Raw genomic sequence first — 72,089 nt, 5'->3', positions numbered from 1 at the left:
TGTGCCAGAACCCCCTCGTTACAGCCTCCTCTGCGCTAACGAGAGAATTAAGTGGCGATGACCAAGGATTAACCCATCCCAGTTTGATTAGTCTACGTCCAGCAGTCTCAGCAACAAAGTCCAAGAATAGACATTGTGTGAGCCAACAATTGGAGGGAACCCGAGCCTGATGTGAAGGGCACCACCTGTTGGCTCCCTGAAGTGTTTTTGCCATCCAAACCTGGAGTCAGTGGTAGGTGAATTATGGTTCATATGTGAAGGTTCACAGCTCTGAATTACTCTGGCCTGCGTAAAACAGCCACGTTCCAATTGCTTCACTAGAAATGAGAGTGACTTGAGGTAAAGCTGAATGAGAATGGGTAAACTGCATTGGTTTGAGGACCCTTCCTGTTCCCTAGCAACATTGGGTGTCAAAGGTTAACTAATGTGGTGATTGTGGAGATTGGGTGTCATTTGGGGCATAAAGCACTAGCGTGCAATTCAGTTTGTGGGGCTGCTTCACTGGCTAGTAGGAGGTTCTATTTTAAAGTTTGTTAAAATGGTTGGACGGCTCACTCTTCACGATTTATAGACCTTGTGAATCCCGACTTGATTGTACTGTACAGTTTCTTAAAACCCAGTGAATCTTTAATGAAGGGACATAAAGTAGTCATTATTTACAGAGTTCTCGTGCCTTTAAAAGCACTAGCGAGCCTAAACGGACACACTGAAGCCCGCATCGCCATTGGCTAGTAAATGTTTTATTTTACTCTGTAGACTACATGGAATTCAAGAACAATGCAAATTTAAAACATTCTACATAAATATAATATAAATATATGAATTTTAAACACTATTAAAACATTTTAACACTATTTAAACAAATCAAACTACAAGCAATAGCAAAAATAAATAACAGAACAAAGATGCTAATTAAATAAACAATGCTTTTCAGGTTTTTCAGGTAGATCTAATAGTAGTTAGATACAGATTAGGTACAGAAATTGAATAAAGTAATCAAATTTAAAATAACACTGCATAGTCTTCACTTTATAAATTAAATATAATGTAATATAAAAGTTAATTTTTTTTTTGCAGTGAGTCTGTTATTTGATTAACATTAAAAACCGATAGCAGCAGGAATATTAGGCTGCTGTCACTTTAAGAGCTAATGCACTGATCTAATATACTGATACTGTTACACATGCGTTTTATTTCACTCACTTAAGAAATAACCGACTATGTTTACTAAGACATTTTGATAGGCATTTTGCCATAATTTTGTGTGAAACTGTCCGTTCAGACGCAAGACGTGAAAGAGCTCAGTTCAGTACTCACGCTGTCAGCTTGCTTTGGATGTGCAGTTTGCTCACACACAACTTCTCACACAATGCACGTGAGTTATTTTTCGCTTGAATTTTAAAATTGGCAAGGCTTAAAAATGCATGCAAATGATAAAATTTCATGACGACACAGCACTGGTCCGATCGGGACTGCATGTGGTCTCTCTTTCTCTCACGGTGAGTGCTCGTGTGTGCGACAGAGGGCTCTCAGCCAAGCGACAGTGTGTAAAGCTCAGCAGGCAATGAAATTATATCTGTGCTAAACTTATTTTTTTGCTCAATTACAGGTGACTAATCATACAATTTACTAGCCATTTGGCTACTTAAATACATTTTTTGAAAAATTTAAAAATGAAAAATTCTTTTACAGTATTTTTTTAATTGTGAATAAAACTACAGTTTTACATTTTCAAGTTGTGGAAATGATCAAGTTGTTCATTGTTAGCTGTATTTAATCTGTACTGAACTGTTAAAGAATTGAAACTTATTGTAAAGTGTCACCAAAAAATGTAAAAAAATTATGTTGTTATTGATAATCTTAATAATCTGTCAAATCTTGTTAGCATGTCTTACTCAAGTTTCCTCACACAAATACCATACAATTTGGACTGTATTTTATTTATTTTATTCATGCAGGAAAGAAACAGTCATATAGAAACTTTGATATCATGTCATCATCCTATTGTAGTTCTTCAAAGAATCGTTGGAAGCATTTGCTCCCAATTTCTGTTAAAATCCACAGAAAGACAAATGACTCTGAATTCCTCAAATGGCTTATGTGATTTTTAGTTTGGTGGCAGTATGCTGCCGGTCGAGTGAGCTTGCGGATTGTACAAACCGCCTGACTTCTGGCCTGCTTTCTTATTGAGGAGTGTTAGTTGGGGGTGGAAAGGTAAAATCTATTAAGTGAAGGTCACACAATCATCCACATTGTTTAGAGAAAGTTGTGGGCTTTGGCTTTATGGTTGATGCTGAACTTAACCCTGTGCTTTCTTGTCTGTCATTATTCTACTGCATATCCAGCAGTTTTGGGCACGTTACTTAAAAAAAGTAATTAGTTATAGTTACTAGTTACTTCTCACAAATAGTAACTGAGTTAGTAACTGAGTTACATCATTATAAAAGTAACTAATTACCAGGAAAAGTAACTATTGCGTTACTTTAAAAAAAATCGAATATGTCAAATAACTTGAATGCCCCCAATATTAAATATAAGTCTAAAAATAAATTATTCTTGATCCAAATTGTGACTCATGATCCGCTCATGCTCACGACATGAAATTTCTCTGTACTGTACTATGTGTTGTAGCCATTAAAGAAAACATAGTTTCATATTTGTTTAAATAGGCCTATGTTATGTTTTAAATTCATCTATTTGATTATGAAAAGTGAACAGCATGAGTAAGATAGAATACATCATAAGATGCACAATATATAGGGAAACATGGAGTGGGTCAGACATGATTTTGACCACTAATTTTGTTTTGCTAAAAGCCTTTCTTTTGAAGTGAATTTCATTTCGTAAAAATTGTATCTTAATTTGAATCAAAGTTTCATCAACCATTTGCCTGGATTTAATAAATAAAAAGCAAATATAGCAGACAATATAATGGAGGTGCTGGCGTGATCACTTGCACATGAACTGGAGTGCGTCTTATAGGCTAAATGACCCGAAACTTAGCTTATGGGCTGCTTGCCTCATAGACATGAGAAATATATCTACAGAAAGCTTGAAATGTCTACTTTTAAATGAAATAATTAGAAAAGAAAGAAGCTACTTTCTGATTATGTAATCCGAATTAAATGTGCATTCTCTCTCTCGAGGCGCGTCCACTGCGGTGATGAGAGTCAGCAATATCAATTTCAGCCGACAATGATTCAGAAAACATTACTTTATTAATAAACAATTAAAATGTCTCCTTGCTGTTTTTGTCACATCCATAATCATTACTTTTGCCGGTTCTTTATGGCAAGCTTTATGTATGCGCTTGAGCACTATATCTACCCTGTATTACGTAAACGCTCGTTATTATGGTTTATTCTCTCCAGTATTTAAGAAATTAAATGAATATAAATGTGATTAGTCAACTAATGGCTTAAATGAACAACTACCAGTTGACTAGAAAAAATGTATTGAACATATTTTCGATCCAGCATGTCACAAAGGGTATTCTGGTTTGAGCTTGCACTCCACTCGCATGCTCTGACACACACACATCATTACACATCACACATTATTATCAGTTTAAAATGATATTTGTGTATGACTAACCTGTACTATTTCTTAACAACAGAATGCTTTGCAGGTCTGTCATCTCTAGTCACACACCAATCATCATCAGTAAGCATGTGTCCCTCCCCAACACACACACAGGCTGAGAGAGAGCCTACTCAGATGAAAAACACTTCAGTGAGCTCAATTATAGTAACACAGTATTTTTTTGTGTGTCAGAAATGGTAACGGCGTTGTAACTGGGGGAAAGTAATTTGTTTGATTACTCGTTACTGAGAAAAGTAACGCCGTTTATTTATAGTGGCGTTATTCCCATCACTGATTTCCAGTAACGCATGCCTAGTGTGGAGTGCTAATCCGTGCAGGTCATTGGGGAAGCCGTGGTATGCAATATCCACATGCAAATTATGTCGCCGGACAAGATTGATAACTTACAGCTGTACTCTGACAGTTTTGTGGGATTTTATATTTTCTATCTGATTGTTTTGACTGTCTCCTGTTTAGTTCAATCATAGTTTTCAGTCTCTAAAATCTTTGTTCCCCAGTTTAAGTTTTTTTCTCAGACAAGAAGAGTTTTAAAACTATTATAGGGAATTCTGTCATGGGTGAGTTGGGAGAGAGATTTACTGTTATCTTACCTGGCTATCGCTCAGCACAAAATTACACTGACTGACTATAGGGGGTTTTCTGGAGGAGTTCCCAGAGTCATTAGGAAAGTAATTTTAGGGAAGTCTGCATTGGTTTTAAATGTGTAATTAATTTGAGGCAATAAGTAAAAAAAATGGGTTGCAGTCTCCTGGAGAAAAATTGTGCTACAGTAAGAGGAAAGATTTGTGAATTGCTAATTTAGGAAAACCCATCATATCTTTTAGCCTAAAATGGAAACTTCAAACCACTACATATCTTTAGGCTTCTGGATCCTCTTCAGACACATGCATACACACATTCTCTCACTCACAAGAAAAATGTCAGAGATCCGTGTCAGTTCAGGGATTTTAGAGGGATTCACTTAAATGTTGGTGAAATCCCAGATTTTGCTTCAGTAGATACTTCAAATTGGACATGTTTTGTGGGATAGACATTTTCCACCTGCAGTTCCTTCATGCTCTTTACTTGCGCCCCATAATATTCCAAGATTTTGAACCTTGTATTCCAGTTAAATTTAAAATAAGACACAGATTTTGGGGCACATATGGTGCTAGATAGTTTGCCATTACAATATTAGGAGATTGATTTGTAGGCCATTTATTTTAAATAGCTAACTGCCCAGATCAGGGAGTTTTTCATCTTGAAAGGCATCTTAATGCTGCAATCAGACTTTACTTTGACTCTTTGTATACAGTCATTATTTCTAATCTGACCCCACTGGTATCATACTTGGCGTAGTGTCACATAACAGCTCTAAAATAAATAACAGCTGGTCCTGCAGTTCAGAGCATACCAAGTAATAGTTGGTTGATTTTTCTAGATGGGACAAGGTTAGATGTCAGTAAACCATGTGACTGCATTTTACCTATTAATCATATCAACCTCTCCAGCTCTTTCTTCCTCAATAACTACTTTTACTGGTCTAGCATCTTATCAGGTTAAGCTTCACTGCATATCATAATTGTGATGTAATAGTGTTTTGGCAACATCAGAATATTGTTTTCTTGTGAAAGTTTAAGCATTGATACATGTAAAAAATCTATTTCATTTAATTTTCATAATAATTTGCAATTTAGAGGTCATAAAAAATTGAAAATGGTAATGAAAAATGTAATTGTTTTTGCCACAACTTGTGGACTCCAATAAGGATTGAGAACGCCTTTGTGCATATAACAAGCTGTCTTGATACACGAGAGAGAAACTTTTACATATTTTCTCTCTTAAGCACAGTTTAAAGTCTCCTTGTCATATGCGTCCAATTATCTTCTCACAAAAAACATCAAGCATCACTATGTCACAGTTATAATGAATTAATGTGTATTTGCTGGGAAAATGCTTCACTGAGTCATTCCCAGTCATACATGAGATTGGCTTTTGATTTACCACAAGCTGTTTTGATTGTTGGAGACTATTTGGGCTTGATTGCCTTTTTTTTTTTTTTTTTTTTGAATGCTTTGTGTTTGTTTTCTGGTGCTCTATGCATTTCCCTCCAGACCCTTAGAGAGAAGCTTTGGATGCCATGAAAAGGAATGCTTCTCTAGCCATTTGATTGGATGGGAACTCTGAAGTATTGGCAAGCCACTCAGAATTGCCATGTACCCACCACACAAGTGCACAAAAACACACTCGATCACACACAGTTGCACACCATGTTTTCATTGTCCATGATTTATTTGAATTCTGAAGATGTCGCAAAGTTCTCAACAGCCTCTCTTTGCCGTCTTTCTATCCCAAAACCAATGCGAGCGCCTTCATATGTCTTGTGATGGCACTTCAGATTAAGCATATGAAGTTCAATGAAGTGTTAAATAGGATTTTCAAACTGCATATCTGAGTATTTGTCTGAGTAAATGAAAATTACCTCAAGCTTTACTCACCCTCAAGCCATTCTAGGTGTATATGACTTTCTTCTTTCTGATGGACACAATCAGAGAAATATTAATAAATATCCTGATGCATCCGAACTTTATAACGGCAGTGAGCGTGATCAACGAGTATGAGCTGAAGAAAATGCCTCCATCCACATCCATCCTTCATAAACACGGCTCCGGGGGGTTAATAAAGGATATTTATTAATATTTCTCTGTTTGTGATCATCAGAAAGAAGAAAGTCATATACACCTAGGATGGCTTGAGGGTGAGTAAAGCTTGGGCTAATTGTCATTTAAAAGGGAACTAATCCTTTAAAGCAATTATATATAAATATCAGCACGATTGCAAGTGTGATATTCATTTTATACAACAGAACAAAACAAAAAATTAAGTGACTAACATTTTAGATACAATATTGCGTATAAAACTATTTCGCTGATGAAACAAAGTACAAACAAAGCCACGGAAGAACAGTTTTGCGTCTCTGAGCAATGCACAGTGGTGTTTTGAACAAATCGGTTGAGTTAATGACTCAATGATTCACTCATTAACAGTGACTTGCCACCACTTACTGGTGGTTTTAGTTTAGTATTTAAAGTATCTTTTCAATTTTAAAATCATTTTATATGTCATCAATTGTTTATTTTTAAAACCTCAAAACATTATGCAATTTGTATCTGCAGGTAAAATGCATTTGCCACCTCTGAGCTGTATTAATGAGTTTGTAAATATATCTAAATGCCACTTCAGATGCAGTTTCTGTGTTTCCTCTGAATTGCAAAGATGGATTTTGTTAATACTGTTTTTATTTGATTGTAACAGCCTTATTATTCTTAATATAATTTATTGATTTAACTGTAATAATTTGACATAATAAATGATGCATAAGCTATATTTAATCAGGTAAGAAAAAAATTCCCCCTATAAAGGTAAAAATACAGATAAAAGGTAAAAATCAATTTTAAACTTATTGGTCCCACTTTATATTAAGTAGCCTTAACTACTATGTACTTACATCAACAACTAAGTACAATGTACTTATTGGGTTCATATTGAATTGCAAAACACTTTTGCTGCTATTGAGGTGGGATACGGGTAAGGTTAGGGAAAGCTTTGGTGGTATGGGTAGGTTTAAGGGTAGGGGTAAGGTGTAAGGGATGGGTCAACAGTGTAATTATAAATGTAATTACAGAAATTAATTACAGATGTAATTACATGCAGGTGTTTTTAAAATATAAGTACAATGTAAAAACATGTATGTACACAATAAGTGCATTGTATCAAATGATTAATTTAAATGTAAGTACACAGTAGTTAAGGCCACTTAATATAAAGTGGGTCCAACTTATTTGAAATTTTAATTTCTGTCACTGCTGCGAACTAACCACCACACAAAATATGAAGAATAACAAAAACTTTAGGTGTCAGCTGTCAACGGCAGTCCTAAACCTGCCAAGATACCACCACAAAAACACACTCAGCAAACTATCAACGTTATCGACAAAATCCCAGAAAATATCGAGATATTTTTTGTCAATATCGCACAACCCTTACACTTAGTATATGGTAAAACAGACTAATTGACCCTTCGCAAAGGAGAGGGAAGCGGGGTGACTGACGAAACAGCAACGGCTTCTGATTCAAACAGTTTTATTTCACTCTCATTAAAAGCATCAAAGCTTCCCACAAATCCAAATTACCATTACATGCACAGAACACAATATACACATTGGTTTTGTAAGAGCACCAGATTACATAAATACATGCATATCTTGTGCAGCTAAAATGTAATGCACAAATAAATACACAGCATTTGTTCTGAATCAAAAATATATATGAACACGCTGTTGCATCTTTAATAACTTTTGAGGCTTATTTTGTGACGTTTTTATAAGCCGTCTGATCGGTTAAAATGCCGTAAAGACCGGTTACACTCACAGTGTGGATGAATCGTTTTTGTGTCAGACTCAGGATCTATTGAAGAGAATTTATGCGATGCAAAAACTCTTATAAAGCAAAAATAAACACTAATTTTTGATCCATTGATGCATCTCTCACTCACTGTACGCAATCTCGCTGTTTGAAGCTCCTGTCGTAGGAAATCAATGCGTGCTGTCGTGAATAATTAAGCGAGGCGTCTTTTCATATAAGGATGAGACACCATGAATAATTATGAGACACTAATGGGTTATCAATTTCCTATAGTATAAGAAAATGTCACATACTGTGACTTTGACACGAAGACGAATTTAAGCCCGGAACTTGAAAATAGTGCTAAAAAATTAAGTAGTTTTCTCCTTCAATCAATACTAATGGATGGTAACATTTTCTTATATAATGCTCAACACACATAACTCTGTTCAAATCTGTGAAAATTTGGTTTAGGGTTTCATGACCATTTAACGGTAATCAACTGTGTTAAAAGCCTTAGCCCTTTCCTGGATCTGTACAGTCACTTTTCTTAGCTATCTCTGTATTGGTCTTTCACATATTTTCTCTGTTCTTTCCTATGACACAGTCTCAGTAAACTGTAAGATGTCAGTTCTCCAGCTAACTTAAAATCTTAGTTTTTTCTTTAATCTCATTTTTGCTCTTCCAGTTATTGCAGAAGTGACTGAAGCTGTAAACTTTGAAGTTTTCAAAGATGACTTCAGCCTACTAATGTACTTTAATTTGTTTGTTCACTTTGTTTTGCCTTTTTTTTTATGTCTCGGCCATTCTTTTAATCTTCTAATTCATCAAGCCTACTTTTGAAACTCAGTTCAGGCAGTAAATTGCAGATTGTGCAACAAGAATACAGGGATAGAGAGCCGTTTTAACACAGACAAGGTTGTCATCACCTCCTTTTAAGAAGGGCTGTGCAGTGTCATCCAGCATTTCCAATGAAAGAGCATTAAACTTCAAACATATCCAAAACTCTTTGTGGTTTTCTCAACTTAATGCACTGTAAAGGACAGCAGACACTTAGGAGTATGTCACATTTATTGCCATTCAGTCTTCCTGCCATGGGACTAAAAGAACGTTTCAGTTCTATACATGTCCCGGTGAGGCGATGTCTTGAGTTAAATCAGTTTTTACAGTTAATCGTGTGTGGGTCAGGATAGTTGACTGGTTTATCTTTCTTTAATACTAAATTGGAGGTGGGGAATGAATTCAGAGATGCAGCTTCTCTGAGACGGTTTTAGTATGCTGTGTTTTAGCTTGCTAAACTGTAAATATTAAACAGCATTTCCCTGATATTTACTGGATGCCCTACCACAGTATTTCAGATCTTGAATCACATTTGGTCCTGATAAACAAGTTTTGTTGTTTATGTGTTGTGTAATTAGGTCATAATTCATATGACAGATTAATTTAAATGAAGATTTATTTACTGAAGCCTGTCTTACTTTTACACTGAGATTCTTTTATTCCAGATGTTTTTAGTGATGTTTTTGCGTCGTCAGCAGACAGTGAGTGGTTTGATCTGAGCTCTCAGATCATTAGGATTTGTTGCTACAGTAGGCAAACGAAATCTGCATTTTGGGAAAATCTTTTAGCAGTTATTCTGTTAAAGGCATTCATACTGACAGACATTAAATTGTTGGAGGCCATCAAGTTGATCTACCGATTGCTAAGAATAATATACTACTATTAAAAAGTTGAGGATCTGTAAGATCTGTAAGCCTCTTATGCTCACAAAGGTTGCATTTATTTTATGGATGGATATAGAAAGACATCTAAATAAACTAGTTGAGCTCACTAATTGACTTGTCAATTTTTGGACACACAGTTGATTAGTTGACTGTTGTGACCCATGACTAATGTGCCATGACATCGATTGCTGCCTTAGGTCATGAGCGATGCCTGAGTAATCATTATTGGCAATTCTGTCACTATTGTCTTTATCAGATATTAACTGTTAACCGCGTATTTTTGTGATTTTCCTGGCCACTGATGTGATGCGATTGCTAATGGATTTCAGTGAATCATTTGCCTGTTCCTCATCAGCGAAAAGATTCCAGTAATGTTTTTGACTGCATCGGCATAAGCGCATACGCACCCTCGCACACGTACGTACACCTATATGCACATCATCTCTTTCTGACATGTCGGCTCCCACACATACACTGCGGCATAAAGGATGCTGCACTGCATGCTGGGATACAGAATGAACCCGTTAACCCGCCGCAGCCCCAAGGCTGCCTGATGCAAGAATGCCCCCTGTGGAGAAACACACACATACTCGCACATTTACACCAACACACACTCACTTTTTAATGTCTGTTTTTGAATATCTAAATGAATCTTTCATAAGCATCCAGGCAGGGGAGACAAATTTGTCCTCAGCACATATATTTAGTTCATGAGGTTTATTTTATTTATTTATTTTGAGTCAATAGATATAAAAAGAAACTTTATGGGAAAAAAATCTGTAAGCAATAATGTATTTGCTTACTCTGAAATTAACAATGAACATTGTCTGAAAACGAGTTATGAATGAATCCATCAGACTGGTTTTGTGAACTAGATCAACTAATTCATTGAAAAGATCCCATTCAAAGGCCAATTTGTTCAAACATCGCTGTTTCATGTCAAGGTTTTCAGTGAATAATGACTTATTTAGGTCTGTTCTTCAAACTATCATACAAGACTTTACATAAATGGTACGTGAACCAGTTGATAATACTTTTTTTTTTTTGTATTTGTATTTTTTTTTTTTTTTTTTTGTATTTTGGAGCTTGACAGCCCCATCCCAGCATATTCTTCAGAGGAAAAAAAAAGTCAACAATAGAGTTATACTTTAGTTTATAAAAGAAATTCATACAGTTTGAAATGACAGGGTGAGTAAATAATTTCCATATTTGGGTGAAATATTCCTTAAAAAGTTTCTTTCATGTTGTCGTTATCAGAATTGTTGTATGAATATTTAAATTATATTTAAATCTGGAGGAAATTACACTGTTACAACTGCTGGTGTTCTGACCTGGTTTATGTGGCGTGTATGTTGCATGTACATGATTTGCCCTGTGCCTTTCAGTATATATTTTTATCCCTCCAACACACCGGAGAACATTTGTTAAATGATGGATGGAATCCTGCAGCAGCTGTGTGTGTGTGTGTGTGTGCGCGTCATTTATGACTGCTGAGCATGCAGCTTAACACCCTGCATATAGTATTAAGCATGCAACTTGTATGAATCTCTAAATATGTTACGTGTTTGCATTAAATGAAATGTGAAATACCGTATGTGCAAATTTACTTGCTTTCAATGAAATGTGCAATACCGTATGTGCAAATTTACTTGCTTTCATTCTTGTAGTTTTAGAAATCAAAGACCTACAAACCAAAGACCCAAATCGTCATCAGATATACGGAGCACTAGCACAGAGATTAGTGCGTTTTATAATCCAGAACTCCGTGTAGAGCAACAGGAGTCAAATCCTCAGTTCTGTCTGGCGTGAATGTGCTGAATCTGATTATCTGCGCTACGCATTACACTTCAGGGTCAAATTATACTAGTATGTCTTGAGTATAATTCACAATGTTTACTTTATTGAGTTAACCTTTTGACAGAATCAGTTTAGAATCAAGAGACTTTTGCATAAGCTGCAAGCACTACCGGGGATATGATTTTTTCCATATTTATAAGGATTTCCATATTTTCCTCCCTGACGTTTTTATAACCCATGTAAAGAAAAAACTGGTTGGGTACTGTATGATGATTGAAGTCGTGAAATGGCCTTAATTGCTAAATAAATTGCAAAATGATTTTCTAATTCATTCATGCTCAAACAGCGCTTCAATAACCTTGTTCAAATTCACTCAAACCATCGTTTGTCCTCCAATCCTCCCTTCCACCAGTGACGGCTTCTTTTAAATAAACACATTTTCCCATACTAATTGGAGCATACCATTTTTTTGAAAAATTCTCTCTTGTTAAAACCAGTCAATAAATACAATAAATAGGACGGACATATAAAACCAACACATACATTTGCATGAAATTTTCCATAAATAGCTCAAATGAGCGCTCTGCTACAGTTCACAGTTTCTTTAAGGCCATGCCCACTCAACTAAAACAGGAAATGTAAAACGGCAAACCCCATGTAAATATTAAAAAATGCGGTAACACTTTCTATATGTATTAATGCATTATAATACATGCATAATGCCTTACAAACAACCTTATGATATGTTGTATCATCTGATAAATAGTCATAACATTACAATACATTATAATACTTACCTATTTGTGGTTGTAACTATTAAAGGGGTCATGAAATGCGTTGTTTTATTGTTTTATAATGTTTCCTGGGATGCACTTATAGGGGCCCTATTTTAACGATCTAAACGCAAAGTGTGAAGAGCATGGCGCAGGTGCACTCAGGGCGTGTCCAAATCCACTTTTGCTATTTTAACGACGGAAAAACGGTCCGTGCGCTGGGGCGCATTTTTGAAATGGGTTGTCCCTATTCTCTTAATGAGTAATGGGCGTAACGTTCAATAAACCAATCAGAGTGTCATCTCCCATTCCCTTTAAGAGCGAGATGCACTCGCGCCATGGCGGATTGCTATTTACATGCCGGAATTTGTTGGCGGAAAAGCTGAACGCTTTTCAAGCGAAGAAACTGATCTGCTCGTGCGCGAAGTTAAAACGCGCGAGCAGATCATCTACGGGACAAGCAGTATATAACATTATATATATTATATAATTATATATTATATAACATATAACATTATAAAATACACTGACTTATTAAACACACCGATTCAACTGAGGAGTTCAACGAGTGATGTTTTGCTGAAATTACCTGTTAAGTGGCCAGTCAATCTTTCAGTCGTCTGCGTTGGATGCAGGCTTTCAAATAGCTCCGCGTGATCAGTCAGTTAATATGTGTGTGTATTGGCAAGATTGTTCAATTAATTAGCCAGTTTCGTTCATCATTATAAGTAGTAATAGGCTGAATTGAAAATAGGTATCCTAATTCTAATACACACAATGACTATTCATCATTACATTTTTATATTTATGTAGCCTACACAATAATATTCTTTTACACTGTAATCCTTTTGTTTTTAATATTTGGCATATTTGTGTGATGCGTATCCCTGTGTGTAATAAGCAAAGTCAACGCGCACTGTGGACGCGCCCAGAGGCGCAGTTTCTACCAACGCGCTCTAACAAAAAAATATTGCGCCACTGACTTTAGACTTTAGACCAGGTTTGAGTTGGTCTATGGCGCAGTCTATTTTCAGCTCCTTAAAATAGCAATGCGCCGGCAATGCGCCTGAACACACCTCTTTTTTAGACCAGCACGCCCATGGGCGCACTAACTGGCGCAAATGCATTTACTAATTTAAGGACGTGGCGCTGAACGGGAAAACGTGAATGGCGCCGGATGCAAACTAGCAAACACACTTGCGCTGCGCCTTGCGTCGCATTGCGCCGGGTGTATTATAGGGCCCATAATGTTAGTATGCTTTTTACATCAAAAATTGTCATAATTTATAAATAAAAGGCATTTTTCCTACCCTGATGTTAGCCCTCTGGTTTGAACGCGCTGTTTTAAGGAGCGTGTCTGCTGTGAAACTTCAGTGTAAACGTCAACTGCTGTGATTGGCTAACGTCTTTCCATTTGAAATAGCTAAGTATTACTCTCTCTTTTAGCGTGTTTTTACTATTACAGCTCTCAAGGTTAACTAATCGTGAAAAGTGTTGCATTACATTTAGATCTATGGCATTATATTTAGATCGTGGCATGAAAGGTTACAGTGATAACCACTGTAGCCGATCACATATGCAGCAGTGACCTCGTCATTGCAACTAAATTTCTGTACACTAACAAATGCTTTCATCGTAACAAACAGTGCAAACGTGATGTGACTAAGAGATTCGTTGAATAAAACAGGAGTCACTGATAAACGTGTCATTGATAAACTTGTGCTGTTTGAAAACTTCAGTGCGCGCTGCTCCTATGATTGCAAAGGGAGCTTTCTTCAATCACTGTATAATTTAATCACTGTTAAATAACAGATTATTTTCATCCTACTAAGAGAAACAACACAAGTTGATGTTTAGTCACAGGTTTGATTTACTGACACTCAGACAAAGAACATTTGACTGTACATGAATCATTACATATCAGATCAGGCATTGTAATTAACACAGTTACTTACATGTTGCATTACTGTCGAGTCCAGGCACTGCACAATATTTTGTAATCCTCAACGGCATGTTTTTTGCTTGGTAGTTCAATCTGGTAGGCCTATAGGCTACATATTGTATTGCATATCATGCATGAATTGGTGGGCATGGCTAAATAGTAGGGCTGTGTATTGCCAAGAATCTGGTGATACGATACGTATCATGATACAGGGGTTGCGGTACGATATATTGTGATATATTGCGATAATGTAAGAAAGGTGATATATTGCAATATTTTTTTTTTTTTTTTTTAGCAAAAGGATGTAATTTTAGAAAAAGTCATAAAGAACACCACCATATGCTTAAAACCTTACAAACAACTTTATTTTATTTAATTAATACAGTATCATTTGCATTTATATCACAATCACTATTTTGTGCAATCGAAGGGAAAATAGTAAAGTGACTGCAGGATTCTTTAGCTGTATATGTTTTAAAGGTTCACAGTATAGCAGTTTTTAATTTCTAAACTTTTTAACAACTAGTGCATAGTCCATTTCATGACTGAATGTAATTTCATGACTGACTGAATGTCTGTCTGTTTGTTTTATATTTAATGCTGTAAAGCTGCTTGCAAGTGCTATTAAACGTGCCCTATTAAAAGTGCTGAACAGAGCTGTTGCAAACATCGCTATGATCAGTTTTCTTTCTGCTGTCACCGTTGTCATTTTTTTTGTGCAGTACATATTACATATTCTATCGAACGCCTCTCTCAGGAGCGCGGATGCATCGGCAGATTCAATGAGTTTCCTGAGTTTTGGATTACATAATGTGGTCTTTTTTGCAAACAACTGACTCTTGTCAATCTCCTTAGTGGGTTCTTTATAGTTGAAGCCAAAATGAGTCCACACTTCAGCTCTGTATGCCGTTGGAGCGGAATAATTCTATCCTCTTGTGAGCTGGGTTTGCTAATGCTAACATTAGCGACACACCTCGCGCTTCTCCGGCTACGCGTAAGTTTATGTTCTGAGATAACGCTGATGTCTAGCGGTTGGGTTTTGTAACAGTCAGCCGTTACAACGGTTTCAACCGAACACAAACCCACGAATATTGGATGTAAATAAATAAATAAATATCGATACAGTGTTTTTGAGAAAAATATAATATCGCGATATTCATGTGTATCGATATTTTCTTACACCCCTACTAAACAGGCAGTGATGAAGTAGGCGTTGATCTTCTTCTGCAGAGGTGGTGCTTGCTGCCCTTTGACGTCATAGATCCCCACTTTAAAAAAACCTGTCTTTGCTGGGTCTGGTGTCAATAAAAGCTTTTATTGGATTAACAAGGAAGTTTTCAGTTCTGAAACTTTCAGGATATTCTTATAGTATGATGACCACTTATATGTCAAAAGCTCAAGGAAAATTTGATTTCTCTACAAGAGTACAATGCATTGTAACACCAGATGTAGCCTGCATTTATAATGCATCATAAGGATATTCTTATATACATTATAATGCCTTATAAACGGCCTTATAATGCGTTGTATCATCTCATGAATAATCGTAACATTCCACTAGTTAAAATGAAAATGTATCAACCTATATTGGTTTTCTCTTTTGTTTAGGGCCTTTCTTCATATCAAAGTGTCTTTTTGGTAAGCAATGATCCGATCTGTTTTAATGGTGTGAGGACCATGTAAATGCTTCCCACACAATCGTATACACACCTTTCCTTAGTGTTTGCACATCATGGATGGAGTGTCAGGTGTCATGTCCTCAGGGTCTTGCAACGGAACAGTATGGTGATATCACTCTGTGAAGCACGTGAGAGAATATGATTGATGGACAAAAGTCTGCATAATGTAGTATGAGTCATCAATATTTTGCAGTGTTTTCCAAAATATTTTATTTTTTACATTTTTAAATGTGGATATCTACACTGGCCTCAAAGCTAATAGACATGGACTGAAATCCAATTTGAATGGGGTCTTTAATATCAAGCCTGTGTGTTTGTTTGGTGGAGTTTGTTTGTTTAATGTTGCCATAGCACTCGCTCTGTGAATGGGTTTAATTTGAATGACAAAGCAGCTAACGGAAGCTCTCGCTGCACTGTGGGGTATTGGCAATACAGCTGTAATCATTCACATCAAAACCTTTACTTGCCAATAGGCCGCCATGATTTCTGTATTACATTTAAAACTTAGGGCCAATTTCGACATTTTCAGCTCCAGTTGCATCACAGATGTAATGCTGAAGTGATCTGTAGAGGGTATGTGGAGGGCAGTCATATTTTGAGCTGGAATTAGTTTTCTTTGATGTCTCCCCTTGAGCTGAGCCATGAAACCAAGTCTTTTTTGTGGAAGACGTGCCAAACAGTCTGAGCTTCTGTTTTCTAAGAGGTTTCACATCTCATTCATTTAGGTTGTGGCGGGATTGAAGTCAGGCAGATCCACGGGGCATAAACAGGCTGCCACACGAATTGCTGAAAAATGCCGCCTGACAGCTTTTTGAATGTTTTGATCCATTCTGGAGACGAGACGCAAGATTGAAGTAGCCAAAAATTGGAATTCTTTCAGATCTGTGGCACTTTAGAAGGAATTGCTTTCAACTTCACTACCTTGCATGCCTAGACTTTCCATTAACACCATCTAGTGTTACAACCAACAGCTGTTTAGTTTGTATCAGTAATTAAAGGTGCAGTGTGTCATTTCTCTTCCACAAATGGAATTACACAAAAAAATGCTTTTCAAGCAAGTTTCAGTCTGAGTTTACATTTTACGCCTACTCGCTGTACATCGACAGAAAACCACCATCGGTTGGCTTTTTAATGTTGTATTTTAATGCAGTTATCACATTTACCTAATTTGCCAATAAACCAGTTTTACTGATTGCAATAAAGACAAAGCTATTGGGACCATTTAAGAAATGCTGTGTCTGTAATTAGATACGCACCAGCACTTCAAATGTTATTTTTAATGTGATGACCACAAACATTATTTGTTCATCCTTCTGACATTGTCCCCATTTGTAAAACGGAATGATTCAAAAATGTAGGATATCCATCACTTGATAGAAAACACTTAAATAAAAATAAAAAAGACATTAATTACCACTATAACCAGCAGATGGCGGCAGAGTAGCATTTATTTGCGCATACATCAGCCATTTCCTGTAATCGTTTTTTACTCATATTCGCATTTGAATATATATTAAACATTATAAAATAACTAGGTTTAAAAATACATTTTGTCAATGTGAAGTATGAAGTATTCATAAAATCTCATGAAAAACAATAACTTTTCTTGTGAATGTATTACACAGAAAGTGAGCACAGTGCTTTCCCTTTGTAATCACAGCAGCTGTCAGTCAGTGTAGCACAAGCTCTCAGTGATTTTGGCACACTTGTGAAAACTCAGATTTGATTCAAATATTTTATTTAAATATTTAATTTGATGCTTTTTTTTAACACTAAAGTGTGAAAACTGATGGTTAAAATCAATTTAACCAAGGAGGTACGTCTTTATTTATTTATTTTTTATGTCTTATGTTTGAGTAATTAAATTAATACTATGACTGACTATTTAAGTGACTATATTTTGATTATAAACTAAGTATTACACTATTGATGCCCAACACACCAGCAAGTGACATTTCACCTGAAGTTTTCCAGCTGGCTTGTAGTATTTGGGAAGTTCTAAAGATCACTCCGTGCATATAGTCCATTGAATCGAATGAAAATGAAATAAAAATCTAAATTGTGTGCACAAATTTGGTTGCATCCAATTTTGTACATTCAGAATATTCAGTTTATTCAAATTTATATATTCAAATTCAAATACTTAATACATGATGATTTGATAATTTGACCGGTACCAGATCTTCTAATCCTGATAATTGATCTCTGGTTATATATTTATATATATATTATGATATCTTGATTAAAGCAACACAATCTGATTAGACCGTTAGCATCTCGCTCAAAAATGACCAAAGAGTTTTGATATTTTTCCACTTAAAACTTGACTCTTCTGTAGTTGCTGCTTTACCATGGGTGCAGCAGGCGCAATGATATTACGCAGCGCCTGTGACTCCCTGCTTGCACGGGGAGCGTGCCTTGCAACATGGAGACATTTGTGAGAGATGCTGCGTAATATCATTGCGCCTGCTGCACCCATGGTAAGGCAGCAAAGTTCCTTGATTATTACGCCAGAATGAGAGTATAGTTCCTAGCCATATCGGCCTAGAAAATCGCAACTTTTCATTTTCCGCCGGTCTTAGTACACGATGTAACTACAGAAGAGTCAAGTTTTACATAGGAAAAATATCAAAACTCTTTGGTCATTTTTTGAGTGAGATGCTAACGGTCTAATCAGATTCAATGAACTATGCTAAGCTATGCTAAAAGTGGTACCGCCAGACCCGGAGATCGGCTGAATGGATTCAAAAACGGTAAAACTCAACTGTTTAACTCTAGGGGAGTTGGAAAATTAGCCTATTTTCAAAAAAAGTGGAGTGTTCCTTTAAGTTGTCTGATATTACTGCGTGTTCTTGTTCATTGGAAAGCACAGATATACTGATACTAGTGAATGGCTGGCATCAAGACCGCAATGTAATGACATCTCATAATTAAAAAGGAAACATAAGAGGCAAAATGACTTAAGTTCTCATAGATAAATAAAATGTGTAAATGTTTGTTACACTATTCCCAGTTACTTGCATACTTCCGTGTGTAATGTGTAAGGCTCCAAATTATGAGAATTACCCCGTTAATGTAGACTACACAACATTATATTTATTATGTATTTAATAACCTATTTACATTTATATTTTTAGTTATTAATTTCCCTGGTTCAATAGGGTGTTCTTGTAAGAAAGTAGCAATGGCTGGGACAGACTTTCACCTTTAAAACTGAGTAATCCACATACAAAGAACGGCCCCAGAAATCATGCTAATATGCTGATTTGGTGCTCAATAAATATTTTTTTATTATTAACAATGTTAAAAACAGTTGTACTGCCTTTTTTATTATTAAAAGATTTTTTTATTAAAAGTTTTATTTAAAATGTTTTTTACAAAATTTATGGTCACTTTTTAATACATCCTTGCTGAATACAATAATAACAGTGATGCACTTAGAAGGAATCACTAAAAATGCTTTATTTTATTTATTTATATTTATTTATTTTCACAGCTAAATTGCAAATCAGTCTAGTTGTAAAAATGCCATTTATTTTCCGTTTCCAAGTAAATGGGGCTTTACTATATTATATCATCCAGTATTGATTCACAGTGTGATTAATGGTTCCTTTTATAAGGTGATCTGTCAGTCAGCCCTGGGAAACTGAATTAATTTCAGGGGCCGACTGCATGAGACAGCAGATCCTCTGTGTTTCTGAATAAAGCCTGAGCCTTTTGTGATTGCCCATGTGTCCTTAAAGAGATCACCCCTCCCCCTCTCCCACGACAACCCTTCCCCCTCTCTCCTTCCAGTTCCTCCTCTTACACCCCCTCACCATATTAACAGCTACCATGAGCATTCACACTCATTGTTTGCCTTGAGATGGAAGTGACGTTGGATTTGGGTCATTTGTGATGCATGATGTCATTCGACTCTTGTGCAGCTCTGTGATTATAAATGGCAAAAAAAAAAGCAGGAACCTCCTTCCCCACAATGCAGTTGTGCATTTCTTTCACATTGGAACGCGTTTTGAGCTTGATTCCTTAAATTATTAATTAGCAGAATGTGGCATAGTGGGGAAAAATCTGTGGGGCTTGAAACCGAGCAGCGGAAAGAGAGAAAATATGGCTTGTGGAAGAACAGGCACTAGGTACAACAGGGATGCGTTGCCATAACAACCTTTTCTGTAAGGGCCGCCCACTAGACTGTCAGTGGGCATTCCTGGGAGTAAGCAAGTGTTGTAAGGAGGGTTCCCCCCCCCAAAAAAAAAACAAAAAAAAAAAAAACAGTGCAAGCTCAGCCACCAATCTGATTGGTCACACCTCCTCTGTCTTTGTGTGGACCAGAGCATGCTGGGTAAGACCCTGGAGTGAATGCTCATTTGTCTGTGGAAGGCTCTCGGAAGGATCCCAAAGTCTGCTTGGATTTTAGGAGCTGGAGCCGCACGGAATAAACCAAGGTAGAGCTTGATGTTCTTCTCTCTTTCATCACAGCCACGGCTGAGTTTCTATTGCACGTTCATCTGCACGCCGTAATTAGGCTTGTGTGCTGTCGCGTTGTCAGAATGAATCACAAAAGAGGGGGTGGGGTTGATCGGGAGGTGTTTGGACAAAGAGCCCAAGCTGTGGGGGGATTGTTTACTACGGCAGCGTCAGGCATGAGCGCGTCTTCTGCGTACCTCCTCCTCCATTATCTGATAGCGAACGCCTCCAGAGCAAAACAAATTCATGTTTGCTAATTCAAGAATGGTTGTCTCTCTATCATCCTCTTTTCCTCCGCTTTTCTCTCCATGTCACGTCATGCTTTATTCTTTGCACGCTCGTGTTTTATTAACCCTGTCAGTGACGTGCTGATCTCACCAGGGCAGTGATGCAGCTGTTGCAGGCTGGATCAGATAAAGAAGGACTGTGTTTTCAACCCTTCGCACTTGTGTCGAAGCCATCAGGCGAGCCCCCTTTTCTGGGCCTACTATTTCGAGGGGGGTGGGGGTGAACAAATGGAGCAGGACGATCTGAAAATGCCTGCCATTCTCTTCCTCCCTGCCTGTTGGGGGTTAAAGCTGACAGCAACATCACATGTTTTCCATTTTGCTTCTGATAATGCAGCTCTTTGTTGCATGTGAGATCACTTCCTGGTTTCCCAGATATCTGTGAAAGTTTCTGTGGTTCAGTTGACATATTTTCCCACCAGCATCTGGAAGTTTAAAGCAATGTTTCTGTTTTGAGGGTTTTTTTAAGGCGTCCCTTGTGATTGTAAATTACTGTGGTACATTGATGATATCATATGGCGGTACTATAGTAATTTGATATATACCATGGTAGTGAATGATTACCATATTTATGCTGTTGTTGACATCCAAAAACTTTTTGTAAGTGTTCAGAATTGTGTCCCTCTCTACAGTTTATACAAAAGTAAAACTAATTTTTGGTGTAAGAAGCTTTCAGGTTATTTTTTTGGTGTCATTTTGTTCATTTTCTTTTACTTTTTTAGTGGCTCATTACAGACTTACCACAACTTTACTGTTTTAAGTGATTTGAAATGAGTTACCTTGATCATGTTTTTTTAATAATGTGCTGTATAAGGGATAATGTGTTCATTTATTCCAGTAAGGTCCAATTCACAAGCAAATGACTCTTATGAACTGGTTCTTTTAATGCTCTCAAACTCCACATTTACTCCCTTTAGTCGTTTGAATTGTTACTGATTGATTGTTTATTTGATAGTGTGTGTGTGTGTGTGGAAAATTTTATATTTGTGTAGGAATTTGTCTAGTACAACAACAATACACATTAGCAGTAATTATACAAATGCATCTGACTGCATTGACCAGTCAGAAATAAGTATTCCAAAGAGCCTTGGTATAAGAACTGATATTTGTTAGTAGTTTTCTTTTTTTCACCTTTATGAAAATCCAGATCTTCTATTCAGTATTTTATTTAAATAACCACAGGACTTTCTGTCCAAACACACCATTAGCCCTTTTCCACCAAGGCAGTTTGAGTGCTGGTTCGGAGCCAGAGCCTAGTTTCAAATCAGTTCTTTGTCTTTCGACACACAAAGCACCAGCTCTGAACCAGAAAAAGTGGTTCGTAAGTAGCACCAAAACATTGCTGGGCTAGAAGTAAGAACCGCTTGCGTCAGGGGCTGGGGGCGGGGTTACTGTGACCAACAAGAAACTTGTGACCGCCATTTTTGAAATTGCAGCTAATCGAGCTAATAGCAGCTCGATCGTAATCTCCGTCTATATACAAATTATGGCGAGCTGTGTTTGGATGCCGATGTAGGTTCGCAAAGCCATGAGCATCAACAGTAGTGAAACATCTGCGATTGTTGATAGAAGGCTTGTTCGAGATGCATCGGAGCAGCGCGGACCGATTCGGCAGGTACTGCGGATCCGCGGGAGCATTTGTAGAGTATATGACTCCTTGTACTTTTGGATCGTTCTCGCGGAGCTTTGATGTCATGCGCCGATCGCTTTGCGAGAATCCGATGCATCTCAAACGAGCCTGGTGTATTTATGTTTGGCGCTGCGGCACTAGCTTTGCTGTGAAATATGAGACGTATACAGTGACGCAAGACCTGGCTCTGTGGTGGCTCTCTAGCCTGTGGAAAGGCAAACTGGTTCTTAGGAGGCTCGTCAGTTGAACCAACTCCGAACAGGCACTAGCTCTGAACTAGCACCTGGTTAGTGCTGGTGGAAAGGGGGTACATGACAGTTTGTTGCAGATGTTTGAGTTTCAGTACTCATTGTAATGCAGAGAGCTGGTCGCATCCTGCTGTTGAATGCTATCACCACCATCAGAACACGCATGGACCATCAGAGAGATCAAAGCTCACTCAGGAAGCAGAGAGCAGCTCCCCCCCTTTGTCTCTTTCACTATGGCTGTGTAATGTAACCAATTTTTCTGGAATAAGACCCAGCTTGATCTGAAAACAGCGTTTATGCCAAAATACACTTGTGTAGTGAGGAAAAACGTAATGATTTTTTGGAGATTTGAATAATTCTTGCCTTTTTTACTTTCTTGCTAGGAATTGTATTTTTAGAAGTGACTCAATAGTTTTTTTTTTGTTTTGTTTTTTTTCCCCAATAGTTGCTCGTTTTTAAAAGTAAGTATTGCTTACTTCCATCTTACTTGCTTTTCAGCAAATAACTTAGAGTCTACCAACCGAACATTGCATGATGTAATGTATATTTAGATGTAAATATTCATGAACAACCCTGATAAGTTTTAGAACGTGTCCCCTTCACTTTTCAGATCATTTCCTCACCTGTGGATGCAAGGTTGTCTAGTTCAGGAGCTCTATGTGAGACATACTGTAGTGACGAACTGAGAAATTGCTCTGACCGCTGGTGAAGTGATGTTTGGACTGCAGTGTGTTTACTATACAATGTCTGTGGTCATGAATGACTGGGCCACAGGACCGCAGTCTCAGTTGGGCGGTTGGAGCTCTTTCCTGGAAGGAGAAGGAAAACAGTGATGTCAGTGTCTGTGAGGAGAGGTGGTCTGGCGTAAAATGTCTCGCAGGGGAGATAGAGAATCCTACACCGGAGAGGTTGAGGAAACAGCATTATGTGACTGAAATATATCCATGATCAGGATGTTTAGGCCTAGAAAAAGTGCTTAGTTAAACACTGTTTAGTTAAAAAAGTTATTTCGGTTAATAAATATAATTAATATAGCCTTGATTCTGTTTCATTTGCATAGTCAAAATTTGGTCTGCTTTACAGCTTCTGGTCTAAAGGCTGCACACTCAGACTAGAGGAGATTTGTTTATTAACCAGCATGTTTGTTTTGGGTTTTTTGTGCTCTTTAGGGGCGGATTTATTTAAATGATTGATAGTACAATCAACCATGTGGAAAAAACAGGCACTTCTCCCTGATAAGCATACACCCATCACCGTGCTTTGTTCGGGTTACGGAAGCCAAGTGATTTTTCAACAATGTCACCAAAGAAGTGTGAGGGAAGATAACCTTTTTCAGCTTCCCAAAGAACCCAGTGTTAAGGGAACAGTGGATGCAGTTTGTTTTTCCGGGGCAGCATCGGAGTTGTGCATATGTTTGTTTATTCCCAGAATTTCGTTGATGAATGTTTGTAAACTAGTCCCAGTTCAATGCTGGATTTGCAGATTGCGGGCAGTTTTGTTGGCAATTGGCACACAAGTGCATATAATGTAAACAATTCAAAAAATTTTTGTTCCCTTTTTATTTATAATGATGTTGCAGCTTGCAGACGATCACTATGCAAAAGCTACGCATACTCGTGACTCTATAGCTCTGCCCACGGCATGCCTCCAGGAGCTCTGCTTTTTTCGGAAAGAGTCTGTGTATCTATCTTGTATAAATATGACAAAACTAAAGGCTTTTCGGATATATGAAGGATGCAATATTACTATATAGATACTCAAGTTTAACATAAGCTTGGTGGAAACTGTGTGTTATGTACCCTTCAATTTATAGATTAATTCAAGCTAATGTTTATTTCTAATAAATTAAATGAACATAAAAGTTAATGTATTGTGATTGAACTGCTTTTAACCTAGATTGTAAATGCTATAAATTGTTGTTAGGTGTAAATTTGTGATACCCGATGCTTCTATTGTTAAACTTAATCTACAGTATTACCAATTAAGGTCATTTCACAAAGGTGTCAACAAAATGTCCAAGAAATAAGGGGATGTGCATATGGAGGACAAAATTACTCAAAATGAAATAATTAAATAAACCATGAATTCAATAAAACAACAATTAAATGTACCAGTTTATCCTGAAATAATTTAATAATTATTAAAGTCATTTAATTAATTATTAATTAATTAAATAAATCAATAAATAAAGGTATCTATTTATTTTGTAAAATTCCATGAAAACACAACATTTATTGGTTAATATATTTCACAATATACTCTTTCACTATTATTGTTTAAATTATTTTTTAAAAATTGAATGTGCTTTTTCAAAAAGCCGTTTTTCAAAATTATATGCTGAATTTACGAATGAAGCCTATTTGACGAATCATGTATTTCCAAAGCACGATTTTCCCAAAGATTCTTTTCATAATAATAGAGGACATTTCACAAATGCCAGTCAACAGGCAGGGGGCGGTGCTTAGCGCTAATTGGCTAATCCTTTTGGATAAATTACTTAGATCTGGCGAGGTGATACGCCGATCGGCGTATGACATCAGCGTACCATGAGAGCGATTCAAAAGCATAACGAGTCACATGCTCTCCAAACGCATACTGCGTTCGGCCTGCAGAGCGCCGATGCATCTCGAACAAGGACTTGATCAAGTTAAAAACAGACTGCTTTCATTTGCAGATGAAGTAGAAGGGAATGTTTTGTTTGGCGATGCTCTGTTATTTGGATTAGACGACATAAGGGATCTGCAAGTGGCAATAAGTGCATCAGAGGATCTAGAAATTGATGACTAGCCTACATATGGAACACTTTACCAGCACTGAATGCAGAGTTCTTGTAGATGAGTAGTTATGTGACAGGCGTAATTTGCAGGTAGGAATGTGATGTCCCCACCACATTTTGCCAGGGTCGATATTGTCCCTACCACTTTTTTTTTTTTTTTTAAATCTCACTGTATGTACATATACCTAATGCAAATGAAACATATCCAGTTGACATTAATTTGTGTTAAAAAGAGGCGATCTGGTGCAGGCATGTGTTGATTTTGATATCACGCTGAGTGTCTTCACACAGATGAGCACGTGCGTCAATCTGTTGCAAATGCCGCTGCGGAGGGTCTATTCTTTCCGGTGTAATCACAAAACAAAATACACACAAACGTGTCCCTGCTTTTGATATACAGTCATTGCTGATCATTTGATTTTAATGAGGAGAAAAAAAAAACTTGAGTAAACCGTGACTAATGTCACCAACCACATGAAGATCGATTTGTCATGTCTGTCCGCTCTACAACTTTAAACCAATTAGCGCAAGTAACGCCCACTGCTTGTTGATTGGCATTTGTGAAATGTCCTCTATTATTATGAAAAGAATCTTTGGGAAAATCATGCTTTGGAAATACATGATTTGTCAAATAAAAAATGCAGCATATTTTTATGAAAAACATTCAATTATGAAAAAATATATATTTAAACACAATAATAGTGTGTGGAAGAGGATATTGTCAAATATATTAAACAATAAATGTTGTGTTTTCATGGAATTTTTGCAAAAGAAATAGATGCATTTATTTATTGATTTATTTAATAATTGAATTAATAATTAAATTAATTATTTACTTATTTCAGAATAAACTGTTATATTAAATTGTTGTTTTATTGAATTCATTATTTATTTATTTCATTTTGAGTAATTTGGTCCTCCATGCGTGCGAAGACTTTATTTTTTGGAGGGTCTGGGAAATAATCAGTGACCCTTCGCAAAGAGTGCCCTTAATTACTGTTGCTTTGTCTGACAAGCCATGCACACTCACGCCACACATCATGTTCTCGCAGAGTGAAAAATACATCACTGAGTAAAGAGGACACTGACAACGTGCCAACAGACAAGACAGAGCAGGTTACTTTTGGTACGAAACAAAGGTTTAGCTTTCAAATTTTCTCATTTTATAAGAAATTCAAACAATACATATCATTGTGTGGCTCTTTAATGTGTTATGACCGATCCTACTAGTAATAAACGAGTATTAACATTAGAAGGTATGTTGTTTCATCCACAGAAAGACATCTAAACACCATTTTTTTAAGGTCAATTCTGGTTTGTTTGTCGGACAAAATGGCGTATTCAGTGTTGTCATTGGTCGGGTTGGCTTTCAATCAAACTCCCATCAAAGGGTGAATTATAGTATGGTATATTTTTGATGCCATTAACCTGGCAAATCCAACAAATTCAATTGATTAGTTCTTCCTTATAACATGGCTTTTTTCCCTGGTGGATTAAGCTGTTTTCTGTCAGCTATTGGCATTTTTGTGTGCAGTATATATCAGATGGTCTGTGAATGACAAGTCCCTGGTTAGTTTATTCAATAGTCAATTTTTAGACTCTTGTTTTGTACTTAACTCTGCTATTTCTCATGTGACAACATACTAAAGGATATTCTTCATTGTACATATGTTTGTGATGAGATTGCTCCCTATAGTATGCACACTATAATGGTTGGGTGTACTGTTAATCTCTTGTTACTTCTAAACCTGGGTTTTTGAGCAGGTTTGACAACCTCCTGGACATTGTTCAAATAATGGCATTAGGCCAGACTGTAAATGAGACACCTATGCATATCTGTAGTTCATGTGATTCTCCTGTAGAATAAACACCATCTCCATCTTCATCTACAATTAGGTTCCTGCATCTACAGCCCCTGATAACCTGTATCTGGCTGTGGCATCAAACAGATCTTAGGTCAGCGTTTCATCTTTATCAGTCTTGCAATCCCGAGCATGTCTGGTTATTGCTTTCCACCTTCACATAGACACTAGCTCACTTTGTGCACTTCTCACATGTGTTTTGTCTTAATCAGCTTACCCTTGTTCTTCGCCAGCCAGGAAGGTGCATTAGTGTGTTTCTGTCCTCGCTTTGCATGCTTGATAAGCCCGATTTGGATCCTAAAAGCCAGGGATCCATGCTGAGCTACTTACCCAGGTGCCAAGGCCTGCTGACTGGGAGTGCTGCTTCCTCTGAGTGTCTCTTCCAGGGCCTTTACTGGAGAGTGTAGCACCAGATGTTCTGTGCTATTTTTGGGAAAGGTCTTAGAGTAGCAGAGAATGTGGGTCGGTCCAGAGAGCTGGACCGTGTTAGGTCGGTAGTTAAGGATGATATAGTTGTGTCTAAGGCAGAGATTTGGATTTCAGCAGGCTAAAGGTGGGATATGTCATTTCTACTGTAGCGCTTTTCAGAAACAGTGACTGTAGATTAAAACGTTTTTGGAAAGTGATTTTTGTTGGATTGCCAGCAATCGGTCGTCAGCGTGCAGTTTTGGGAGTATGTTGTAGAGGTCAGCTGATAAGGGTATTTCAAAGGCTAATGCTGATGCGTTAATTAGCAGAGTCATGATTGGCTACAGAGTACGAGTCCACGTCATCAGTTTCTGAGCTTTTCTCCACATTATTCATGAGAATGAACCCTTTTAATCCTATCACTGTGCCGTATTGTGCATGGAGATTTCAAATGTCTCCATTTAGCACTGTTCCTTCACCTGCTTGTTTAGATTTGCATTCGGACACATGTCATAAGTGTGTTTCCTCAGTACAGTAACACAAAAGTGTTGTTTGCATTTTCTCCATGATGTGGTCAGAGCTGGATTTTGACTACCAACACATGAAAATATGGCTGTAACAAAATATAATATGTAACAACACACGCATGAGAGAAATTTCTGCACAGGACACCGCAACGAGTTTAGTATAGTGGATATCAGTTCATACCTGGACCGTATTTCAAGTGATTTTTAATATACTAGTGCTAAAAACATGAACAAGCACCATGTATGCGCACATATTTCTTCATGTTTTCATATTGTTGATATTTCAAAGAACAATTTATCAAAACATATTTGATTTGTTCATAATAGTTGTTAGTAGTGTCTCGAAGTTTTTTTTGAGTTTGTTGTCATAGGGTTATATTTTTAAAATTCATCAAGGTGCCCCCAACTCTGTTGTTTGTTTTTCTTTCTCTGATCATATTTTAATATTCATTTGTCTGTAATGAGTCTGGTTTTATAGGTTGTTGTCTCCCCTCTTCCCACCTTCTACACTCCCACTTTTCCACAGCTTTACACGCCCATTTTTTTTAATTTTTTTTTCAAAACTGAGGTGTGAACGATCAGTGCTTAAACGAGGGTTTCACTTAAAAAACACTGTGGTATCTGTGTATCCATAGTATAATTTTTTTGTTGTTGTTGATTTTAGAATGTTATCATCTGATGCAGGTAATCTTGAAATGGTTAAATATTGGGACAGTTAATCATTTTGTTAATAGTGTTGTTTTATTAAATGACCTTATGCATCATAACTTTGATCAGTTCCTTTACAAAGTCATGATGCCTGTTCTGCCCTCCTAAAAAACCAACAGTGTAACTTTTTTTGACCTCTGCCACACTCAGTTAAACTTTGACCTTTGATCTCTGTCCTTTGCAGGTGATGTGTCTCCCATCAGCATGTCTCCCATCAGCCAATCCCAGTTTATCCCACTGGGAGAAATCCTGTGCCTGGCCATTTCTGCCATGAACTCCGCCCGTAAGACTGTCACGCAAGAGACTCTCATCGAACACCTAGCAACATGCTTCCCAGGTAATGTCCTTCAATGATAACACAGAACATAAGTGCAACATAAGTTCAACCTCGCTTCAGAGAAATTAATGTTGAGCTTAATATTTTTCACCTTACATGAGACCAGACGTGCTCTGTTATTTTCATGCCTCTTAAAAGGTGCTGGAAGCATCTGTAAATCTTACATGTTGAATCTGTTTTATAGCGGTTCAGTGAATTTATTTTCTTCAGTTTTTGCCAGTAACACCAGCCGTAACCATTTACACAGCCATTTGCACATGATAATAGCCATAACCTGGAACATCTGGATAAAGTCTCATATTTAGAGTGCTGTAAACCATGATGTTGTCACTGTAGTGATACGGAAAGTTTAACATCCGTTGTTATATGCACTTATTGCAGAAACAGCACAGGATAATGTTGTTTTGCTGAAATTTGTGGTTGGATTATGGGGAAAATGTGTTGTAATATTTTCTCAGTGGATGTGATACAGACATAGTGAATCAGCATTCTTAAGGCTTTAAAGTGTGATGCAACTAAACACAAGTATTAAATATATTTTATTTTTTGAAATGCTGGTTTTAGATGTATATTTGAATATACTGTATCAGTGTAGAAAACTATACAAATATATAGGCACAGCCGTGCTAATATAAAGACATATCGCATGGCTACTCGTGTGATATTGTGTTTTGGGTGAAACTTCCTTCCATCACGGATTCAAATCTCAAGTTGACAGTTTAATATTTTAGCCCAAGCCTCTTTTACTAACTCAAAAATGTCACTTTACAACTAGTAACTAAGGAATGGGCTACTTCAGTGAAGTTATTAGAGAGCAACAATGAGGCAGGACGTGCATATGAATGAAAAAGAGAGAGATCGTTAGACAGACAGAATGTGCATGGTTTTAGTTTCAGTTTTAAGGGACCAGAATGACAAATATTTTTACATTAGTACTGCCAAAGCATTGCGTGCATTTAAAACAAGACTAAAGTGTAAAGTCATCAGCATAAAGAACATCAAATATATTATTTATATATATTTTTGTTTGTTTTTTAACTCAAGGTCAGATTTATTTTATATTTCACCAATAAAATATATACATAAATAACATCAGATATCTATTGTTTATATATATTTAGTAGGGCTGCACGATATATCGCATGAGGTGTCACGCGCATTTCGTCAGTAAAGCCGGTTCAATCACCTGCCATCACCTGCTTTCAAATGGAGCGGCATTTAATAGACAGAACCGTAGATCACTGACAAGCCACGCAATATTGCGTTCATATCGCAGATGAATCGCCTTCGATAATGAACGCGATATTGCGTGGCTTTTCAGTGATCTACGGCTCTGTCTATTAAATGCCGCTCCATTTGAAAGCAGGTTATGGTGATTTAGCGGTAATCAGGGAACTGGCTTTACTGACAAAATGCACGTGACAATCTCAAGCAATATATCGTGCAGCCCTAATATTTAGTTTTTTTCATGATTCATTCAACATTTAAATTGGGTCAAAATCAATTTTACAACTACTGATCTACTGCGAGTGGTTCTTGGAACTATTGATCACATTTATTTGTACATTGCCATTTATCATACATTCCGTGAAATAGCTATTTGGAGATAAAGTCTTTTGTTGCTTTTTTGGTATGGTTTTCTTTTGATCTGCTAGTACTGCACTCCAGCATTTTCTACTCTCTAGTGATGGTCATTTTGCATACATTTTGCATCATTTTCTTTGTACAGTATGGGTTAAACAAATCAGAAGCATGCCCACTGGTGGCCATGATCTCTCTCGCTTGCAATCCTTCTAAGCTCTTCAAACATAGCGCCCCTCCGATTTTGCCTGTCGACCTCCATTGGGTTTTTGTGGTTTCCACATTAAATGTCATTGTGAAATATTTTGTACCATTTTCGTCTCACTTCAGTTGAAACGAGTCCCTCTTCTTGCAAAGTGTAAATGAATGTCATAGCACATCTTATTTAATAAACCTTTTTTGGGTTGCCAGGGTCTGGTGAAGCAGGTCGCATCAGTATTTGCTAGACTTCAGATGATATCGGTGGGTAGTGTGATGTTCTATCCATACAGGATGGTCTGATCTGTTTAACAATTTTTTTTAAAACGTTGTTGGCGGATGTGAACTTGGAGTCTTGCATTAAATTCCACGCACCGCTAAGAGGGACTGCATGCCCCTGATATAGAGAGCAATAGAAGAAAATATAAAAGTACTTTTTTTTTTTTTGTATCCTTCTAAAATGGCTTAAAATTATGATTTTGAATTAATTCACTTGAATTGTAACTGAACCTTACCTATTCTAATGCCATGTTTGCTACCAATGTTTAAATCAAAGGCACTATTCAAGATGCTCTATATATTTGAAGATTGTGAAGTCAGTCTTTAGGACTTACCCCAAAAAATCATTGCAGTATTCAAGATTATTGGTTTATTTGATGTGACTAAAAAAATATTGTGATTTATTCAATATATTGCCTAGCCCTAAATGTATTAGCAAAGCCTTAATTGTTGTGCTAAATGTCAGTTATGTTTTTGTTTTTTTTGTGGTCAAATATGGTCCGTTTCAGCTTCTCAGTAGTATGATGTTGATTATATCGTGAGAGTGAGACTGAGCTAAAGAGATGCAGCAGATACTGAGTCATAATGAGCTCTGTGTCCCTTACGTTGTGAGGCAGCGAAGTTACTATAGAATCAGTAGTGAACAAAGAAGTTGCTATAGAATCAGGATCTCATCCTTCCAGCTCACACCCTAAACACAAAGTTTTGAACCAGCTATACTTTTTGCCAGTGGCGTAACTTTGTTTTAAAAAGTGGGTGGGACAGAAATGTGTATGTGTGTGTGTGTGTGTGTGTGTGGGGGGGGGGGGGGGGGGTATAATTACAATAAAAATGATATGATATTAAAACTAATATGATAGTTTCTTCCTTACATCTGCTATAATACAATATGTCTCGAGAGTATGTATATTAGTTAATAAATATGTGGATCCGCTGCTGAAAATAGATTGTCCTGATGGACTGGAGGCATTATTTTCGTTTAGCATGCAAGAGATTCTGGGTTCGAATCCAACCATGTATGATTTTTTTTATTTTTTTTTTTATCATTAAAACCAAAGATGTTCGTCAGTGATTGTATATCAAGAGCAGGGACACGTTTATGTGTATTTTGTTTTGTGATTCAACGTAACGAATAGAGAGTCGCATTAGATTGAAGCGCTCGTCCGTGTGAACACTGCGCAGTGTGCACGAGCGCCAAGAGAACACTGTTGCGCCTCTGATAACAGCGACAACGAGCACTCAACATGATTTCAAAAACAACACATCCCAGCGCCAGATCGCCTATTATTAACACAAATTGATAATCAACTAGAGGTGTTTCTTTTGTATTAGATATCCGCGAGATGCCGCGAGATGATTCAAAAAGTGGTGGGGACAATATCGATCATTTCAAAAAGTGGTGGGGACGTGACCCACCCACACCACCCGTCCCACCCGCAAATTACGCCTATGCTTTTTGCACACCTGGACCTGGACTATATTACCAGTATTGAGAAGGCAAGTCAGAGTCTGTGGTGTTTGTGGTCACCAGGTAAATAGGGCACCTTAGTAGGTTTGGTTTGATTCAGTTTGTAAGGTTACCTTGAACTACTTTAAGTCACTTTAGATCAAATCTGACAAATAAATACATGTAAATGTATCTGAGTGTGTATAAAAGTCTTAATGGGGATAGTTTTGTTCTGGTAAAAAGATAAAAGTGTGTTGGAGAGAGGCACATTGAATGTAAAAATAAAGCATACAGGCATCATTGAAATGTAACATGTTATTCCACAGAGCCAATTTTCATATGACTCATGTAGCAGTTCTTCTCCCTGCATATATTGCAGGAAAGAAAATTCCCCCAATGAAGTTTCTGTTTTGGCTCAGGTGCAAATCCACTAATGTGTTTATTTTGGAGGAAGCTGCTGTTAAGAGGATGTTGCATTGATCTGTTGTGAAAAATAGTCTTTTTGTGAGGCACACAGCATCACATTATTACTGCTTGGTTTCTCTCTTTTTTTTCTTTTTTTTAGAGGTCAAAGTCTGTTTGTTTGGTGAAAAAAAAACACTTCTAATGTAAAAGTAAAACTTTGAAATGGAAACTTCGGCAACAAAGACTCAGTGTATTCTTCTGACAGTTTTTTGTGTAATCTAAAGAGGGTTGAAGTTTAGTTGAGTTACATTTTTTTTTATCCTTTTTTTGCAGCAGGGCTTCGTTGTTCTTAAAGGGATAGTTCACCCAAAAATTTTAATTCTCATTATTTATTCACCCTCAAGTTGGTCCAAACCTGTATATATTTCTTTGTTCTGTACACAAAGGAAGATATTTGGAAGAATGTTTATAACCAAGCAGATCTTGCCCCCCATTGACCTCTTTGCAATAAGTGCAGCCAAAGATAAAAAATATTTTCTTTTTGTGAGCGGCAGTGGCAGCCGCATCAGCTTTAACCAGTTATTGAACAGATTATTAACATCCAATCATAAAAAATTTCAGTGAGCTCATATTGGAGTGTTGAAAATGATTGTTTTAAATGTAGTAGAATCCCCAGAGTTGTATGACCCATAAAAAAATTCTCATACAGAGATATAAATTAAAAAAATCTAGAGTGCATGAGTTGGTTTTCCAGTTAAAAGTACAAATATTTGCAAAATGTCAGTTAACTGTGTGTGACATGAAAACTTTGCTAGTCATATTCCCATGAAATGATAAAAAACAAATAACACAAACACTAAATTTCTGTTATATATACTTAGTCAGTTTTTAGCAAATACTGTAGGGGATTAAGGGGATATTAGTGGATACAGTTAAGACCCAAGGACCAGATATGATGATATGATAAAATTAGTTAAAGAAAATTTTACTGAAGAATACTTTGCAGTTTCATCAGCAAAAGTCAGCTTCAACAACAACAACAAAAAAAAAGTCAGTTCGTAGGCTGCTCTGCATCCATCCATTCACAAAACCACAGCAATTATACTTTACACAGGTCACTAAACTATGTCATTGCTTCAGGTGAAAAGGATTCTGATTGGCTAAGAAATAGATTTAGAAATTGTTCACACATGGATTGATAGACATAAGCATGTCTCCATAGATTATACAGATGACAACAAACCCCTGGTTTAGGCACGGAGTGACATACATCCAAGGTCACAGAACTGCTCTTCTAGGCACCAGTTTGTCTGGAAAAACAAGTCATTCCAGCATCCAGGGTGCCATTTGGTATTTGGTTTGTTCATTTAACCAATACTGATCTGTAACAGAGAACCAGAACACATTCACAGGTACATAGCAACTTCAAGGTTGAAGTTGGTTGAGCTCTTGCTCTAATCAGGACAGAACAAACAGGTAAGTTGTACTTTTCTCTCAGTAAGAGGTACAGACAATATTCATCATTATTTTCTAGTGATTGAAGATTAAAAGTAAAGTAAATGAAGCTTGAAGAAGTCATTAAAATAATTGAATATATGGAAGGATAAATATTCATTTTTGATTAATACCTTGATTATTAACATTCACACAAAAGCATATATATAGAAGTGACAGTGGATTCCAGAATCGGACCCTTCAATAAAAATGTGACATTGTTAATTTTAACTATATGGCAATGTCCGCCTGAGAGAGTGACGCGAGCTCCGACTTGACTGCACAGCATGCTTCCACTACAAGAAAAAAGCAGCTGCATACTGCCTATCTGAGTGTGGTATAACCATACTTATTAGCGAATAATCAGCGTAATGAAAATTGCATGTATTGAGTGTAAGAGTTCTGCTCATGTCATGTAAACATCTTACTGCGATTAAGACTTTACTCTGATTATGAGAAATAATTGCATTATTGGTGCACATGTAAATATAGTCATTGAATGGTAGTAGTGATTTGATTATTTTTATAAAACCCTCTGAACTTGGAATGGACATTTGTCTTGGTTGCTCCATCTTGAGATGCCTTTTTCTTTATGTTGCAGTTTAATAAATCTAAAATGTCTGCTGTGTTTAATAGTCATTTGAATGTAAGGCATCTATCAAGATCTTGAGAAGAACTTCTTAACTCAACAGCTCTGTCTTTAGAACCAAAGTGAATTTCTGCATTAAGTGAGGGGCTGTTGTTCTCGATTGGATTAGACAGTCGTGTGTGTGAGTGTGTGTGTGTGTAAGGTTGAATTAGGATTGCACCTCATTGACAGGGAAACTAAGCAGCAACTATGATGTAAGTACAGGCAACCCTTCTCCACCTCAGTGTCCACATTTACAAGTGCACTGGACTACGAATGTACTGCAAATGACGAAGCAGAACTGATATAGCGCTCAACTCTAACTCCATATATTATCACATTTGGGGGCTTCTTTACTGTTTGAAAGAGTTCAGGAGTGGAAAAAATACTCATAGACTGTTTCTCTTTTAAAACTATGACATCACAAATGCGCTCACCTAAGCTATCATCACAAATATCTCTATTTGGACCACCAAAGTTTATGAGACAGACATACTGAAAACTCTCGCCCTGAAGTGTGGATGTTTGAATGGGATGTTGCTTGCTGCGTTTTAGCTGCAGGGTTGGGTTGGGGGGAGATGTTGCGTCACACTAGGCTGGTTTTAAGGACTCCATGATGTAATGGGGAGTAATGCCAGCAGAGCAGCAAAGCTCTGAAAGCAGTCAGCCATGCACGGAAGGCAGACACTGCTGCACCGTGTCTATATGCTGCATTAAACACACCCATACATAGTATTGCACAGAGCAGAATGGTAATGGATTTTTAATAAAAAGCTGTTTATTTTAGCTTTATTGAGCATATATGCAGATCTAAGCTCTCTGGCATGTTGTGATCTGTATATTGGTCAGTGTAGAGGGGATGAAATGAGAGGCAATCTTCGAGTAAAGGACAACAAACATTATTATACATAAAAGAATTGTAAGTGCTTGAAACAAAAAAAATACAGCATGTTTTTAAATCCCAGTATATTGTCATTTTGTGGAATCGCACCTTGTGATACTTTTAGTTTGTTACAATCAGATTAAGATTGTGGTTTCAGTGTCACATGGATATTGTTAGTGTCAAGGTAATTGTTTTGCCGTATTGGACTGATCGTCTTCTGTCTCTTTTTCTGTCTGGTAGGCGTCCCCACTCCAAGTATGGAGATTTTGCGGCACACGCTCAACATGCTGGTCCGAGAGCGGAAGATCTACCCAACTCCAGAGGGTTATTTCATTGTCACCCAGCAGACATACTTCATCACGCCTTCCCTCATTAGGACTAACAGCAAGTGGTATCACCTAGACGAAAGGATACCAGAACGCATGCAGCAGCAGCAGCAGCAGCCGTGTACCTCTCCTCATTCAGGTACAATGACACCCTCCACATCCGGATGTGTCCGGGAAAGAACTCATCACAAGAACCACAGTGATTCCTACAACAACAGCTACCGGGAGGACATGCCTAGCACACATACCTCAACCTTACAGAGAAGGTCTAAGGAGCATAAAGAGGTTTCTCCTGTGTCTCCGCCCCCTCAGCAGCCATCAGAGAAGAGTAAGAGTGCGCTTAGTTTTCCATTTAAAACAGAGACAAACAGTAAACACAAAGATGGAAGCAGCAGCAGTGGGGAGAAGCAGTCTAAGAAGTTTGGACTGAAGCTCTTCAGGTTGAGCTTTAAGAAGGACAAGACAAAACATCTAGCCACGTTTTCCGCCCAGTTCCCACCTGAGGAGTGGCCACTGCGGGACGAGGAGACACCAACCACCGTTCCCAGAGAGGTGGAGATGGAGATCATCCGTCGGATTAACCCAGATCTCACGGTGGAGAACCTTGCTCGCCACACAGCAGTAATGAAACGATTGGAGGAAGAGAAGGCACAGAGGAACAAAGCGAACTCCTCGGCTCAGCAAAGTGCACGCAGCAAGAGGAGCCGCAGCCATCGAAAGACCCAGCAGGGCAAGGCCTCACGTTCACATAGCAAAACACGAGCATCCAGGGGGGATCCATCTGAAGGATCCAACCTGGACATATCCTATGACCGGGATTACAGATTCTACAGCTCCTCATTGGTACGTTCTCCACGTGAAACCATGATGTCCATGGAGCGAAATAGGGGGAAGTATATGGTTCACAGCAACCCCAATATTGTGGAGTCTCACTTTACAACCGCTCCAGAGTGGGATGTTTCTGGGGAACTAGCAAAGCGGCGGACAGAAATGCCATTCCCAGAACCCTCTAGGGCACAGTCACATTCCAAAGTCCACCGAAGTCATAGTCATACACAAGAGAGAAAGTCACGAAATGAGAGGTCAGACAAGGCCAAAGAAAGGTCACGCTCTATGGACAACTCCAAGGGACCTCTTGGTGGTCCATTTTTAGGTGGCCCAGAGGAATTTGAGTGCAGTCCCGATGACAGGAATCGGTACTACACTGACGATGGTACTTTGAGGGCGTCTGCGCAGGCAACCCACTATTCCCGCATTATGCTCTCTGCTGCTAGATTACACTCTGACGTTTGTGTGCCTGATGTTGGGAGAGGATCCTCAGAGGATGCTGTGCTTTACCGGACGCTGGAGAAGAGTAAAAGCAGGGATAGTCTTCCTGCTTACAATGACCTGAAGTCTTGCTCTCCCAAAACACCTGTGGATGACTATTTCCAGTGTACTGCGGCAAATGAAGTCTCTCTCTCTGCCCCATCATCTCTTGTAAAACCCAGCCATGACTTTACGGATAGTGTCTGGAAAGGGATCTCCTCTGACCGACTGACCCCTCATCTACCACCATCTCACCCTATAGAATATAAAGAGGAGTCAGCCAAGGGACAAAGTAGTATTCCTATAGCGACAACGAGCCAAACTCCTGAGCATCTCCCCAATGGACGATTGTTACACCAACACAATCCCGACTCAGGTGACTTGGACAAAATGCCAGAGGTTTACAGCCAAGAGACTTTGTTTAAGCCTCCAGACTACGTGGAGAGCAGCTTCTCAAGGCCAGGTACGATAGGTAAGTCCCCTCACACCAAGTCAGCAGAGGTCCTGGAGACTCAGGAGCATTTCGATAAACCTCTACCACTGACCGTGCCACCATCCTCGGCTCAGGAGCAGGCTTCATGCGCAGAAACCACCTTTGACTATTACAATGTGTCGGATGACGATTCGGAGGAGACAAGTCATAAGAACCGAGTGGAGGAGAAAGTTCTAGAAGAGGGAGGGACAATGCAATGGCTGCTGGAACGTGAGAAGGAGCGGGATTTGCAGCGGAAGTTTGAGAAGAACCTTACCTTTCTAAGTCCCAAGGAAGGTGAGGGCAACAACAGCCAAAAATCAGTCCATTCTACCCGACTGGACAGTATGGACTCCAGCAGTGTGACTGTGGACAGTGGATTTAATTCCCCACGGTAAGGCACTCAGGGCCAATTTAAGGGTTTGTTTCATTTGTTGTGTTGGCAATAGGGTGTGTCTGAAATGAGAGTTATGCTATTCTATGAATAGACATATCCTTGTTTTTAACTCAGTGTTAACTCACAGGAACATTTAGGGTTTTTTTTTTTTTGCTTTTATAGACATTACAGAATTCCGTAGAGTCTTAGTTTAAACCCAGTTGTTCAAGCCTTACATTTTCTTATTTTAAGCAGTAGTAACCACCTCTGTGAATGACATTAAGGCCAGAAACATACTCTATGCAAGTACAAAAATACCAGTGCTTGGCCAATGCATTGTAAGTGCTGTGGCGGCAACAAACTTCAGTAACCTAATAGAGTTAATTTAAAATGTCATGTGCCATTTAACCTCTGGGTTATATTTCAGGTAACTAGTTATAAATATGTCAACAGTTTAACTAACTGTTACATGCTTAGCACGATACTGTTAAAATTGTTGCTCTGCCACAACAGTAGTTGACCTGAAATATAACTTCCCACTATAGTGGCCCTTGCAGAAGTGATGAGAATGACTTTTACACGTTGCATTACAAATATGACACATTTTGCAAGGATTCATACTTGCGTAGAGTATTTTTGTGGTTTAATGCTACTCCACTATGTATCAGGTTTTAACTAAAATGGGAGAGGCCCTAACATGTGAGAGGTACTTAATATACCTTAATGTAGGTCAACCACTACCAGTTTTATAACTGCAATCTTTAAAAGGGTTTACACCATTTGTTTTTGTTTGGTTTTGTTTTAAACTGATTTTTTTGTTTAAATGTGTTGTTTTGGGTGCTCCTTTTGTCATTTTTGTCTAAATGAACATTATGTTTGTATTTTAAGGCTGCATTGTTGCAATGTGTGTTCTCAACCAAAATCCATTGGGTTAATTAACACTGTTCTCAAAATTATCACAATATAAAATGGATAAGCACATCTCTGTCACTTTATCTATTGATGTGTTTGAGGCCTTACTTAAATAATAAATTGCCTTGAGCACATGATGCAACTTGTGCAACTTTATGTCCTGACGTTATCCTTGTCCTCCCTTTCAACCTGCACCCAAACCCTTTGATCTCATCTTCCAAATGTCTGAAACTTCTCATACTACAAACTTCCAGTAGATGTTTTCATGCTCAGATATTGCAGTGCAATAATATTGACTCAGAAAACACTTTGCAAAGTTGGATGCAAAGTCCGTTTTGCAGGAAAAAAATCCAACAATAAAAAAGACTCATCATCCAGATTGATATAAAGAAGTTTGTGATATCCACTTGAGGGAATATACCATGTTTTAAAAATCAGACTTCTTGAACTGCTGAAATTGATGAAGTTGACTGTGTTTAAAAAAAAAAATGTGATTGGGTGAAGAAAAACAAGCACTGTTCTGTTACTCGGGTCACCCTGTGAGGCAGAGCGTGGTAAGAACACTTCACTGTAGTGACGGTGACCCCGCTTAGTGCCAAAAGACTGATGAGACATTTCAAACATTTGAGGAACAAAATGTTACCCCCATGTTTAATTTTGTTTTTAACTGTGATATTTTTTTTATTTTTTTTTTCCCAAATTAAAGTATGTTGTTTTTCATACAGTGGTTCAGTTGTAGTTTTTACCTTCTGTGTGTGTATATATATTTGTTTTGTGCAGTTCCTTCCTGTGTTTTCATTCTCCCTTCTTGCATTTTGGTGGCAAGCCATGTTCAAAACATCATAGAAAAGGGAAATGGTATGTTTTAAACAGCGGTATGTCAAAAAATACTCAACTATTGTCCTAAACATTATAAAAACCAATGTGAATATTATTATATTAGTCCTTTAATAGGTACACCCATAAAAATTGATTTATTTATGTAGGAGTTTGCAGGGTTTTATTTATTTATTTATTTTACAGTGATGTATAAAATGTATATTTCTTAATAGTTATCCATTTAAAAAAACATTTTTTTTAGTTATTATACTACTAATAACAAATAAAATAGACATAAAACACACAAAAAATACTGATTTGCTAACTTTCAAATCTGAGTTTTTACAGTGATATATTCAAATGGGTTGAAATTTGATCATGATACTGATGTTTAATATATGTGCTGGTTATTTAAAGCTGAATGAACTAGCTTAGAAGTGGAGCTGAGCTGTATGTCGTCTGAATGGATTCCATTTGCATTTGATTGCCCAAATCTGAAAGGGGGAATCTAAATTTAATCAGTCACATTTAAAATAAACCAATTAATGTGACATTTTCAGATGATTTTTGTTTATACAACCTCTCTCATATAGTCCTGCATCTTACATTGGGCATGTTTGGGCTCTTTGAGAGAAACATTTATTGGCATGATGCTTTTAGAGTCAGCATAGAAATCCATGAAACTTTTATAAATATTCTGTTCTTTCAGGTTTGTATTCCTCATTTTACTTACTTTTTTTCTTAGCTTCCATACTGTCCTTTCTCTTTTCCATTTACTTTTAATTTAGTATCAATTAAATGAACTGAATGAAGTTGGAATTTAAAATGAAGTTATTCAAAGAAATTCAACACGGTCACTCAGAACAAACTTCATTAATCCAATACAACATTTGTATAATCATTTCTGTTTTGTCCCAAACATATATACTTTATTATCTATCTATCTATCTATCTATCTATCTATCTATCTATCTATCTATCTATCTATCTATCTATCTATCTATCTATCTATCTATCTATCTATCTATCTATCTATCTATCTATCTATCTATCTATCTATCTATCTATCTATCTATCTATCTATCTATCTATCTATCTATCTATCTATCTATACTGTTTAAAGTTTTGGGGGTATTTTAAAAATAATAACCCTTTTATTCATCAAGGAATATTGGACATATTTTTCTAAACTAAGCTCAAGAAAAAATCATCACAGTTCTCTAAAAGATTTTAATTTTGCTTTACAGCACGACAAGCATTGTTGTGACTTGCTATTATAGATATTGACAGGAACATTTATATATGCCACCATTTTGAATTTCATTCCATTTTAATTCTGCTTCTTGTAGTCAAATTCAAATTCTACATCCTGTTTGCAACTTTAAATTCAGGAGTTTATTTGGGATTAAAACGGCATTCTCAGTTCAGTTCTGGGCTGCGTTTCCCAAAAGCATTGTAAGACTAAGTTGATTGTAGAAAAATTGCCACCAATGGTCTCTACGATCAACTTACAATGCTTTTGGGAAATGCAGCCCTGAATAGTGCACAACCTTGATCAACACTAATGACAAGATTGCGATTGTTAATCTTTGATTAACTCCCATCTGTGTTCCTCTTTCAGCATGTTACTAATCAATTTTCCATTTCTGCTTTCTTCATAACACTTTCATTCTTTTTCCCTTTCTGTCCTTCTGTACTGCTTCAGCACACGGGAAAGCCTTGCTTCGAACACCTCAAGTAATGTGGAAAATAGCAGGCGTCAGAATATGGCTTTGAGTCCAGGACACATTGGCACCAAAAGACCCCCGCCTCCCTACCAGCCCCCCAGCTTCCGTACCATCCGTGAGCCGCCCGCCAACCGCACGGAGAAACAGGCCTCCATCACCAGTGTGTAGTGATGGGGACTGTTAAACTGAACTTCACCAGGACTGTTACAATCTTACAGGCTGGACCTTCTGAGCTCGTGTGACGCCTGTTCCAGCTGTAATTTCAAATAGAGACATGTTTCAGAAAAAGCAGTTCATCATGATTCACTGGAGGTATCTTTTACTTTTTCTTTTTTTTTTGATATTTGTAACAAATACTGCTGCAGACAAACACGTCACTACATTAGGACTAAATTTACGATGATCTGCGGTCACATTTGGGATAAAATCCTTGATCAAACTCATTTGTAGGTGTCCTTTATAGCTTAATGTATCCACTACGGGTCTTAACTGTCTTCTGATCCAAACTTGGCTGCGTTGCCTCTGCCTATTCATTCATCGCTGTGTCTAGCGTTTCATTCTGTGCGCTCAGGTCCCTCTGAACTCTGCTGACTTACTGTCTCATATTTGCTGGCCGTAACTTGAAGGCCACGATAATATCCTTGGAAATCTGAACAGGCTCATCTGTTTCCACTGGAATCCTTTTACTGCATCCTTGTGTATCAGCCACTGTCCTGAGATTTTTCTGGGACGTTTGTAGTTTATTGAAACTTAACAAAACATACCACCATCAAGGCATTATTTGTTTAGAAGAAAATACCAATTTAAATATTACTGGTGCTTTCTCAATGAATGGACCGTTATTCTTTAAAAAAAAAAAAGAAAAAAAAAGTTGGAATCCATTTTTTTTTTCTTCTCAATTTTCTCTTTTAACCAGGTGCTCAACTACTAGACGACACAGAATACACACATTGCTACCTCCACTATTTGTACAGTCGTAGAGGGAGACAAGAGTGACATCCACCCCCCACCCCAGGTCCGCTGTATTAGACAAACCACTATCAGCTTGCAAACTGTGAATGTACTGCTAGTGCTTTTCAATCACATCTCGATCATAAAGCGTTAGTAACCTACTGTTCTCATACTATTAGAGCCGAATCTCATTGTAACAGAGAGGAGACTTGTGTAGAGTTTGGAATCATATAGGACCCATATAGAGTGGATAATTTAGAACTTCATATCTCTGATATGTCCATTGTTGTTATTATGTTTTATAATAACATTCACTATTATTATTTGTTATTATGATTACTATTATTATTATTATTCCAATTACTTTTTTCAGTTCGTTTAGTTCACAAATTCATGGAATAGAACAATATTTCACTGATTCTTGAGATGTGGGGCAAAACATGTCAATTTTATCTGGTGAATAGTTTTGACAAAATTATTTAAAGAATATATAATGTAATACCACTAATGTAAAAAAGATTTGTTTATTCAGCAAGGATTAAATTGATAAAAAGTGACAATAGAAATGTATAAAAGTACAAAACATTTCTGTTTCAAATAAGCAGTACAACTTTTTCAACAATGATATTAAAGGTACACTACGTAACTTTTTTTGTTCAAAATTAACAACAGTTAAATGAGTCAATACATCATCAAACCTTGTTTTCATGAGAAATTGTGTACATACGTCACTCGCCCGCACGTGTCTCATCATATCTGTAAGTAGAGAAAAGTTTCTCTGCAACTTTGAAGCAAGTATGGTGTGGAAGTGGCACAGGCTTGTTGTCACAACAAGCAAGAAAGTTTGATATGGAGCAGCTAAATCTCCCAAACAGACAAACACGACAGGTCGTAATAAAACGAGAATCGACATTGGCTTGGCTTTTTGGAGATGGCGACAACTGAGGGATTTGAAATATAGTAAAAGTGATGCGGAGATGGCGTTATTATTAATAGTGCTGATTAAGCTTTTTTTTTTTTTTTAACTGACGATTGGTATCTATTCAAAGCCAGATCCTTATAACATCAGCTGTCACACAGATGTCATGCAGTAGGTGGCAGTATGCTGCTTGAAGCAGCTTTGCCAACCATCATTAATATATTAATGTATACCATATATATATTACACAAATTCACCATATAAATGTGTGTGTGTGTGTGTGTGTGTGTGTGTGTGTGTGTGTGTGTGTGTGTGTGTGTGTGTGTGTGTGTGTGTGTGTGTGTGTGTGTGTGTGTATATATATATATATATATATATATATATATATATATATATATATATAATATATATATATATATATATATATATATATATATATATAATCACTGGATTGATTTTAATAACTTCAATGTACTTGAAGTCTGCACCAAGCAACTAGGAAAATACAAATATTGGATTAGGACTCGGAATAGGCAGGTGGTCGATATTCAATGACTTGGATCGGATTGGGGTCACGAAAAATTTGATCAGAACATAGTTTTTATTACTCAACAGGCGAGTAAGTTATTTTTCTGAACAGATAAATTGCCATGAACTTCATTCATTTTTATTTCATTATAAAGAATTATCTATTGTGAAGGGTCATATTCATCCGCTCACTCAGAGCTGAAGCACAAACAAAACAAAACTTTTACATGGTGTACCTTTAAGAAATGTTTTTTAAGCACCAAATCAGCGTATTAGAATGACTTCTGAAGGATAATGTGACACTGAATTGTAATATTACACAATATTACAGTTTTTATTATATATAAAATTAATGTAGGTAATTATACTTATTCCCTGACCATAATTTACCATCTTACAGATTGTAATAAAATTGTTTGGGATGGTTTTAGATAATTTCCTATAGAGTCCTAGTAGCAACAGCAAAAAAATAAAGTGGCTACTGCAATTAAAACTTGTGTGGTTGTTTTGTCAATAAAATATGGTTATGATAGTGTCATTTTCTTCCTTCTTAAAGTTAAATGCTAGATTTGTCTATTTTTAATTCATATTTGCCATTAATCATTTCAAATATGTATCCTAAATACTGACAAATCTAGCAAATCATGTCGCATCATGACAGTACACATTTTGTAACTGACAGTATTGACCTGTGAATGAGTTATATATAAATGATTTATAAAACAGCAACCAAGCCAAAGTAAATGCCTCTGAACATATGCAAGTTAATACAAAATAATTATTTGAGGTATAAAATTTTGTTCTGTGTCCTGTTTTGTCCCAGTATTCAAGAATCAGTGACTTAAGTTTTTAAATAACTTATTTAATAAGTCTGAAAGCATAGATTTTTTCTTTTGTGAAATGATGTTCACTGCACCATTTAGTGAACATCTGTCATATTTCGTCAGAGTATGAGTCCCCTCATGAGTTCTAGAGGACTGTAAAATGTCACGCTCTCGAATAAAAGGATAAACTGCAGCCAGGACTACCTTGTTATACCATTTTTGCACTAATGCCTGTTCTCTGGTGACTGTAAAAAGAAAAAGGAAAAAAAATCATCCGAATGGATGTTCTGTTTATAATGAACATATTTCATACGAAATACTGATAGTCCATGAAATGTCTTCCCTAAACATGATGGATTTCTTATGGTTCTCAATAACATTGTTCCTTATTGTGACATTATGTCATTCTGTAAGAGATGGCTATCTGTCAAGCTAAGTATAAAAACCTACAAGGGGGATTTTTTTTGGTAAAGTCTATAAATTAAAAAAAAAAAAAATCCCCATTTGTGTAGTTGTGCTGTTAAATGTTTTAGTGTACTAAATCCCTCCCTTGGGGATTGTGTAACTTTTTAAGACAATAAAATAACATGACATGTTTATAACTGTGTAATCTCTGTTGAGGTCAATGCCATGTTAGGTCTTTGGTGTCGTGAAAATTGCAAAGCTTGAAGAATGATGGTCGCGTTAAGGTAAACTACCACAAATAACCACTAGAGAGCGCTCAACAAAATCTTCAAAGCATTGACCTTGGACAAAACGTATTCCACCTAAGAAATGTAAAAAAATAATTCCTGCAAGGTTCAGGGTAGTACATGCTCAAATTAACATTTCTGACTTGACTTGAGCAATGCAAATCTTGATCTTTTTGGCACAGTTTAAACTTTATCTTTTTCTATCAATTAGATGAAACTGAACACTTACACATTAGTCTTTCAATTTCATTATCCATTCAAATGGGAAAACTTCAGGAATAATTTTGTATTGTTATATAAACATGGTCAAACTGCAGTGAATTATAAACAATGGAGAGTTTAAGAAATAAGAAAACAGTGTAAATAGTGTTTTTTAGGTCTGTTTTATGACTGACAAAGTGTTTGCTGGGTGAAAAACTTTGCTAGTGTTCTGGAAGAATGAGTTGATTTGAGACATGAATGAAGTGTTTTGGTAGATTTAGTGCATTTTGAATGTGAAATTAACTGCTGTGCCAAGATGAAAGTTGGTTAGGAGAACCGTGTGAAGAGTTTTGAAAAAGTTACCTAAATATTGAGAAATGGGTCCTAGTGATTGTAAAAAAAAAAAACTGTAATATTTTGTAAGAAACACAAGCCCAGTGTGTCAAAACAAATCAGAAACCTCTGAGGTTAACCATAGTGCTCTTGCTTCATTTCCTGTTGCGATTGCTTTCATCTTGGGTGTTTTTGTGCAGTTTGAAATGGCTGAAATTTTAGACTAATTTAAGCCTTTTCTAGATGAATATTTCTCAGTTACTTAACTTACAAAAACATGGCTGTTATGACAGCATAAAGCACAACAGACACATTTGGGAGTTTATTCAGCAATACAGGTTTGATAATGCATTTGAGATACAGCTGGTTTGAACAGTACAGTGCGGCAACTGAGAGATTTATCTTTTCTACCACAAAACCTCAAATCTTCCATTGTGCGTTTGGAAGAAGCATTAGCAACTTTTTCCCATGCATCCAAATAAGCTCAAAAATAAGGAAGATGTGTGGGTAAAAAGAGCCACGCTTACATTAACGGAATGATCAAAATATACTGTGAATTCATAGTGTCAAAATGTAGTTTCGAAGACTAGTAGCTCAAAAATATTCTGTAAAATGCACTCAGAAATCTAAAATGCACTGTTAAAAATTGTTAATTGCTAATCATTCAGCAGAGTTACAAGTGAACCACACAAAGCTCAATTCAGTGTTTTGGAATTAAATTAAAAGTTATATAATTAAATACAGAATAACAAAATTAAAGTAAAACACAAAATATTTAACTAAACTGCCTATCTAAAATCACAACACATGTAATGTTTGTATCAGTATCATGGTAAACAATGTGCTGTTATCTTGTCCTCCTTTGCTATTTGGTTATTTGCTGTGTCATCACTGCACATGTGGATCTGAGGTAATGTATGTTAAATTCAGTTATTCTGAATGGAATGGCTGTCTAGCATGCTTGTAACAGCAAAAAGAAGGACTGATAACTAAAGTACACGACCGCAAGAGAAATACTTCACATATTTGAGCTACTGAGAATTATTATGTGCTTATATGGATAAAATATGTTCAGAAGAATGTGTTTTGCACTATTGTGTTCACAGGTCACATGATGACGAACTTCTGTACAGAACCATCACATGTTCATGAGTGAAATGTTTCTGTATCCATGCTTTTTGTGTGTGTGTGTGTGTGTGTGTGTGTGTGTGTGTGTGTGTGTGTGTGTGTGTGTGTGTGTGTGTGTGTGTGTGTGTGTGTGTGTGTGTGTGTGTGTGTGTGCGTCTAATTCACAATTGCAGATGAGCACATCTTGTTGATTCCACACAGTCTGGATCCTCTGTACAGGTAATAGTAACCCTATAAAATAAGTATAGGAAAAACTTTGTGATAATAGACATTACATAGTCTACAGACATACTTATAAGTTAGGAACATGACCAAATGTTTTTAAGAATTGATGTGTGATGATGTTGGCGAAAAGTCTACATGTATAAGCAATGTTATACTCTGATTGCAAATAACACAATTTATAGATCCTTTTCCATTAATAATTTTCTAACAATCAAAACATGTTTAAGTGTGCCATATTAAGCTATTTTAAAAGTTCCAAAGTTTGTTCTGGAGGTCTCCTACAATAGGTTTAATTCTCTCACAATATACACTGGAACATTAAAGGGATAGTTCACCCAAAAATGAAAATTCTGTCATTATTACTCAACCTCACATCGTTCCACTCCTGTAAAACCTTCGTTCATCTTCAGAAAACAAATCCAATGGCCCGCATTGCCAGCAAGACAATTAAAACTTTCAATGCCCAGAAAGCTACTAAAGCTACTAAACCACTGTAGTCACACTGTTTTAAATACGTCTTTAGTAGCTTTCTGGGCATTGAAAGTGTTAACTGTCTTGCTGGTGATGCAGGCCTCACCGAGCCATCAGATTTCGTCAAAAATATCTTAATTTGTGATTAATTTGTTTAATTTGTCGTAGGTCTTACGGGTGTGGAATGACATGCGGGTGAGTAATAAATGACAGAATTTTGGGTGAACTAAACCTTTAACTTCTTTTCTTACATTTTCTGAAACAGTTCGATAAAGGATTTGGTCTCGCTTAACCCCTCCTTTTTGAAAGTCTGGTCTGATTGGTCAGATGGCCGAGTCTGTTTTGACAGGTCGACCGCTTACAGCACGTGTCGGAAAAGAAACACCCATTACTATATCTGAATTACAGCTCTGGATCTGCATCTTCTCGACATGTCAACAACATGAACCTAACTCCAGTCTCAGCTACATCTACAGTGTTTGAGGGTCAAAGTAGATGTTGTTCACGGGCAGCCAGTGAAGACCATAGGCTGGCACTATGCACATTTGTAACAAACCAACGTAGGTTTAAGCAGGAAACAAGACTGGAATTACTGACGACTCATTTCAGGCAGTTCAGAATAGTAACTTTCTTTTGTTTGGGAGACAATAACTTTATTATTTCATGCACTTTGATCTTTGAAATTTTGTAGACCTTTTAGATTCACAAACAGCTATATTACAAACTACATAAAAGGTAATATCTGAAAAAGCATGATAGGGGCACTTTAAAACATCAGTGTTTTTTTTTTCCCCAGCATCAGTCAAGAATGAATGTATACAAAGGTCATGCAGTATTAATTTTTTCATATAATAATGATCTCTGTTCTTTTCTTAATATATGGCATGTGTGACTGAGATGCAAGCCGAACTTATTTTATTTGCACATGATATTGCACATTCAGGTGATTTGTTTTTCATACCTGCTCTCCATAGTCCTCTCCCCAGCTGTTCTTGATGGCCCAGAATGGAACACCATTACCTGCACACAAAAGCAGAAAAAACTATACTCAGTACTATACTTCAGAACTATACTTTGAGCACTATGCAACTCTGTTGCTTGATTCTACATTGCTGTAAATGTCTATTTTGAAACGGTCATTTGCAAAGCCTTGCCGTTAAATGCCTGAAGTTTAGATCCGTATCAGTACAAGCTATTTAACTCACGTTGTCCAAATCCCACGAGCAGCACAGCATGATCAATCATCCAGGGGTTGCAGAAGATTTTTAGAGGATGAGACACTCCCTTTCTGTAGAACTAAAGACAAGATCAACAAAATGTTTAAAAAGGGCAACTTCAGCAAGTAACCAGGTAAAACAGCATTTTGTTTTATGACATATGTATGCTTGAATCTACTTTAGCACCAGAAACGTGTGCTGCTGTTTTTTAAACTGTTTTCTTATCTAATATCTCTCATTATTACACGCTGTACGTTCAACTGTTGTATAGTATGCTGAAGTGTACTACAAACTTTGAGTGCCCAGAACATTATAGGGCAGTATACTTACATAACACTTTATGCACACTAACAGTATATTTTTCCAATGAAGCAGCTCCATGGTGCATTTATGTTACCTGCATGGCAAAAGCATTGAGGGCAGCAGACACTGGACCATTCTCAGCCAACCAAGCAGCAATCTCTACAAGACATGATACGAATCAAGACATTTTAGATCAAAAGACAGACTGGAAACACACACTACCATTTAAATGTTTGAGGTCAGTACAATTGCTTTTTTTAAAAAAAGAGAAAAAAAAAAAAAGAAATTAGTACTTTTATTCAACAAAGATGCATTCAACTGACTTGACGGCAAAGAAATTTATAATGTTGCATTCAAATAAATGCTGCTCTTTTTAACTTTTTATTCATCAAAGAATCATGAAAAAATCTGACACTAGATAAAATCCACACAAATAAGCAGAACAATTGTTTTCAACAATAAGAAATGTTTCTCAAGCAGCAAATCAGCATATCAGAATGATTTCTGAAGGATCATCTGACACTGAAGACTGGAGTAATGATGCTTTACCATCACAGGAATCAATAATATTTTAAAATATATTCAAATAGAAAACAATTTTATTAAATTCTAATAATATTTTGCAATTTTACTGTAATTTATCAAATAAATGCAGCCTTGGTGAGTAGCATAAAAAAAAAAAAAAATCTAACCAACCCCAAATATTTACACAAATTATAAACATGCCTTAGAAAAAAATAGCACTGACATATTTTAAGATATGTCAGTTCAGGTTGCCTCCAGTTAAAATAGCTTAAACTTGCATTTTAGTCTGGTACTAGACTTGAGCCTTGTCTGTGAACCCGGGGGCTAATGTGTTATACAGTGGGTACGGAAAGTATTCAGGCTCCCTTATATTTTTCTCTCTTTGTTATATTGCAGCCATTTGCTAAAATCATTTAAGTTAATTTTTTCCCTCATTAATGTACACACAGCACGCCTTATTGACATTAAAATTGACAGAATTGTTGACATTTTTTGCAGATTTATTAAAATTTATTGAAATATCACATGGTCCTAAGTATTCAGACCCTTTGTTGTGACACTCATATATTTAACTCAGGTGCTGTCCATTTCTTCTGATCATCCTTGAGATGGTTCTACACCTTCATTTGAGTCCAGCTGTGTTTGATTATACTGATTGGACTTGATTAGGAAAGCCACACACCTGTCTGTATAAGACCTTACAGCTCACAGTGCATGTCAGAGCAAATGAGAATCATGAGGTCAAAGGAACTGCCTGAAGAGCTCAGAGACAGAATTGTGGCAAGGCACAGATCTGGCCAAGGTTACAAAAAAAATTCTGCTGCACTTAAGGTTCCTAAGAGCACATTGGCCTCCATAATCCTTAAATGGAAGACGTTTGGGACGACCAGAACCCTTCCTAGAGCTGGCCGTCCGGCCAAACTGAGCTATCGGGGGAGAAGAGCATTGGTGAGAGAGGTAAAGAAGAACCCAAAGATCACTGTGGCTGAGCTCCAGAGATGCAGTCGGGAGATGGGAGAAAGTTGTAGAAAGTCAATCATCACTGCAGCCCTCCACCAGTCGGGGCTTTATGGCAGAGTGGCCCGATGGAAGCCTCTCCTCAGTGCAAGACACATGAAAGCCTGCATGGAGTTTGCCAAGATAGTGAGAAATAAGATTCTCTGGTCTGATGAGACCAAGATATACCTTTTTGGCCTTAATTCTAAGCGGTATGTGTGGAGAAAACCAGGCACTGCTCATCACCTGTCCAATACAGTCCCAACAGTGAAGTATGGTGGTGGCAGCATCATGCTGTGGGGGTGTTTTTCAGCTGCAGGGACAGGACGACTGGTTGCAATCGAGGGAAAGATGAATGCGACCTTCTCCAGAGTGCTCAGGACCTCAGACTGGGCCGAAGGTTTACCTTCCAACAAGACAATGACCCTAAGCACACAGCTAAAATAATGAAGGAGTGGCTTCACAACAACTCCATGACTGTTTTTGAATGGCCCAGCCAGAGCCCTGACTTAAACCCAATTGAGCATCTCTGGAGAGACCTAAAAATGGCTGTCCACCAACATTTACCATCCTGACAGAACTGGAGAGCATCTACAAGGAGGAATGGCAGAGGATCCCCAAATCCAGGTGTGAAAAACTTGTTGCATCTTTCCCAAAAAGACTAATGGCTGTATTAGATCAAAAGGGTGCTTCTACTAAATACTGAGCAAAGGGTCTGAATACTTAGGACCATGTGATATTTCAGTTTTTCTTTTTTAATAAATCTGCAAAAATGTCAACAATTCTGTGTTTTTCTGTCAATATGGTGTACTGTGTGTACATTAATGAGGAAAAAAAATGAACTTAAATTATTTTAGCAAATGGCTGCAATATAACAGAGTGAAAAATTTAAGGGGGTCTGAATACTTTCCGTACCCACTTTAACTATGAATGGTACTGTTTATTCACATTTAAGTAAGATTAGCTTATAGCTCATATTTCTTTCCAAATATTCTGATTAAAAATTGATATTTTTAATTTCCTGCTTTAATTTCCTCTAGTGCAGGTATTTCCATCATCAGTGTTGTTCTAATGTCTTTAATTTAATTGTGTTTATTGACACATCTCTAGTTCTACCCTCATATTTTCATCTCTCTCACTCACCGTTTTCATCGTTGGGCAGCTCTACAGAGTTGTTAATGTAGGCGGCCACCTTCCCTGTAGAGAAATTACAGCTCTGCTTGTGTCCTGTGTAGCTGTAGTCTGTTTCTGTCTCAAGACCTCCTTTAGGGGTGAAAGAAAAAGCACAGTTATATAGGATATGTTTACTCTTACAGATTCCCTATAAGTTATTTGCTTTCTAGGGAATGACTGCCACTCTGTTATTTCTCACCAAGCTTCTCGATGGCTTCATAAGCGTTAGACGGCAGCCCACCTCCACATGCTTGGTCCAGCCTATCGCAGTCCACTAATTCTGTGATGAGCAAACAAATGAATTTGTTAAATTCACATTGAGAATAGCACTTTATACAATAATTCCTGTTTTATTTCATGTTATTTATGGTGTTTGCTAAGGCAAGGCATTCATCTGGTGGCATTTGTGATATGGACAATAATGGCACCAAATCATGCAGCTTGTTGAGGAGAGGTTTGCTATTCCTTTTCCACATCACCCTAGCACAGTGGTGGCAAGTCTTCTCAAACAAGAAACATTTCTTTGTTTTTGAGGAAAAAACTGCACTACCTTTCAGAAGTTTAGTTTCGGTGAGATTTGTTTTGTTTTTTTTGTTTTTGAAAGAAGTCTATTCTCTTCACCAAGGCTGCATTTATTTGATTAAAAATGCAATAAAAACAAATTGTGAAATATTACTACAATTAAAAAACTGTTTTGTATTTGAATATATTTTAAAATGTAATTTATTCCTGTTATGCAAAGCTGGATTTTCAGGATCATTACTCCAGTCTTCAGTGTCACGACCCCTCTATATAATATATTAGAAATCAGTTATGCTGCTTAATTTTTGGAGGAAACCGTGACTTTTTTTCCCCCACAATTCTTTGAAGAGAAAGCTCAAAAGAACAGCATTTATTTGAAACAGAAATATTTTGTCAAAATATAATTGTCTTGTGTCATTTTTGATCAATTTAATGCATCTTTGCTGAATAATAAAAAAAATAATTTCTTTCAAAACAAACATCTTACTGGCCCCTTTTTTTAAAACGGTAGTGTAGTTTATATTTACCCTGCTCAGATAGGGAAAGCAGCTGTCCAGTTTTCTTGAACCACTGTCCCTCGATGTTTCCAGTCACAGAAAATGCCCAGCAAGAGCCACACATGCCCTGCAACAGACAGTGCATTAAACTTTTTAAACAATTATAATAAACCACTTTATTTAAGTTTATTCTGCAGACATATGAAGCATTCATATTTCACTGATTCACTCATCATTCATCATATTAATCTCAATTCAATGACCCCTTATCCCATTGTAAAGCACTTTGAGTGTACAGTAGCAACTAAAAGCATATATACATATATATATATATATATATATGCTTCATTCAATTACACCCACTGATTAATGCTAATCTAGCTGTCATACCTGATTCTTTACAGGGCTGACCGCCCCGTGGTCCCTCCAGTCCCAGCTGTCAGGAGCGGCCTTACTGGCCGGGGTTGCTGGCTTCATCTCCTTCTTCAAAGTCCACTGACTCAGCATTGGGTTCAGGTACATCATTCTGAACTCATCCTCTACACACATCAATATGATTAGTACATATTAGAGAGCCTTGCACATGTGTGTTTTTGGGACAACAGGAATGTAAAAAGTTAAAAAATTATGATTCTGGTCTTGTAAAACTGGACACTCTTTTTTCCAATATTTTACTGAGCAATAAATGAGAATCTAAAAATCCATAAACATACCTGTGAGGTCACTGAATTTGGTGACCCCATACTCAGCTGACCCCTGTTCCAGGGATTGTAGCGTTTGTGCCGTTTTCATATTCTCCTGGAAAATGCGCAAACGCTTCTCTGCCTCTGTGGAGTTTAATGGATCAGTGGTTAATAAAGGACTTTTAATTGTGTATGTGCAATACAAACAGCCATTAAATGACATACTACTATAAAAAACTATTATGGTATCCATGTGATGGGTAATACACATTAATACATGATACATTAATAACAACTACAAACGAATCCCTTGTTTATTAGTATTACTATTTATGAGTATCTGAGCAATTTCACTGTAAAATGTACAGGTGTGGCAAATTCATTGTAATCTAAAGTACAATACCGTTCAAAGTTTTAGGGTCTGTAAGATTTGTTAATGTTTTTGGAAGTCTCTTAGTCTCACCAAGACTGCATTAATATGATCATAAACAATATTGTGAAATATTATTACAACTTAATATAACTGTTTTCTATTGTAATATATTTTAAAATGTAATTTATTCAGAATCATTACTCAAGTCTTCAGTGACTGTGACACTTTTTTCCAGGATTCTTTGAATAGAAAGTTCAAAAGAACAGCATTTATTTGAAATATAAATGTTTTATAATATTATAAATGTCTTTACTTTCACTTTTGATCAATTTAATGCATCCTTTCTGAATAAAAAAACAACAATTTATTTCAAAACAAAAATCCTACTGACCCCAAATTTTTGAATGGTAATGTATATTTGTGTCTTACCTTCTTGGGAGCTGTATGTTCGGTTATATGTGATCATAAAGTTTTTAAACAGGGTCAGAAGCTCCACAGTTTCCTGAAAACAGCAATAAAAAAGTGAGGCATCTTGAAAAGCTCACAAATATTTAATTAACTTTTGCAAATATTTTATGACATATTTTAAGTGTACTTTGCATTACCTTCATGGGTTTGCCATGGGTTAGGGGTACAGATGCAACCTTTTTGAGCTCCTTTGAAACTAAGACATAAACAATATCAAGGTAACTACAAATGCATGTTGGGTAGAAAACAATTAAAATTGGATGTATGATAAAAATAACTTTAAATCCGTTCTTAAAACATAATGAGTATGCATGTCCCTGTTTTACACCACTGCAGTATATCATGTGATGAAGACAATTTGGACTACATGAGGCAGACAGATCTGCCATCTGTCCCAGGCTACTGACCCGCAGGCTCGCATTTCTGTTTAAGTAGGGTGGATTTACTTTCCCAGGGAATGTCCCAAACCTCAAACAAACAAACCTCCATCTGTGGAGAGACAGAGAATTGGTGTGATTTAGGAGAGAGGATGTGCATAGTAAATTTCTAAGAACAGCATGTGTTTGCAGCAAATGGGCAGGTTCAAAATGTCGGGTTATCATACTGAATTTGTGCTACTGCTTATTTTGAACATGAAATCAAAACTGCATGCAATCCAACAATAAACAAAAAAAATCCTACCCTAAATGTACTGTATTTTACACTGTATTTTGACTATTAATCAATGTACGTTTTGATGTTGTTTTTTTAACCAACAGCAGAGTTTGCCATTACAGACACTGAGTAGTGACGTTTTACATGGATTAAAGATTAGTGTTTGCTCACCTTCTGTTTGTGGGGCTCTTGGAAAAAATCGCAGTTGTCCACAGTGCTCAGCTCTAGGGATTTCTTACACTGAGTGCTTCCAATCTCTACCATAATACTGTACCGAATACCTTTCACCAGCTGTGGAAGACATAGAACAGAAATCAAAGACACAAATCACTCTTTTTGAATAAGGGAATAACTATGGCTCTCTCAAATTACACTTAAATAAAGAAATCTTGGTAACATTTTACAATAAGTTCTCTTTTGTTACCATCAGTTAATTCATTAACTAACATAAACTAACAATGTGCAATATACTTTTACAGCAACTTTTGTTATTGTTTTAGTAAATGTTCATGTTAGTTTAGTGTATTAATTAATGTTAACAGATACCATTTCTGATGATAATAAATATAGTAGTAAATGCTGAGATTAACATTAACTACGATAAATAAATGCAGAAAAAAATCATTCTTAGTTTTTGTTAACTAATGCATTTAAGCGTGCCCGAAATTGTAATACACTAGTTACATATATTTACTAGATAACGATTACCTTCTAATACTTTATGTACCTAAATACATTTTGTTACACACAACAATTATATCACAAACCGCACGAATTTGTGGTATTTATAGAACAGTGGGCTTTAAACGACCTTTAAATACACCGTCCTAAAAACTTTGGTAAATGTTAATAATTGCGCAGCTTCTCTTTTATCTACTGTAATAAACTACTGCGCAAAAGGCGCGCAGTGTTGTGCTGCTTAATCCGCTCAACACTGTTATGTATTTGAGGCATGATTTGAGGCCTCTGCGCACGCTCTGAGCTTGTTTACGTCTTATCACATGAATGCGGTAAAAATAACTCCTTATAATAAACTCCATGTCCAGTATCGGAATAGTGAAAATAAATAAGTCATAATATATAAAACATTAACCATAATAAATGTCAACAATAATAGACATAATTATGTTCTGTCTACAGTTATTGTATGCAGAATTGTAGGCTATACAATGGCTTTGCATAACATTGTAGATATCAGATATTAATTCTACCTGTTTGCTGGCCGAAAGGATTTTACTAACACGGCGTATGTGCATCGTGTTGGATCCCATATTATATCGTTCCTCGGCAAATTTCACTGCTTTCATAACCCCCGGGTCTGATTCCGACAGACGGACCGGCGATCCCGGAGCTCCGATAACCGGGCGATCTGGGCCATCTTCTATACCCAGAACCAAAGCGACCAGGACGCAGCAAGCGATGACAGGGTAACCGCGGTTAAAGTACATGTTGTCGAGCTCTTGGAACAGAAAGCTGCGACGATCTATCAGGTCTTTGTTTTTGGATCGTAAGCCTGCAGTGTTTTGTTGCTCCACACGGCAGTTCAGTACGAGCCTCCCCGCACAAAAATGGAAGACTGATGATGCCCCTCTGTGTGGGGGCGGGACATGTTTCTTCAAAAGCTTAATATTAACAATAATAATAATAATAATAATAATAATAATAATAATTGCTTGCTTGTAATTATTATAAGACAGTTATTGGTTACCAAAGGAAACATTTCTTTTCAATATGTAGGTAGGTAACGGAAGTATTTCCAAATTTTTTTTTTTTAATTTATACTTAAATCATTTTATTTATCTTTTTCTTTTTTCTTTTTTTTATCGAAAATTCATATCTCATCAAAAACATAATTCGGTGCAGTCACCACCGCTAGACGGCGTACGACCTCAGGAAATATAAAATAATAATGACTTTATTGCCCCCTGTTGGTCAATGGGTGAATGGTCTCATTATTGGCTGCTTCTCTATTTTTCTCTGGTCCGTGTACTAGCGACACGAGAAAGTTCAGCAACGAAAGCTTTTTTTCGAAAGGAGTTTAAATATACAGTTTTAGTAGTGCAGGTAAATCATCCAAGTGAAATGCTTTTAGTTGTTTATAGGTAAAGAATTATACGTAACAAATGTAACTGCAGTTGCCCATATAGCTGTGTTTGTGTAGCTGTGTTTGTGAATGATACCATCTCAACAAGTGCGTCACAAATGGACTGTCAACCTCGTGGGAGAGGAAGAAGGGGTCGAGGGAACCGAAATGAAGAGGTGGGAGGAGAAATGCTCATTCATTTATGTTTAATACACGCGGTCCTCTTAAAATACAGTATTATTATTACACATTTACAATAGTAGTCCTCATTTTACCATAATTACTTAATATGGTGTTTCATTTAAAACTCAAGTTTTATGCCATTTTTGTTTAATTTAAATATTGATCTAAAATCTAGATTTGGAATTCAAATGTATATGAATGTACACTGTCCAGCCAAAAAAAAAAAAAAAAACGCTGTTTGGATTTAAATAGGCAAATGACTGGATCATTAGTTTCTAGCATGTTATATGTTATGGAACAGTTCCTAATTGATGGAGTGTTTAGCTTTCCATTTCTTAAACCACCATGTAGGAAGACGTATCATGGCCATATTCCAGGATGTGGCATGTGTGAATCATTTTCACACATGATTTGTCACCTTAAGTCCATACCTTAAATTCATTTAAAGTCTTTGGGGTGTAGACTTACAGTGCTTGACTCTTGCATTGTCAATACAAGATATTGACCAAAATTTTCTATATATGTAATAGTTAAAGTATAGCAGATCACACCTAAGTGTGAAAGTAATGACAGTATTTTGTGTCAGCTGCCCAGTTACTGTGGTCAAGTTTTGAAAGGGTCTGTGCATTGTAATGAATTGTTATACATTTCTGTTTTTTGCATATTTCAGAACAGAGATGTGCGCCTGTCTAAATCTTTGACTTATGTATTACGCCACGGCGCCAATAAGATGGGTATTCAGATGAACTCGGGTGAGAAGTGATAATTGTATAATTCATAATACCCTGTCTGCTTACAAAATAGTTATTTGGGTCTTGTGTGGAATGGAGTTCTTGTGGAAGATGATTCCTGTTATTATTGGACAAGACAGAAAATGATTAATTCACTTATAATTCCTTTAGCACATGTTTTGGATTTAGTTTTTTTATTTTCCCTGTTGTCTGTCTGTAATTCTTATGTGACTTTGTCTGCAGATGGCTTTGTATATGTGGAGGAACTTCTCGCTCATCAGCAGTTCCGCTCATTTTCATTGGCGGATGTGGAGCGAGTTGTGGCCACCAATGACAAACAGCGATTCAAGCTTTGTCACCACACTGAAGATGGTCGTCTTCTGATACGAGCCAATCAGGGTCATTCAGTTCAAGTCAGTGTGGTTCAGATGCCATGTCACTTAAATCAGCTGTCTTCCCCATTCTGATGCTCAGTTTGAACTTCAGCAGATCGTCTTGACCACGTCTACATGCCTAAATGCATTGAGTTGCTGCCATGTGATTGGCTGATTAGCTATTTGCGTTAACGAGCAGTTGAACAGGTGTACCTATATGTGCATGTATATATAATTTATAATATACTAATCTAGTTTATACACAAAAGCATCTGCTAAATAAATAAATGTAATGTAAATCTGGCAGATTCTTTAAATAAAACAAACAAACAAACAAAAAAAACGATGCAAATTCTATAATTTAGGTATTTATTTAACTCCTAGAATGTGTCTCTTCAAGGTTACAGATCTGGAGTTGAGAGAGGTAGCACTTGATGATCCTGACTATCCAAGAGAAGCTGTTCATGGTTCATACATGAAATACTGGCCCTCTATACGCAGTCAGGGCCTCAGCAGAATGAACAGAACTCACATACACCTGGCACCTGGCCTACCTGGAGAGGGCAAAGTCATCAGTGGTGAGCGACATACAGATTAGATTCTTTTCTAGAGATGTGAGTATTTATTTATGCAGGCATGCATGCACAACAGATTTGGATAGCAAAAAGCAGTCCAGGCCAAGATATATGTGTACAGAAGCAGATTTGTAAAAATGCAATTCACTTTATACATAATTCACGTTATTTACAGTTCAATGGCCTTTTTCCTGTTTATAGGTATGAGACAGAGTTGCGATTTGGCTGTGTATATTGATGTTGTGAAAGCTATGTCAGGTAATAAGAAATCATTTTTAAAACCAGTATAAAGTTTAATACAGTTAAGAATTATAATGTAGAAGGCTTAATGATCACTTTTCCTTCTGGTTGGTGTTCAGATGGGATTAAGTTCTTCTGGTCAGAGAACGGTGTGCTGTTGACCCCTGGAGATGCTGCTGGGTTGTTAGCACCATGCTATTTCTCTCGAGTACAAAGCCTAAAACCCTCACGTGAGTCACTTTCACTGCCAGTCCATTAGGTCACTTTAAGGGTTAGTTCAGTCAAATGAAAATTCATCATTTACTCACCCTCATGTCATTCCAAACCCGTAAGACCTTCGTTCAACTTCGGAACGCAAATGAAGATCTTTTTACTGAAATCTAAGAGATGAAAATCTTTCTGTCCCGCCATTGACAGCCTATGCAACTACCCAAAAAGGTAGTAAAGACATCATTAAAGTAATCCATGTGACTCCAGTAGTTTATAACCTTAATTTTATGGAGTGACGCAAGAGCTTTGTTTATGTAAAATAAACTATAAATAAAAAAATAATAATGAATAAAAAAAAAAATTAAAGTTTGAAAGGGTTAGTTCCATAGGCTGTCAGTGGAGGGACAGAAATCTATCAGATTTTATTAAAAAGATCTTCTTTTGTCTTTCAAAGGTGAACAAAAGTCGGGTTGACATGGAATGACAAGAGTGTGAATAATTAATGACAGAATTTTCATTTTTGGGTGAACTAACCCTTTAACTCCTTATTCATTTTCATTCCTTCAGATTCATTTTGTGTCCATGTACTGTAATTAAGTAAAAATGTAAATTATTTTTTAGCTTAAATACATAATTAAATACATTTATTAGCTTAAATATATGCATTTGATATTAAGAGATCGTTAAGGATTTTTTTTTTCTTCCAGCTTGTGAAATTGAACTACATTAGCTGTTGGAGAGGATCTGGAGATGTTCATCTGACTTTGTTCATTCGATTTTTGTTCATTCGATTAAACCTTTGAAAGCATTAAAGTGGAATGTGTTCTTCTAAAAAGAAATATCAAAATAAAAACAACAAAATATGTCATTTGCACAATCAGGCTATATTATTTATTAACAGTTGATTATACCACAGAATCAAAAGAATAATAGAAATGAAAGCTGCAAGCAGTGATGAAAGGGCTCTCGGACCTGTGTCACCACCACCCGGTGGCTTTAGGAAAACAGAGCATGGTGGGTAATACAAATTAAGTATATAAATATAGGTGCACTACGTCAGTCATTTGTATTTTCCACACTTCCTGCTACCAGCTGGTGGCGCTATGACTGTAACTGAAACTGGCACGCCCTTCAGTGTAAAGTCAAGATCTTCCCAATCACAAAGTCCAGAGTCCTTTAGATTTGACTGACCAAATATGATACTGATCTGATTAAAGCTCTAGGAGGAGTTTGTTAAAGTACGTCTGGAAATGGCAAAAACTGCCAAAATTTTGCAGAGAAAATTCAAAATATCTCACTTCCTGTTGGTTTTCAGCTTTTGCACTTTTTTGTAGGTATTGGGCTGTTACATGTGTGTACCGAATTTCATACTTGTATGTGAAACGTAGCACGAAGGGCACTTAATTGAAATTTTGTAGATGGAACTATCGAGCCATTTTGCCACACCTAATTCTGAAACCCATATCAGACTCCACTTTTGGTGAAAATGTGCAAAGTTTCATGAGTTTTCGGGCATGTTCAGGCCTCCAAAAAATGCGATTCATTTCAGAGAAAAATAAGAATTGACAGAGCAATTACAATAGGGTCCTCACACCATTGTTGCTCTGGCCCTAATAAGACTGGATTCTAATAGACTGAACACCCACAGATGACTTTGGGAAGGATTCAATGGAAGACATGTAAGGACTGCTGACCATTTTATTTGTGCCTCACGTAAAACTGATGTACAGTTGGACAATGGTCAGCAAATATGTTTTGTTAGATTAAGATGTTTATGCGGGAAATTACCAAGGGAATAATGGCGGCGCAGTATTAGAATTAATGCATTAAAATGCAGTGTTTATTATTCTTTTTTTCAGTTAGACAGCCTGTGTCATGTTATCCACAAACAAAATTCTAGCTTTAAAATTTCTGTACTATTTACTGTATCTTTAATATATTATGGAGTCAGCTGCATATCTGATAAGTTGTGTGATGTTTTGTATACAAATTGTCAAGTGACCTCCTAAGCCTGTTTTATTTGTGGGGCAGTTTCCGCCCACTACATATTTGTCAAAAAATAGAATATCTAAATAAACTGACCTCAAGATAGAGATGTGTCATGTTACTGCAGGGGGATTTCTGCAAGCATATTTATGTACAGTGTGCTAGATAGAGACAAATAACAGGCAAAGGTGTTTTTATTTGTGTTGGCTTATTAAAATGACTACAGTTTTCTGTGAACTAGAGTCATTCTGGATTTCAGTTGACTTTTCAGACACAATTACTAGAAATTGCTGCTAAACAAAACTTTCTATTCTATTCAAGTTCTGTAAAAGCATACAATGTTTCAGTCAAAGATATTAAATGTCAGAGATGCAAGTCTCTAGCTTTAATTCATGGTCATTGAGAATTCTGTTTTGACTGTCCATCAGCTGATCAAAGGCCTATTCTTGGTATTGTCAAGCGGCTGTGCTTTTGGATTTCTGTCAGTAGTGTGTGAACGCTAAATCCCCGCACTGCAGAAATGCTCAGCATTCTTTCCAATGTGATGGACTAGTTTGTAACCACATGATACAAATATACTTTGATGCTCTGAACAAGGGGTAATAAAATATGGAAAAAAGAAGATAGCTTATTTCACAATTTCTAGTGGTCACTAGGTTAAATCACTGATGTTTAATGCATGATTTTATTATAAATTATTTTTAATTGACAATTTTAAGCTCAAAGCAATTATTTATGCTGTTTTTCTCTTTTATAAAGCTCTTTAGAGGAAAGCATCTGCTAAACAAATAAATGTAAATAGGAAGAGTTTTAAAGAGCTGGATGTTACAATCTAATACTACAGAAATTGGTGTATACTTTGTAAAGTTGCCATTTTGTGTCCTCTGTGTGTCTCTAGGCAGCCTCTCAAAGCAAAGTATCCCTAATAGAAGAGGTCTAAAATTAGTGAGCCCCTATGACTGTCTTGGCCTAGTGTGTCAGATTCCAGTCGCAGACTCCGTCTATTCTATCGCAGCACCTGCTCCTAGCTGTAACACCCTATTAAGATTGGCAGAGACATGCACCTATGTCTAAGCATGATTAAAAAAAGTTATAGGTCAGGTTCATCGTGTCCTTTTTCTGTACATGCTTGTCTCTTTTTTTTTAAAAAAAAAAGTGGTGTCAATTAATGTTTGAAATAGCCAGGCTCCGTGAGCTCAGACAGGGCTAACAGTACAGGAGTCGTAGCATTTTTTTGGGCTTAGCTAGAGGGGCTGGACATATCTGTGCACTGAGTGGCCGTGAAGGGTGAGCTTGGCACTCGGAAACCTGGACTCCCCAGTTGGAGCCTCATTCACAGCTCATGGTACAGTGCATAACTGTCCCCTGTGAATATTCTCTGGTGGGGCTGTTTCATTCAAACTGGCCATATGGACAGATAGCAGCAGAAAAAGGCAAGTATCATGTCTGATGACTTTTACGTGAACTTTGATTTCTGCATGTATGTGGTAACGTTTCACTTTACAAAGTTACTGTATGTATTTTTGAATCAATTTGCATGAAGTATGTGAGTAGTTGTAAGAGTAATCCTCTAATCTGATTAATTATCCTTTTCACTATTATTAAGCACACTTGTGTATAAGCAAAGTAAATATAATTTCTGACAAATGCTCTCAGAAGATAAAGTTGGTACATTTTGTCTTGAGAATTATATTCTCTAAGTTGACTGATGTTTTTTTTTTACGTCTCAGGTCTGAAAACAACTGCCGAATGTCCAGTTTAGGCATTTATAAATGGCTCAAATGTGACAACTCAATGTCTGTGGTATCTGAAGTAAAGAAATGGAACGCTGGGTTCTAGAGGGAGACAGCTACTCTTTCCTTCGCAGTGCTCCACAAACGTTCAACTTGCAGAGTCGTGAAGGGCCAAATCGTGTGGAGATTTTTGACATCACTTCAATCCCCAACCATCATAATGCCATATCTGAAACAACCTGCCTGTGTGACATTTTTGGGGATGACTGTGAGTCTCCATCACTTTCCAGTAGCCCGGCCTCTGCAACATTTGTCAGAAGGGAAGTGGATCAGAATTTTCCAGCAGATGATGCCAATGACTCTTCTGGATCTTATCACACTGCCAATGGATCTGACTTAAGCGACAACACTGAAGTCACTGTCAGCACACCATCTCCTAAAAATATTCTGGATTGTTCTACATCAGAGACAAGGGAATCACATCCACATCCAGGTGAATCAAACATCTTATCTGATTCTAAAAATGGACTTAACCCACTTGATTACACACCACCTGCAACCAAAGTGAATGTTAATAGCCTTTCACATACTGGGAACACTTGGGAAGAACCCAAAGTGTCAGTGAGCACTGCCTCAGTGAATGAAACAAAAATTGCAGATGCTTCTGAACCACAGGATATGGATTTATCATCAGCTACAAACCAGATTAACCCAGGAAAGGATCGTTCTAATCTTATGTCTTGCTCTTCAGAGGAGAAAGAACCTGCCACTTTTGAGCAAAAAGAAATTATTACAGCACCTCAACATACAAGTGCAAGCCCATTTTTAGATAAAAAAGACTGCATACCTGTATTTGAGTCTGACTGCGAATCCTTGGCAGACTCTCCACTTGAACAAAATAATGTGGTGTCTTCTGAGAACAAAGAAACTATGAACTATCATAGTCCACAAGAGGAAAATGTTCTCCTTGAACAAAGGATGATTAACAGTGGCTCTGCGTCAGAGCTGTCAAATGCTTCTCCAACAGACTGCAGTCCTATTCAGGAAATGTCTACTTCACCTGCAAACTGCGATATTAATATACTACCCATACCCAGTGTCATGCCAGAGCCAAGATTAAGCTCCGTCTACCCTGTAAGCAGGGAAATTAGCTCCACACCTGCATACACTGGTAGATCTTCACCTGAGCTGCTGAATTTGTGCTCAACTCAAGTTGGGAACACATCAGAGTTTCCAGACTTTGAGGACACTTATGGTGCATCTTTTTCAGTATCTACACTTCCTCCCAGTGATAATGTGGAAATAGATTCCCCACCTGTGTCTGCCATTTCCACTGAAACAAGTGGACCGGTGTGGTCATCCATAGACGGCAGAGAAAGTTTGGAATCACCTGAGATCAATGAAACCTGCTCTTCTCCTGATCCCTTAGCACCTGCTCACTCACAAGAACCAGTAATGATTCACTCACCTGTGGGTTACACCATCAGCCCATCACCTACAAATGAGAGAATAATTTCTTCATCTGAACCTGAAACCTTACCATCCTCCCCTGTAATCACAAGGATTGATTACAGAGATATCGGCTCCTCTCCTGATCACTCAGAACCAGTAATCATTCACTCACCTCTGGGTTATGCCACCAGTCCATCACCTACAAATGAGAGAGGGGTTTATTCATCTGAACCTGAAGCCTCAACATCTTCCCCCTGCTGTCACAGTGATATCTACTCCTCTTCTGATCACTCCGTTCCAGCTCACTCACCAGAACCTGCAATAATTAACTCACAAATGGTTTATACCATCAGCCAGTCACCTACAACTGAGAGAGTGGTTTATTCAACAGAATCTGATGACCTACCATCCTCCCCTGCCATCACAGGAACTGATTACAGAGGAACACCAACATGCAGTAGAGATTCCACGCCTGCGTTAAGGAGTATTAACTCCACTCCGAACAGCAGAGAAAACTACCTTACACCAGAGCCCACTTCCCCAGCCCCTTCACTAGAAATGAGATCAGTCACGTGCTCACCTGAAATCAAAACAATATTTTATAGTGTTCTGCCACAAAATACAAAATCCCCTGTAATGGGAGGCATCACAAAAAACATTTCACCAAATGAAGATTTAACACAATCACCTGTGGTAGAGACAGCTGTCTGCGACAAATCTTCAAGGCCCTCATCAACTGCATCAGACCATACCAGTGACAAAGCTCTATCCCCTGATCTCCAAACCAAGCCTTCCATCCTTCTCGAAAAGGCAGAAAATCAGCCTTTACCCATAATCTGTAAGGGAATGAGTCCTCAATCTCCTAACCCATTAGATAATTTTGATGACCTTGCTGACACAGATACCTTCAAAAGCAGTGAATCTGTCCCAGATGAATGTACAAGGGGTGGACCACAAATTCTTGGCCAAATGCAGATCTCGCAATATTCACCATCTATACCTTCAGGTTCTGGATTGTCCACAGTAAAAATGGAGCAAAATCAGGAAATCGTCACTGACAACACAACAGATTTAACTGTCTGTGGAACACCAGCCTCTCTGAGTCCATGGGCCTCATCTGTCCCAATGCCAGTGACAAATGTAGAAAAGAAAGAACGCCATATTGAGGTTTATGACAGCAACAAGGGAACAGAAATGTTGGAAAATGATTGCCCAAGCAGTGACAAGAGGCATAGCCAAGTGCCTGTAGAATTAAGAGAAAGTCCAGAGGTTATCAGTAGGGAAAGTGGTGGTAAATTTGACAGGCAGCCATGCAGGGAAAAGGAAGAGAGAGGAAAGAGGGAGGGAGAGGGGGAGGAGACTGTGAGAGATAGTAGTTACAGAAAGGAACAGGTTGAGCTGTCATTCAGTGCCAGGAATAGAAAAGGGCCTGCAGGCCACAGCCTAGCGCTCTCAAGTCGAGACCCAAAGTCGGGAATTCCAGCTCGCTGTTATTTTGAGTCGCACCCAACAACTCTGCAGCAACAGAGTCAGCTCAGAGCTCAGGGATCACAACAAGAGAACAAGGGTGGCGCCAGGAGGCTCCAGTCAACTGCCCACGGTAAATACAGCAGTGCAGGCATTCTTCCTCTTGAGTGTACTGGCGAGACCTCCAGCATGGGAAGTGAGTTCGATGAAGCAGACAATGAAGTAAAATGGTTTACAGATCTGGCCTTCAGCAGCCTGTCTAGCCCTCAGGTGGATTATTTGGATGTGTACAATTCAAGCCACAGATCATCAACAAATATTTCTCAGCCATCGACCGTAGACAGCCCTGGTGCTGTTGCATGGATGACCTATGCAGACTTACGTGGCTCAGCGTTACATGAAAACGATAGCTCATCTTTTCTACCCCGTGACAGCCTGGACCCAAACAAACACTTTGAAATGGGGAGTTTTGAGTGTGTGGATGTTGCATTAGAGAGCAAAGAAGAGTCCAGGAGAGGAAAGAGGACAGTACCTAAAAGGCAGATACAGCTGTTAAGGCGGAACACAGATGAATCAAAACATAAAGGGAACACTGAAAATGTTTTGAATTCACCCTCCACACATAGACACTCACAAGACAACCTTGTTCGTCAACATAGCACACCAGTTTTTGTGCAAGAGGAGGTTTCCAAAGAGGTACCAGATTCTCCACAAAATTTCAGGAAAAGGACATTGCAGAAGTCTGTGTCTTTAGATGATGGCTCCCCTAAGACACAAATGGCATCTTGCATCATCAAGAGTGTGTTGTCAAAGAAAATGCAAGATGTGCACAAAGAGACAACAAAAAGTGCAGACCCAAGTCCATCTGGAGTTGAAAACAAATGTCCTGATATTAGCCCCAGCTCTTTTGATGGTGTACCAAGTAACGTAGAGAAGCATAGTTTAAGCTCTAGCCAGCAATCTGAATGTACTTTATCTGAAGGTTTTGCTGTTGGAGAGGAGAAAATTTCACATCGTCAGCTAAAGAAGTGTGCCCCAAAAGTTCCTCCAAAACCATTGGTAAGACCTGTGTTCTTTAACACTGGGGAAACTCAAAAGGGAAATATTAGAAGGGAAGAAATAAAGCCTATACTGGCCATTCCATCATTTGATGACAAAATACTTCACAGCAAGAGTGATGGGAAGGAGGAAGGAGGGGGCAACCTTGGAGAGAAGTACAATGGTGACTCAGCAAATGCCAGTGTCAGGAACACAAGTCCTACTGTTGCCACTCCAGCAATGAACATGCAGAGCAAAATGACAAGCAGAGACACAAAGTGCCAGATGACACTGGAAAACCAGGAACAACTGGCTGGAAAGAGTGTATACATGTCAAAATCCCCAGAGATAACTTTGAAACCTTCCCCTGTCAAAGGGAAAAAGGCAACTTCTCTGAAAGTGTCTCTATCCCCTGACATAGAACATTCCAGAGATATGTCTGAATCTCAGTCAATGGAGAATGCTGCAGAAGATATGAGCACAAAATCTAGTCAAAAAGTCATAGAGACAGAAGATGACGACAACAAAAAATCTGTTATGCATAAAGTTAGGGATGTAAGGAAGTTAGTAAAAAACACATACAACCTGTCTTTCAAAGCGTCAAATTCAACTTCTACTGAAGAAGATGCAGTCATTCAAGAGAAAAGAGAGCAGCCACCACAAACGCCTCCAGCCTTACACATTGAATGTAAAGCCATCAGTTGGAAGGACAAACAAACATCAAGTAGAAAAACAATCCACTGTCATGCTGAAAAACAGCCTGTTGACATATCAAAAATATCACAACCTTTACTGGGTGCAGAGACAAGAAGAGATGCTGACATCACTGAAATAACATCCAAAGCCTCTTCACCAAGGACTGAGTCACTACAAAAACTGCCAGATTCTCACTCTTCAGTCATAAATGGATTACCTGAATCGGATAGTGTCACTAAGAGGTCTTATATTCACTGTGATCAGAGTACTAAGATGCCACCTAGACCCCCCAGTAAGGAGCGGGAAATTTCTGCATTAGTGGTTCTGCCGGATGGCACATCCAAATCAAAGACCTTTGATCTTACAAACCCTGATTCTACTCAAATGAAAGCTACAAGCAACAGCCACTCTGTATCCATGCTACTGAAAGAGAAAGGCATGCAGGCTGATATTGGAGTGTGTGATGTTCTTACCGAAGTTGGAAGTGCTACAGCTAAACATGTCAACAGGCTTGAGGTCCCTGTACAGGCCTGTTTATCAGAAGGATTTTACAGTGAAGCACAAGAAAGGGCAGAAAATACAGCATTGCCTTGCAGTCCAACAGCTCTTGTCAACAATTCTTCAAGGACATCCCAACAAAGTGAGAGTCCTAAGGGAACACTGATAGAAGAATCAACAAAAGAAAAGAAAATAGCTGCTACCACAACTATGACACAAAGTCCATCTTATCTAGCAACATCTGGCAAGCCAGAGGTGAAGTCTTTTTCAAATAGTACAAAAAATAATGCCACACCAGTGAATGCATCAAAAGAGATTGAGTTACCCATACAAGTGAGGTCAATATCCACTGATAGACTAAAGCCATTTGTACCACAAAAACCCAGCTATAAACAGTCATTTGCAGAAATTAGGTCAGTGTCAAGTGACCCACCAAAAGCAGATGCTCAAGCATCATCTGTTATTAAGCATCAAACCAGATTAAGTAGTGAATCAAAGAAAAATGAAACACCAACCATGATACACAAGGATCAATCAAACGAGGCTTCATCAAGAGATACAAAAAGACTGGCTGTATCGGCTGTATCAAGCTACAAACCACCACCCATCCCAGTCACAACATCTCCAAGTACTGTGCAGAAATCCAACATAATGACATTGGCCAGTCTGGATCAACAGCAATCTTCTGCTTTCTTTAAAACCACCAGTGCTTGCCAGCAGCAGACTCCATCATTCAGTCAAGACAATTCAATGTTAGGTAGTTCCTTTGCTTCTAACTCATCAGGAGCACAAGCCCTCGACCACACACAATCTGTGACAAGAGCATCATCTAATAATCGTTTTCACACAGATGACTATCTTTTCTATACTTCAGATGATCCCCCCAGCTATGATGAGCGAGAGAGTTTCAGCCCACTACGGCTGTCAGACTTGCCCCCACAAAGGTCATGCAGGTATCATCCAACCACTAAGCAATCTCCATGCGCCTGCACACTAAGTTCCCACTCACATCAAGGACATCACCACCACAGTCCACAGGAACGGGTACCAGCAGCCTCTCGGTCTCCAGGCCAAGTCCTTACCTGTCCGGGACCTCCTCCACAAGCTCAAGTTCGTCCTCAACAGTGCAGACCAGATGCTCTACCAGTCTCCAATATCTCCAATACCTCTGCTTTGATTCAGCCTCTACACAACCCTCGTGCTTGCCCTGTTTCAAACTCACAGTCCTACGGTGATGACCAACCACCAACTTCTGGGCTGCATGCAGACAGACGCCCAGCTAATCATCCTTCACCTCAAGCAGCAGCTCCTGCTTCCGCTCCCTATCATGAGTACTCTCATTCAACTGACATGTCGACTCTAGATCCCAGGCCTCAGTTGTTTAATCCCCAAGATTTGTCACCATCTTTTGGTCATGATTACACAAATGAGGGCCCAGGTGGAGCCAGTGTATTATATCCAGAGAATGCAAGTGGGCTCAGCTGTGGCCAAGTTCCTCGTCGTGTTCTTCTTGATCCCGAGACTGGTAAATACTTCTACATTGAGGTACCAATGCAGCCACTCAGAAAAATGTTGTTTGATCCTGAATTGGGCCAGTATGTGGAAGTTCTCATACCGCAGCAGGCAATGTCCCACTCGGGCCTGTATCCACCAGCTGCACCACCCTACTCCTCTTTGCACAGTTCTGGGTTATATGCACCACAGTACCTACCTTATGCAGTTCCATCTTACCCTATCCCAGGAGGTGGCCAACAAGTTCGCCATTCAGAGCCTCCTCCTGTCCCTACCACACTTCACCAGACTTCCTTAAGATACGGAAGCCCTGCAAGTCAGATGCCTAAAAATGAACCCAAAGGCCACTCATCGCTGGATCAAAGCTACCTAGAGAGCATGTATTACATCCCAACTGGGATGAATGCAAGCCCAAATTCAACCCCTTCAGACTGCTACCACAAGGCACCTTCAAGCATGCCTCCTTCAGGGGGAAGAAGAGCATGAAACAACAGTAGATACATGTGATCTGTTTACATTTGGAATCTGTTCTAGTCAGCAGCATGTTTAGTTTATGCTGGATTTAAAAAGTCAAAATTTCTATTCAACAGTTGTAAGACAGTATTAATGTTGTTTCTGTAAAATGCAATGTGTTAACTGCTCAAAAAACCCAAAATGGCTTTGCTGTTGTTTTTCTGTTTGCTGTTTTCCTAACATTTATGGTTGACATTCTCATCATGGTTGACATTCTCTGATATTATTTTACTGTATCATTTGTACAGTACCCAAGTACTTCACCTTTCTTGCAAAGGCCAAGCTTATGCAATGGTAGGCCTGTCATGATTTAATCAATGTCTTCCTTTATTTCTGAAAGGATTTATATTGTTGCAGCTATAATAATGTGTTTGGTGTTTTCACTTCTAAGTTAAATAATGTTAAACACAATATGACAACACTTGTAATTTGTTTGTGCAAAGCCTTTGATGTGCACTGAAAAATGCAAGTAAATGCTTACATTTGGGTGGAAGAAAAGAATGTGGATGTGCAAGATCCACCAGTTCATTGGTATTAAAATCACATATTTTCTACCATCAGAGGATTGCCATTTACTATTTTTTACACCCATTAAAGATAACTGTCTGCAAAATCCATGTTTCATGTTTTTTCTCTCTCATTAAATTGTTAACTACCACATATGACCTATTTGAGTAACAATAAAGTTAAAAGCCGTTTACTTTAACTTCTAAATTACTGCAACATTATTCAGCCCAGAAGTAAAAAGAGTTTCCAAGTTTGGGAGAACCCCAGCCACAACACAATAGATGATGACCCACTTTGAGTTTAGGGCCACGGTGCTGTCGTTTTGATCTCAGGATGACATCTAGTGGACAAAATCTAACATCATTGTCCATCATTCCAATGCTTTCTTTCAAGAATGTGAATCGTGTATGATTTTATGTGCTTTTTGGAACAGAAAGGAAGAAACAAATATTGGTTATATGCTATAACCATTCCAAGAATCAGTCATAATCCAACTAAATGCATAAATAGTTTTTTTTTTCCCATTACCTCTGGGATGATTTTGTCAGCTGAATAAAACAACCACATGTTTTGACTGTGCTGATTTCTTTTATTTGGGTGTTCAG

General features: G+C 37.6%; 4 protein-coding genes across 7 annotated transcripts in view; 3 read left to right on the top strand and 1 right to left on the bottom strand.

The window, feature by feature from the left end:
* Positions 1-42,171, top strand: part of stox2b (storkhead box 2b) — an 85,970-nt gene extending 43,799 nt beyond the window's left edge. For 3 of the 4 annotated variants that reach the window (XM_067382182.1, XM_067382154.1, XM_067382165.1), the window contains exons 2-4: positions 28,996-29,148; positions 36,304-38,563; positions 41,982-42,171. In XM_067382182.1, the coding sequence (XP_067238283.1) occupies positions 29,016-29,148; positions 36,304-38,563; positions 41,982-42,171 (2,583 nt within the window). In that variant the 5' untranslated portion in view covers positions 28,996-29,015. Of the gene's footprint in view, positions 1-20,233; positions 20,344-28,995; positions 29,149-36,303; positions 38,564-41,981 lie in introns of those variants that run through there. The other variant, XM_067382174.1, reaches the window with a different exon arrangement.
* A 5,455-nt stretch (positions 42,172-47,626) lies between these two features.
* On the bottom strand, positions 47,627-57,289 carry ctsf (cathepsin F). The gene is made up of 14 exons (XM_067390539.1): positions 56,898-57,289; positions 55,858-55,977; positions 55,440-55,521; positions 55,170-55,228; positions 54,994-55,066; positions 54,222-54,335; positions 53,899-54,047; positions 53,539-53,635; positions 52,689-52,769; positions 52,460-52,579; positions 49,890-49,954; positions 49,481-49,571; positions 49,237-49,295; positions 47,627-47,810 (listed from the first exon to the last, which is right to left on the bottom strand). Exons 1-14 carry the CDS (start codon positions 57,132-57,134, stop codon positions 47,736-47,738), a joined length of 1,422 nt encoding a protein of 473 aa, XP_067246640.1. The 5' UTR covers positions 57,135-57,289; the 3' UTR covers positions 47,627-47,735.
* A 370-nt stretch (positions 57,290-57,659) lies between these two features.
* trpt1 (tRNA phosphotransferase 1) lies at positions 57,660-60,890 on the top strand. The gene is made up of 7 exons (XM_067390551.1): positions 57,660-57,945; positions 58,623-58,704; positions 58,927-59,096; positions 59,458-59,635; positions 59,834-59,890; positions 59,992-60,102; positions 60,790-60,890. Exons 1-7 carry the CDS (start codon positions 57,889-57,891, stop codon positions 60,810-60,812), a joined length of 678 nt encoding a protein of 225 aa, XP_067246652.1. The 5' UTR covers positions 57,660-57,888; the 3' UTR covers positions 60,813-60,890.
* A 2,218-nt stretch (positions 60,891-63,108) lies between these two features.
* si:ch73-43g23.1 (mucin-17) lies at positions 63,109-71,571 on the top strand. Its single transcript, XM_067390525.1, has 2 exons — positions 63,109-63,501; positions 63,799-71,571. Exon 2 carries the CDS (start codon positions 63,889-63,891, stop codon positions 70,948-70,950), a length of 7,062 nt encoding a protein of 2,353 aa, XP_067246626.1. The 5' UTR covers positions 63,109-63,501; positions 63,799-63,888; the 3' UTR covers positions 70,951-71,571.
* The last annotated feature ends 518 nt before the right edge of the window (positions 71,572-72,089 follow it).

Source organism: Chanodichthys erythropterus, chromosome 1 (genome assembly GCF_024489055.1).
Source record: "Chanodichthys erythropterus isolate Z2021 chromosome 1, ASM2448905v1, whole genome shotgun sequence".
Classification (NCBI taxonomy): Eukaryota; Metazoa; Chordata; class Actinopteri; order Cypriniformes; family Xenocyprididae; genus Chanodichthys; species Chanodichthys erythropterus.
This window is presented reverse-complemented; position numbering and strand designations above follow the sequence as displayed.

What these genes read in the sequence shown, in the direction of transcription:
- trpt1 (XM_067390551.1), top strand. Translation starts at nt 57,889, where the DNA reads ATGGACTGTCAACCTCGTGGGAGAGGAAGAAGGGGTCGAGGGAACCGA. An exon ending in GGGTATTCAGATGAACTCGG is followed by an intron (nt 58,705 to 58,926) that starts GTGAGAAGTGAT and finishes CTTTGTCTGCAG; the next exon opens with ATGGCTTTGTATATGTGGAG. An exon ending in ATCAGGGTCATTCAGTTCAA is followed by an intron (nt 59,097 to 59,457) that starts GTCAGTGTGGTT and finishes TGTCTCTTCAAG; the next exon opens with GTTACAGATCTGGAGTTGAG.
- si:ch73-43g23.1 (XM_067390525.1), top strand. Translation starts at nt 63,889, where the DNA reads ATGGAACGCTGGGTTCTAGAGGGAGACAGCTACTCTTTCCTTCGCAGT.
- ctsf (XM_067390539.1), bottom strand. Translation starts at nt 57,134, where the DNA reads ATGTACTTTAACCGCGGTTACCCTGTCATCGCTTGCTGCGTCCTGGTC. An exon ending in CAAATTCAGTGACCTCACAG is followed by an intron (nt 54,048 to 54,221) that starts GTATGTTTATGG and finishes TGATGTGTGTAG; the next exon opens with AGGATGAGTTCAGAATGATG. An exon ending in GCTCGTGGGATTTGGACAAC is followed by an intron (nt 49,296 to 49,480) that starts GTGAGTTAAATA and finishes TTTTGTGTGCAG; the next exon opens with GTAATGGTGTTCCATTCTGG.